The sequence below is a fragment of the Cygnus atratus genome, chromosome 5 (genome assembly GCF_013377495.2).
Source record: "Cygnus atratus isolate AKBS03 ecotype Queensland, Australia chromosome 5, CAtr_DNAZoo_HiC_assembly, whole genome shotgun sequence".
Lineage (NCBI taxonomy): Eukaryota > Metazoa > Chordata > Aves > Anseriformes > Anatidae > Cygnus > Cygnus atratus.
This window is the reverse complement of record NC_066366.1, coordinates 59,711,082-59,783,170: the sequence shown is the minus strand read 5'-3', so window position 1 is coordinate 59,783,170 and position 72,089 is coordinate 59,711,082. Positions and strand designations below refer to the sequence as shown.

The 72,089-nt window shown below is 39.1% G+C and overlaps 1 protein-coding gene across 1 annotated transcript; it reads right to left on the bottom strand.

Moving 5' to 3' along the window:
* Positions 1 to 44,400: 44,400 nt before the first annotated feature.
* Positions 44,401 to 71,308, bottom strand: C5H14orf39 (chromosome 5 C14orf39 homolog). The gene is made up of 17 exons (XM_035551409.1): positions 71,257 to 71,308; positions 70,869 to 70,925; positions 67,884 to 68,010; positions 63,063 to 63,152; positions 58,359 to 58,546; positions 57,871 to 57,913; positions 57,342 to 57,462; positions 56,674 to 56,768; positions 52,259 to 52,395; positions 51,710 to 51,789; positions 50,475 to 50,557; positions 50,311 to 50,375; positions 49,108 to 49,178; positions 47,891 to 48,048; positions 47,225 to 47,360; positions 45,735 to 45,792; positions 44,401 to 44,603 (listed from the first exon to the last, which is right to left on the bottom strand). The coding sequence occupies exons 1-17, from the start codon at positions 71,306 to 71,308 to the stop codon at positions 44,401 to 44,403; spliced, it is 1,764 nt and encodes a 587-aa protein (XP_035407302.1).
* Between the last annotated feature and the right edge of the window lie 781 nt (positions 71,309 to 72,089).

The following is a 72,089-nucleotide window of genomic DNA, read 5'->3' as shown; positions in this document are numbered from 1 at the left end:
AAATCCTCACCAGCCAGTAGGAAGCACTCATCCAGACCCGTTGCTTTCAACCTGTGGGTCCCTGACTACTTCTGAGGGACTGGTGAAAAGGAACAAGGAAAGACCCTTTTCAACAGACGGGCCTAAATTCACTACAAGGGGACTCTGTGCCTCTGATGGAAGATTTTAGGAAATCTTGGACCTGTGGAGAAGATGTTAAATATGTAGGCAGAAACACTCCACCAACAGTGGCACTCTTGAGCTCCTGAAGTGTTAAATGGAGAGTTCCAGGAAAAACAAAGTCAAATAGAAATGCTTTAGTAACAACTACGAGGGACACGTAGCTCTGAGCCCCAGAGCTCAGCAAGGTCGCTGGGTAAAACTGGGAGAAAGATTTAGCTGCAAAATCTCTCAGTCAAGATGAATATCAAATAAATAAAGAAACAAGTAATCACTTGTTCAGCTATTTCAGAAAGTTACAAGCCATATACATTTAATTAAGCTGTTCATAAACAGCCATTTGAGCACCAATAAAATAAAACATTTATAATTCTGTAAGAATTTTACATTTTAAGTTTCCTTAATTTAAGGAAAATGATTTCAAGGATCTTTAAAGAGAAAAAAGGTTTGCGTTTTGAGTTAAAAAGAAGATTCAATTAAAAATGCAAGTGATATTTGGCCCTGCAGGAAATATGTTTGATTTATTGAAGACTTTATGCGGGGGGAGGGGGACGAGGTGGGAGGAAGGGGAATTAAAGCAGAAAACATCTCCATTTCAGTTGCAATTCAAGTTTTTCAAGACTTGAGGTGTTGTTTTTTTCAGGCTTCACCAGCAAATCAGAAAAATTCCTCTATTCACAATATGAACATGATCAAGAACGATAAAACAGCGGTGCCTCTGCAACTCAAAAGTGAGTATAGCCCTGTGAGGAAAGGGACTTGCTGCAGTCTCCGAGCAGAGGTTAGAGGCATCAGGTCTGTGAGTCTGGCAAATGCTTTGCACTGTCTGTGTAGTACCCCTCAGGGAGGGCTTAATCCTGGCATGGATGCAGCAATAAACAATTTACAAATGAAAAAGATAGCTTAAAGAAAACATGACTCCATTTACAAATGCAGGCTGCCATCTCAGCTGTTGGCGGTCCTTCCATCTTGTCTCTTCCACTGACCACATTATCCTCGTGGTGATGCTGTTCCTAGGAGCTCTTTCCTGGGAGATTACCCCAAGCTGTGCTCCATTTGCAAGCAGCCCTGCTGTATCAGACCAATAAATCATTGTATTCAACAATAAATTTTTCTGTTAATCAAATTATTTCTTCATCTTTGTCTGTGTCACACTGTTAACTTTAGAAGGTCACCTGTCCTGAGGTGATCAGTCCATGGCATGGTGGGAAGGATCATGTCCCTCAGTGAATTTAAATCATGCCCCCCAAGGGAGAATCAGCCACACCACCCCAGCTCCATTTTGGGGGCAGAGAGTCTCTCGGCAGCAGTTTGTGAAGTATTTATTAAAAACTTACCTCTGCACAAGGCACATTGAGCCCCTCACGGAGCGCGAAGGCGCCTGGGGAGGCCCAGGGCTGAGGCTGTGCCTCAGGTGTGGAAAATCCCGACTGTCCTAAGAAATGCCACGGGGACAGCTTCTCCACAGGGCATCAGGCCTCCACTTGCCTCAGCGCTCACGATGGCAGTCCCAGGCCTTCGCACTCCTCTTGCCCTTACCACATGCATGTAGAGCCTCACTCAGCCATTTGGTGTGGCCTTCCAGATGGTCTACAGCTCTACAGCTATTCATAGCTAAGTTTATTAATGTTTTGTTTTGTTTTTCATTATGAATAGGTAATAAAGCATGTTTATTGCTCTAATGACTACAAAAACAAATGTTATCTGTTTTCCAAGAGTGGTAGTGTTTCTGACAGGTGACGCTCCTGACCTTGGACTGGGGACAAATGTTTCATTTCAAAAGATGAATCTGAGAGGTGAACGATGGTAATGCTGCCACAAAGCTTGTTCACAGCAAAATAAATGGAAAAATACTGTAATCTGAACATGTTGGCTTGTCTCAAATTGTATTAAGTGCAAATATCTTAAATTTAGAGTTGTAAATAGGGCCATGGCACACAGTAAAGGGACTGTGGAGTGTTTAACATGCTACTTTATTCAAATCAGCAAGTCCCATTACAGTACATTACCGTAATGTCTTCTGTCATACTCTTCCTTCTCTGCTTCGTTAGAGCTCGGTGTCTCTCAGACACGCAGCTGCTGTTTGCATGAGGTATTAGGAATCCTATCTCAGTGAAAGGTACTATCGGCATCAATTATTTCCATTTCAGCTGTGCCGTGGTGAAAGTCAGCAACTGCGCTGTGGTTTTCAATCTCTGATGTGCTTTGCAATCCAGACAGTAAAAACGGAAATACCTGTGTCATCTCATCCAGTTGCTGTTACTGCAATCTCAAAGCATGAAGTATATTTTTTTTCTGTAGGTGTTGTATTTAACCACAAGTAGAGGAAATGCATCAGTTTCTGAATACACTTTTGTGTCAGATTATAATCATGATCGTTGACATATGGTGAGAACCTGGAAGCAAAACAGAGAAAGATCAAACATGGCGTTCACCTATACTGAATATATCTACATTGCAAACCAAATGTAGACAGGTGTGTTTTTTTTAAGTGACTTAAAGTTGTTGAGTACTTTTATTAATGCTTCTTCTTGCAACAGAACAACTGGAAACATCTTTACAAGGCCTGAGTTTTCAGCAGGTGTCTCAGCAGCTCATAAAAAGCCATGTCCCTATGTTGTCTTACAAGCTTGGAAAACTCTAGTTACTGTGGAGACTCTTGGTTCACAGCTTAGGTTATTTCTTTCTCACAGGGAATACATGGTCTTGAATTGCATTGGAAGCAGGGGAGAAGCCAATGTGCAATAAAAACAGTGAAACGCACAATATTTGCATCTACTTCTTTGCTATTGATTGCATCGCTGGGAAAGCCCCCTCGCCTTGGGTCTCGGTCTTCAAAGTGTTACACAGGCGACAGAGGGGGCTCATCTCAGAGGACTGGGCCTCACACTAATAACATCACCTCTCTTTTTCCCATCTTCAAAATCCTGTTTTGAAACTGTTTCCTTCACAGGACCTTTTAAGACTGGCTTTCTCAGAGAGTATATCTCTACAAGGCCATGTACTGTGTGATGTTATTCCATAGGCTATGTCTCTCTGAGCCAGTGTGAGCAAGATAGAACAAGGACCTTGTCACCTCACATCTGCAGAATACCATTGCAATTTGCAGTAAATAATAACACCAATAACTTCTAATAAAATGGCCCTAGAAGGCAAGATATAGAATTAGGATCCCTGTCTAGAGACTATTCAAAGCCAGTTTACAGGACGTAAAAACACGGGTAACACTTTTTATAGGGTGTCTTAAATAAGTCCACAGCAGAAAATTTCAATCAAAAGAGTATTATAACAAATCAAAATATCTCCCCACAAAACAAACAAACAAACAACAACAACAGACTAAGGTAAATACAATGCTAATTTTTCCCCAGCTTGGAAAAATTGAAATAATAGTTGCAAAATAAATATTTTATTTTCTCAAAAGAAAATGCTGGTACTTGCACTTAAAATGGTTTCAATATCAGCCTTTACAGTCAAGTTGATGTCACTGAAAGAGGCAGAAAAGCATAATGTATAAATAAAATTTATCTGTTCAAACATCTGTTTTAAACAATCCTAGGAATTCTCAGTAGTTAAAATACTACCTCTTCCAAAGTGTGTACTCTGTTCTGCCATAACCAAATCCTGAAAGCTCTCAGGCTTTGGAAAACTCATTCAGAGTTTCCATAAGTGGAAATCAGTCCTTTTGCACAGCTTTGTGTAGCAGGTGTGAACAGAGATTGATTTCTTCTATTCGGCTTTGAAATTCAAGTGAAATTGCAAATCCTTTAATCATCACTGCTCTCTCTAATATATTCCTCCTACATAGTTGGCTTATACTGTACCCTATTAACTGAACTCCAATGATTAAAAAAGCCACATTTTTCGGTCACTGAGATTAGAGTAGGCTGCTTGTATATGATAAGATTTTTAAATTTATCTTTCTATAATTAAGTCTGTAGCTTTTGAAGCTGAAGTCTATTTTGGAGTATCACTTTATGTAATGTTGCTACTAATGCAAAGACAATGCAGAGCAGACTGATGCCTATTAATAGCAGCTTGTCAGCAGCTTCCAGGTGAAGCTGAGATGGCTTAATCCATGCGTGTCTCTGCTTTTCTGAAGAGATTTTTTGCAAGCTTCAAAACTCGACACAAGAGGGCTCCAGTTCCTTTTGTCAGGAAAAAATCCCAGCTGAAGAAAAGAGCGCAGCAAAGCTGAGAGGAGCAGTTTCCTCATGGTACAGCACTGGAGCATGGTGACAAAGAGCAGCATGTAACTGCTGGCAGAAGATGTCTTGTATGTGCCTGACTCGCTGATCCCCAGGGAAAATGGAAACAGAAGAACCTGGAACAATTGCAGCATGAATGTATTGGTCAAAATGAATGAAAACATGTAGTGTATGAAAGCCTGAGGTTTTGTGCTCAAACACTGACATTAGGGAGAGGTCAAGAGAAGTTCACCCTGACTGCTCCAGCTCTTGCAACGTGCAGTCTCATTCAGCCATCTCCTCACACACCAGCTCTGAACCAAGCGTGCACTGCCATTAGCACTTGTCCCCATGCACAGGGACAGGACAGCACGTGGCTTTGAGGCTCCCTGGCACCAGGTTCTCAGCTCAGGAAGACAAAGCATCCCGCCTGGTTTGAGGGAAGGTTTTAATGGCTTGTTTTCCTCAAGCCATTCCAATCGTGCAGCTACATACCCACAGCCCCCTGTGTTTCATATGCCTTGTAGTGAGGGCTCCTCAAGGTGAAGGGGAAGACCTGTCAAAGAAGGACTTGAATCAGAAGCATCCTAAATCTGAATATCAAGGTTGCTATAATACAGGCTTGACTATCCACCAGCAAAAAGTTTAAAAGTAGCTTTATTGCCTGCCCTAGTTCTTGTCGGGCAGATGGAGTGGTGTGGCCTATGGTCTGGAGCTGTGCCTGGGGAACTCAAGTTGCCTTTTCTTCTGTTTTTGGTTGTAAGATAGCCTTCCAAATGATCAAGGGACTGATCATTTCTGCCTAGGAAAAGGAGATAGTGGTGCTGCCTTTGTAAAGTGCTTTGAGATCAGCTGGTGTGAAGAGTGCTATATAAGAGTATTTTACTGTTTTTAGCTCATGTGGAAATTGCTGCTGAAGCATCTTTTGGGAAAAGCTGATGATACTGGAGCCTTCTCAGCCCCAGCAGGCTCTCCAGCGCTATGGGCAGCTGCTCCTTTTTCTCAGGCTACTTTGGGAAGGCTGCTCTTGTGAAAAATAGTTGTGGAAACACACTGCCATCTTCAAAGCACGAAAAGTAATTGCTATCCAGGATCTGTGCACTTGCTAATAGTCATAAAGAAGGAAGGCGCAGCATATTTACTCAAAAGTAAGTGGATTTCAGAGGAAGGAAGTAGGAAAGACATTGTCAGTCATATCTGAAAATAGCCCACAACTGAAGGAAGGAAGCGGATGTCAGTCATTTCTGCTGCCCATCTCTCATTTCCACTTTGGAAGATTTTATTCTAAAACGTTTACAAGACAAATCTACCTTGCTCTGTTTAGAGCCTGCCACTGCTTTCCTGTGCATTTGAACTAAATATTTCAACTGATATTAGTAATTAAATGATTTCCCTTGTGGTGGGTATCTAGCATGTGTGTTCAGCGCAAGAGGCATCCTGTGGAAGTACTGCATTCAAGAGGGGCAACTCATTGCACCTAGAAGGGATGAGGGTCAGGGGGGAGAGCACTTCTCTCCATGGTAGCTGGCAGCTGGCAAGTTTCAGAAAAGGATAATTTGTGCTAAAAGCTGTAGTGAGCTGGAATGAAACCATGCAGTATGTTATGCACAGGCCATGAGAGTATGATCATGCTGCATGTGAGTAACGAGGCCAGTAATAACAATGAGACTAATAGTAATAATAAGATTAATAATACCTAATAGAAGTAGATATTAATTCTTAATTTGAAGCATTATATGAAATATGACCATGGTACACAAAAGGACTCAGAACTGGACCTCTCCAAACCTCACAGTACATTCATAGCAATACTGAGTTTAAATACTTTCCAAATCTTCTCAGCCTAGACCAGCAGTGTAAGAAAGCCTCACTTTCACTTGGACTCCAGTGGTCGCTCTAAGTTATCCTAGGTCTCTGTTCTCCGCACCATCAGCACCAGGATTTTTACCTGGAAGATGGATATTTTGCTGCCCTCCACAGTCTGCCCTGCAGAACTAATCTCTCTGCTCTTACCAGAGCTTTTCAAACTTCTTCCGGCTGCTCTGGTATGCTATCAAACATGGACAAGTGGTGGAGAGGGCTGTTGCTGCAGCAAGGGCATCTCAACCAAAATGTATTCCCCTCTCATATGATTCAGTTTACAACTGAGTGCTGGCACAAGGCAGTGTATTTTCTTCAGACTTTAACATGGTTTTTACAAGGAAGTAGCTCTCATGTCTCTAACGGGAGGGATTATATGTACTTAACAAGTTGCTGGTATTTATGACATGGATGTGCACACGAAGCTTGCATGGCTAAATATGTTATGTCACAGGCCATATCCTCAACTGTGCAAGTTTCTTCAGAGCCTCCTCAGTGTCAGACCCATTAGCACTTCATTCCTTCAGAACTTAATCTTGCCACCCCTCCTAGTGCTAGTAGCCCTTACTCATATGAGTAAACAGGTCTTCCACTTTGGGCCTTCTAACCCGTAAGCTGCTTGTTATTCCTAGAAACCCCCCCCCACCAGGAGAACTTCCAGACTTAGTGTTGCTACTGTCATGTTCTTTGTAACCACAATATTTATTTACTAAACCCTGCCTCGTTTACAATGACCTGGCTTCTGAAGGAAAATGGTGCCAGAGAGCCTGATGACTTCAGCTCTACAGGCTCAAAGGCTAGATCTAAGGAGCTGAATCCTGTAAAGCACTGAGCACTGTAATTGGGTCCCAGCAAAGGCTAAAGCATGGGCCAAAAGCTTAACTGCACAAACTGAGTTCACTGCCACTTCTGAAAATCATGCCTGAGCTGAATTTGTTCAGACAACTTGGTGCTATCATAGAATCACAGAATCATAAAATATCCTGAGTTGGAAGGGACTAACAAGGATCGTCAAGTCCAACTCCTGGCTCTACACAGGACAACCCAAAATTAAGCCCACATGTCTGAGAGTATTGTCTAAATGCTTCTTGAACTCCAGCAGGCTCGGTGCCGTGACCACTGCCCTGGGGAGCCTGTCCCTGTGCCCGACCACCCTCTGGGTGCAGAACCTTTCCCTAACGCCCAGCCTGACCCTCCCCTGTCCCGGCTCCATGCCGTTCCCTCGGGTCCTGTCGCTGTCCCCAGAGAGCAGAGCTCAGCGCCTGCCCCTCCGCTCCCCGCTCCCCTCGTGAGGGAGCTGCAGGCCGCCATGAGGCCTCCCCTTGGCCTGCCCTGCTCTGGGCTGAACAAACCAAGCGACCTCAGCCGCTCCTCATATGTCTTGTCCTCCAGACCCTTCCTCATCTTTGTATCCCTCCTTTGGACACTCTCTAATAGTTTACGTCCTTATACTGTGGTGCCCCAAACTGCACACAGTACTGGAGGTGAGGCTGCACCAGCATAGCACAGAGCAGGACAATCCCTTCCCTTGACCAGCCATCAATGCTATGCTAGCCAAGGTACAGCTGGACCTTTTGGCTGCCAGGGCATGCTGCTGACTCATGTTCAACTTGCCATCAACCAGAACCCCCAGATCCCTTTCTGTGGGGCTGCTCTCATCCCCCAGTCTGTACAGATATCCAGGGGTGCCTCTTCCCAGGTGCAGAATCAGGCACTTCCTTTTGTTAAGTTTCATGTTGTTGGTGATTGCCCAGCCCTCTAATTTTCCAAGATCTCTCTGTAAGGCCTCTCTACCCTTGAGGGAGTCAGCAGCTCCTCCCAATTTATCCAGGCCTTAGCTCTAGTAGGCAATAATTTGCAGGGTTTTATGACACAAGTTATTAACCTTTCCAATTTAGTGGTTCTGTGCAGCCCCAGACCCTTAAATATCACCTTTGTATAAACCACATGCCCTGAACCTCCTAAAATGCAAAGATTCTTAATGAAATTCAGCTTTAGAAAATGCAGGTGTTGCAACACCTGCTTTTACTCTGACAACATGTTAATGCAATTAGCTTCCAAAAGCCTTACTGTATGGGCAGAAACACACATGAGAACTCCAGGCATTGCTTTAAGCAACAAGTATCTCTTTTCTTTATGGTGCTAGAATTAGGAGACAAAAAGTTTCATGGGTGGTCCACAGTGACGGGAGAAATCTTTTCCTTTCCTTTTCTTTTCCATCCTCCACAAACAAGCAGTAAAGAATACATTGCTTTCAGCAGGCAGAATGTCCCTATCACTTTTAATTGCACCTTTCAGCAAATTTACCAATTGCTCCTTTGCCATTTATTAGCCAGGGGCCAGAGAGTGAAAGGTGGTTATCTGAAGTGTGGTCTGTGAGACTGAACTCACTGTGAGGTTGGTGATGTCCAACCCATGGCTTGTTTGATTACAGTCCTGCCCAGTCTAAGGGGCATATTTTTGACCTACAGTAAAAATAAAGCCAGAAAGCTATATGTGATTTAGTTGTTTTTTTTTTTTTTTTTTTTTTTTTTTTGTATTAGAGAAAGCAGCTGCTCGTATTTGGTTGGATTCAAACTGAATTGCGTGCTTTGGTTTGCCTATTTTACATGGTCATAAGTTTCACAAATCTTAATGTTTAATTAATGCCTCCCCATCCACACGCCATAACTCCAGGCAGGAATCAGCGATGTTACCCAGCTTGCACCAGTTTAATTGCTGGTGCATCTTCTTCAGTCTCCCTAGCTGTCCCCTAGAGCTGGATGTAGATCCTCTTTTAATAACACTCTTTTATAACATGGTGACCGTGGGAAAACACTTTTGCCCACTGTGATGTTTCTGAGTGTTCCCATGAACAGTGAATGCCTGTGTCCAAGCCCAGGCAGATTTTCTTTCTACGTGAGGAGAGGAGCAGCTGGCCTGGTGGCCAACCAGCAGTGTTGTATGGTTGGCACAGATGTGGTTTGTGAATGGAGATGGTCTCAGGAAGCTGGCTCACTCCTTGGCATGGGTACAGACTCCCTGTGGGGTTTTGTGCATGGCACATAGATACCTCCACTGTCTCTGAGCACCAGGTACTCTGGGCTTTCTCTGGCACATGGTGTCTAATCACTTCTACCAGTAGAATTGGATGTGGGCAGATTGGAGAGGTTCCTGCCTCCCCTCCTTGAGCTACTTCAATGTTCACTTACCTCATCCCATCACAGCAGCCAGAGAGAGGAACCAGCTCTATCGCATCATTCAGTAGCAGGAGCACATCCAGAGCATTCAGGGGAAGGAACCTCTGCCGTACTTGGAGCTGGCACAGACATCGCCATTAACCCATTGTTAATAAGGGGACCATACCTCCCCACACACACGTGCGCATTCAGCCCAGTGCACTGAGCTGTGAAGAAGCCAAGCCCCAATTCTCATAGGTTCATTTAGGCATCAGATCTAGACTCCTGTAATACTTCCCCCTTTGTAAAAGGAAATAATAACACTTGAGGAACCCCCACGTGGTGCTGAGCTCTTCCCTTTTAGTCAGTGTGCATGTGGAGCACCAAGCACATCCAGGGCACAGTGACAGCCTCCGGGCACTGATGTATATAGTGGTGATATAGTGATGTATATAGTGAATAAGTAATAGGGAGACACTGGCAGCCCATCTCTCACAGCCAGTGTCCTCACGTGCACACTCATCCACGCACATGAAAGAAGGGAAGCAAGACAGCTACAAAAGCACATGGCCTGGTTTTCTACCACCCTGCATGGTCTACAGGGGCAGCCCAGTGTATCTGAGCAGGGCTGTCCTCCTGTCTGGGTGTGCGCGTGTTGACTGCGGACAATGGTGTGAGATGAGAAAAGGCACTAACAATGCCAGCCAGAAAATGTCATCAAGACAGAGTCGTTAAGTCAGCACAAGTTCTCTCTCCATATCACCTGAAATTTGACAGAAAAAAAAAGAAAAAAGAAAAAAAAAGAAAAAAAAGAAAAAAAGAAAAAAGAAAAAAGAAAAAAAGAAAAAAAAAAGTACGCTAAAGAGACCTTATATTATAAACTCTAATCACTTTCCTTTACAGTTTCTTTATTTAATGGTTTCACTAAAGTCCTCAATAAACTCTAAACATAACATTCGATCCTGTGAATTCAAGCCCATGGAAGTAGGATGTGTTCATACGAGCAGCTCAGATCTGAAGGTTTTCTTTGCATGAAGCAAGTTGCCATTAGCTTTATAATAATTTTGAAGATGAATTTGATCCTTGCTGAAGTATTGGATTAGCAACATCCTCAAAACTTGCACTCTTAGTTTGAATATGTCTTGGACCATACATAAAAAGGAAATTTAGAAAATTAGGAAAAGACTGACAGGTTAATTGATTTTTCTCATAGCCAGATCAGATGGTTGTGAGTGTTGAAAATGTTTTCAGATGTGTATTTCTTCCTGGTAAAGTGAACCATGTGTAAGTGAGGCTTAACGTAGCTGATCAGAGGTCTAATATAGGTGTACTGCTGAGCAACAGATTTGAGGGGAACACAGCCCTTAACAATACTACAGCATGAGGGCTGATTGCACATATCTCTGATAGAGAGTGGCCTGTGACACTGAGAAAAGTCAAGGGGGACTCTGACCATCTACCCTGGTTTTGGAGCATCCACTACTCTTACCCCAATGACAAAGGAGAGCAGCACATTAAAAATGTTTCCATGTCTCCTTTTTATATTCCTCCAATGTTAGAAAATACAAATTCCCTGACAAGATGTTTGTATATGCTGCAATTCTATTAAAATGAGATTATAAGTTTATAATGTTTATAAATATACATTTATATGTTCTACATAGTTGCTTATTAGTACTCTAGAGCAATTTTTTTTTTTTCAATATTAGCTGTCCTGGATGTGTTTGCAAATGTGTGATTTCCTCCTGAGGATTGTAATTTTTAAACTGTGGGTAAAGAAGTCTCAAGAGAATAAGGTTTTTTCAGACAAAATATCCAGGGCACAATATCTGCTTTCATAAAGCTCTGGGCATGCTGTTTGCCATTTCCTAATCTTATTCCCGTTTTTCATGCTATTGGAGACTAACTTCTGGTGGCAAAGTCCTTGTACAGAAAAAAGTGAATATTTTGACCAATAGCCTGAAATCACACATTCTTTCATTCAAAACAGTTAATTAGGAATTGAGCTCTGAAGTTAATTTCACCAAGGTCATTCACTGTTCTATTGGGTCCAGTGACCCTGTCTTAAGTAATCACGGCATTAACATACAAGGTTATAGCTTTCTTTTCAGTTGATGACATAATCTCTTTAATTGGTGTCAGGAGGCCTGCTTATGAAAGAACCATGGAAAACACCTATAGACTATAATTTTACTTTCCCCATTCACAGAGCAAATGAAACAAGCCTTAAGAATGTACTAGAGGCTCATTACATCTCCTAGCCTGTCAACACAAAGCCCCTCCATTTCAGCCAAAGCATTAGGAATGATCAATTCTGTTTACTTCTAACTTCAGCCTGTGAACTATTAACCTTTTCAGCAAAACTGGTGAATAGTAAATGTCAGATAATCCTCTCTGAGAAAGTTAAGAGGGTAGATAATGCATTTTAATTGATTAAAACTTTCAAGAACAAAAGTTTAAAATATCAACAGGAGAATCCCTTGCGATTCCTATTTTTGGTGGGACGTGATCCAACTATTCTGCACTGACCCCAGTGTCCACTTCAATTTTATATTTTCCAAGATAAAACTTTTCCAAAAATTATACTTGAAAATTAATATCCTTCATAGCAGAAATTTTGCTTTTAGAATGCCAGGTCCCTTTCGCAGCTGGTGTGCGCTGGCTCGGCAGGGAAGGAGCTTCACAGATTTAAGCTCGGCCAGGATTTACACAGGTTGTTCTTGTAGGTAGATTTAAAACAAATATCTCTGTTGAATATATTTGCAAAGCTCCAGAAATAGGTGTAAATACTTCTGTGTGTTCTCTTCATTCTGTAGTACTAGAAGTTACTTCTTAGTCTAAATATTTACCTTTTTTTTTTTTCTTCCATTTTTTGAGCAGTCTGGACTCTTGTATATTCTATGATTGATCCAACTCCTTCTCAGGGGATTTTCTTTGTAACCTCTATATGAAATCTGTCAGCACTCTCTGACTGACAGGGGGTCTTAAGTTCTACTGTAAACAACACTACACTGGTTTTGGAGATAGCAAGATGTATTTCACCAGTACCACAGTTATTCATGTCTTCTGCTTTTTTTTTTTTTTTTTTTAATTCCACTGGACTTCTCTAAACCTTCTATTCTTTCATGTTTTTAACAACTCTTTGGGGTTTTCACATAACCCACTTTCCTGCTGTTGCACATTATCTTCTGATTGTTCCCAGCTCCATGAAGTTATTCCTTAGGTTTTTATTCATCGGTTGAAATTATCTTCACAATTTTTTTCCAATTTTTATCTTCTGTCAGAAAATAAATTCTGGTTTTGCATAAAAAAATACAATAAAAAATTCAAAATGGGTTGATTGGTTTCAGAGGAGGAATCTTTTTTAAAAGGTAAGTTTTAAATATATAACTTTGCTTTTTCTTGGTTGTGAGCACACAACACATTCATGGCAGCCCTTCCTGATCCATTATTTTTTAACAGGTGTGTTATACTCACATTGTTATTAACCCTCCATATCTTCAGAGTCATGGTTATTAAAATAAAGGAAGCAAAGAATCAACTTGTTATTTGATATATAAAATTATACAAAATGAGAATAAATGTTAGAGAGGTAACAGCACTGATAAGAGAAGAGAAATTATTAAAACATGTTTCAGTAAGCCAGAGAGTTAAGTCAGCAATACCTCTCTCTTATTAGTGAAGCATTTATCCACGATTATCCGTATTCTGTGAGATGAACCCTGAGGAAAGCCCACACCAATTGGCCATGGCTCAGCCACACCAAGCACAAAAACAGGATCTGAGTGTAAGTTATCAAATAAGATACATCTATTTTCAATTTTTCCCCCAACTCACTACAGCTCAGAGCAGCCCCATAACTGGGGCTACGTGGGTGAAGTCAGAAGGGGAATGGATGCTCTGTTGGGCAGAGCAAAGTCAAGGACCAGGTGAGGTGTGGTCACATCTCTCCCTCTGCAGGGAGATGAGATGCAGGAATGAGGATCTGGACATAATAGGTACAAGCAAGGAAAGTATTTTATTACCTCTGGAAACACCTGGTGGTTAAACTATGGCCCTTGCCTTTCATCCTTTCTCTAAGGAAAGGGATCCTGAGGAAATCAGGTTTTCGTGATATTTCCTGGGACCAGTTTTCTCTCCTCTGCTGTCATGGTTTGGGACATGAACCTCATGCTTCACACTGACATACTGACTAGTCTTACTCCATAAGGGACTCCAGATCATTTCTGAGGCTACCACTTGTGTAGCTGGAGTTTCACATTTGCTGAGTCAGCTGGTCTACATCAGTAGAAAGGTTTGTCATGTGCGAGTGCCATTACCTGCACCTCTGGAGCTCCTAGGATGCCAGGCCTCTGCTTCCTTAGGTGTTATACAAAGAGAACAAATGAACCATTTCCATCCCAAAGAGCTGAGTGTGTCAATTAGGGTCAAACCCCAGAGCCTTCAGAGGGCTTTTTTTCTTCTGCTGAATTTGCTGTGGGCACCCATGTGAACTGGATGGGGCTGTAATTTCTCCCCCATTTCCTTCCTCCCTCATGCTACTGTCTTCTGAAGAAGAACAACCAAGGTTTAAGACATAGGACAAGATACCCAGCTACCACCAGCTATCCTGGTGGTGGCAGCAGTGACACTGCTCTGTGTTTCCTCTTGAGAAGCACTACCCCAGACGTCTGCCACAGACTGGAAGAGAGTTCGCTGGGTCAAGACTTGGGTCTTTTAAGCTCAACACCCTGTTTATTCTTTGTATTTAGATAATCATTATCTCAAAGCCCAGTCCAGACTTTATGTGGGCGCACAGATCATTCCTGTTTTTGCTTATAATTTACTGCATGGACTCGTGAATAAAAAAGCTTTTCTTCTCAGACATCGGTACCTGTTAGTCAAAACAATTACAAAACATATTCAACCTTCCCCACCCCAGTATTCCTTCAGAAGTAAGGCAGCTTTCCTCCGATGCAGAAACACACCACAATTTTCTTATTTGTCTTCTCTCTTTTCAAACTTGTTTAAGTCTTTAGGAGCCAGTCTTGGCCATTTAGTTACAAAATGCATGTGCGTGCATGCATGCGTGTGTGTGCTTCCAGTGAAAAGAAGGGAAAAAACCCACAGGTTTGAGTTTGTACAATGTTTGCCCCTTTTCCCAGCAGGGATGGGTTTTGAGAGCCAGGAGACAAAAAGCATGGCCTCAACAAGCTGAATTTAAAAAAGAACATCATTTTCATTATGTAGTCAATCTCAATTACAAGCAAATGTTTTCTCTGTTGAGACTTTTCTCTTTTCAGAGCATTATGCAAGCCTCTTTTGTGGGTTGAGAGAAAGGATCAGTGGTCAATAGGGAGCAGAGTGTTGTGTACAGTGGATTTTTGTATCCTTTAGTCTACTACATAATGCGTTTTGTCAGGAGAACAGCCCAACATCCTGAGCAGATTTGCTGAATTAAAGAGCACAGCAGGGATAGGAAACTTGTTGCTAGGTGACTGACAACTGCTGCATGTCAGTATCTCTGCGCCGGAGGTTACTCTTTCCTTTTCTTCCACTACTCAGTCTTGCCTTTTAATCTGCATCTATAATTAACTCTCTTAGTACCGTGTATCCATTTGTTTCCCTTTTACTGTGGGCCGTATTGCCATTACTTAATCTCGAACGGAGGGAAAAACTATTTAATTTTTGTGCTTCGCTTGGCGCGGGGAAGTTGGGGATTTATGCAGTGCAATGTCTTATGTCTGCGCAGCGATGAGACGGCTCTTAAAGACATTTCAGAAGATACGGTCTTTGTTAATCTCAATGCTCAGTGCAACATTTCTGTGTTTACCGTTCTCTCTAAAGCCTGTTTGTTTCAGTTCAACTTAATTGAAACGCGATTGCTTTTAACTGTTTAGGTTTGGTGACCTTCCAAGCTCTTTCACTTGTGTATCTTGCAAAATAGATTTTCTTTGTAAGAGGCACTTTCTTAAATGACTGGAAATCCAGGGCTGCATCTGGCCTAGATCTGTAGTGGCAGAAGTCATTTAAATGACAGTGTTCACCCTGCTTATTTTTGCTGTTATTTTTCGTGCACAGACCACCCATCAGTCACGTTTGTGAAGTTCCGTGTTGTTCTGAGGATGGGTCTGTGTTGAAGAATTGCATCCCTCGTTTGCGTCCAACAGTCACTCTGGAAATGTGCTTATTTTAGTTTCAGGTTTCATTCCAAGACCTGATGCAAAATACATGGTATTTAGTGAACGTACTAATTACAAGAATATGGTTATTTACTTGCTTTTTATTAGAAAATGAGAAGAAAATATATGTCAACCTTTATTCTGGGTGCTCTTTAAAATACCACTTTTTTCCGTGTCATGTGTGTGTTGTGGGGAAGCTGAATTCAGAAGTTTGAAGGAGTTAAAACAACAACGAAAGCTCTTATTTTTCGTGCAGGTTTGTAATAAAGCTGCAATCATAGAAAAGTAAATAACTTAGACACTCTTTATACTGAAAATTAGATGGCAATTTAAGAAGAATAGCCAAGTAGATGTGAGAATTGTTGTTGGGGAAAATAGGCGACAGTGGTTGCTTCTAGGACACTATCTCTTCTTTGCCCAGTAATGCCAAATTTGGAGAATTTAAAGGGAAAAAAAAATCACCCAAACTCTTAAGTAGGTGTTTCTAAGCAGGACTTCTTTCCCCATCAGTGCAAGGGCTTTAATGACACCAGGAGCTGTGAATTGTATCACCCTCATTCTGTTTCTGTAAAACAGGTCCATTGAGGGCAGATTTGATCACCAGAAGCAGGCAGCATAACGAGAGCAATTTTATTAATATCCATGGTTTCAGACTTCAAGTTTATATCCTGGGGATGTTAGCAGAGGGACTTTCACCCATAATTGCGTTGTGTGGTTTTTTCCTTCCTACTAGCAAAGGGCAAAATCCTACATGGGGAAAGCCAGCTTCGAACTGGAGGAGGAGAGGAAAAATTGCAAACTCTTAAATGTGTGGATGAACAGCACACGCAGTAATGCACAGGGCCAGGAGAGGGCAAGCACTGAGTAGGCACAGACATGGGGATGTGTTGGCATTGCCATGTGGAATTTGGAAAACCCCACAGGGGCTGATTATGAAGCACAGATTATCTATAAATGATCAACCTGATCAAATGAGTTGAACCTGAGGTTTTCCAACACAAGCAAGGTGCCAATCTATGTGCATCTTATAAGCTTCTTGGGATCCCAGAAAAGGAGGTAAAGGCCTCATCATGCTCCATTTTTGGAACTGAACTGCAGCAATTCCATCCATTTCTTTTGCAGATGGAAGCCAGTTTTGCTTTCTGCTCTCCTGACTGCTCTGCGAACAGAGGTTGCTCTTTTGTACAAGTCTCGAGTTGGCTGGGGCGCGCATACAAGGCTGGGGCAGGCTGGGGCGGGATGCCTGGTCTAAAGGTTAGGCTGTCATTTACAGTGTGTCCTGGAGACACGGTTTTGTCACACTGATCTTCATCATGTCCTCATTTCTTCAAAGTGGTACTTCACCTACATTCATGCTGACACATTTTGAAATGAATTTCGGCCAAGTAGAGCAAACACTTTTGTGTGCTGCCATGGATCAAGTTCTGCTCTCTTGACTTGGGTAAATAGTCTCTTTGAAGCCACTTGGAAGAGGTGAGTTGGATTGACTCTGCTACTTGGGGGATTGGTTAGGAATTCAAGCATTAGTTAGTCTGAGTTGTGATCTTCAGAGTCACTGACTGATACTGCAAACTTGATGGTTGATTTATATGCTGTCAGTGACAGGGTCAAGCCCACAGCAGTGCCCCAGCTTCAGGCTCGCGCTCTAAGCACAGGAGCAGGTCCTTGTCTTGCTGTCCCTGACTCACAAGGGTAATGGGCACACAAGTGTTACAGCAAAGCAGTCAGAAGTGGAAAATTCCTGCTAAGTAACTAAAAGGCTGTAATTTTCTTAAGTGCAAGCTCTAACCCCAGAGAGCAGCAGCTACATTGCACAGACCATTCATGTTTACCTTTGCCAAGTCCTGCAGAGGTGCATTACCACAGGAAAGCAGGCTCTCTGGCAACAGAGCCTCCATTCTCATCCAACACCTTTCCTCCCCCACATCCTTGTCTTGGAAGACCCCTTTTGGCTTTTTCAGTTTTTAACCTACTTCATGCAGCAGCTGTGCTGTTGGCACAATCTGCCACTCCAAAGCTGAGCGAGCCCACTGCAGACAGTGATCCCCAGGTAAGAAGAGGAGAAAAGGAAGGAAGGTGAAAGGAGATGTTGGGAGAGGAGGACACAACATGGACAGGAGGAAAAGATGGTAGACAGAGGTAACTAAGTGTCTTGATCCCTCATCCAACACTGACCACTCTCTGGACACAAGATCTACACCAAATGGGGCCATTTCCCCAAGTATTAAACATAAAATCTACAACCCTACTGTCTGTACCCATGTTGTCCTTGCAGAAGAAATGCATTGGATGGGGCAGGAGGATCATGAGAGAAATGAGAAGTCTTTCAAGGCTAAGTCTAAGGTGTAATTCCTGGAGAAGCTTCCAGGCTTCTTCAGGAAAGAAGCTCTGGCCATGACTTGACATGCCTGAGAAGTATAGTTATGTGAAGAAGGGCAGTAAGACAGATTATGGCATTAACTACTATGAGGTGACATCTCCTTGCCTGCTCTCTCCCTCTGGGAAGATAAGATTTTCTCCATTGAAGGGAACTAATTCCCTATTCATATCCCTCCTCTTTCAATTCCTACCTTGCCACGCAATGGGTCAGCTACTTGGCTGTATCCTCATTGGTGCAGCACTGGGGACATATATCATTTACTCTTGCTACGGATTTATTTTCTTATCTGGAAGAAGTTGTGGTACCTGACTGGACACCTCTGTGAAATGTCTAAGATTAAAGGTTAAGGACCGTGTGAGGAATATGAGCATCAACCATCATACCTGCTTTGCAGAAAACATGCAGAAACCGGCTAGGGCTTCAGAGGGACTCCTTTGATAGGTAACACATATGAAATACTGCTTACAAAAGAGTTCTTATTCTGCTTATTTTCACTATGACAGATCCTGAGACCTTTTTATATCTACGTGCTGGGTGTTCCTATGCCAGAGTTTCTCTTCTAAATAGAGACACCAAACACGGCATGAGCGAGGAACAGCCCAGAATCAGAAAGACCAGCATGATAATGAGACATGAGGGCCATTGTTTGGGAAGGAGTTAAGTCAGGATTAACAACCGGGAAAAAGGGGAGGGAACCAAAGTGCCAGGGAAAGCCAGAGGAAGCAGTGTGGAATTGCTGGGCTGGAACAAGCAGCCCCTTGGCATGGGGACGTCCTGGTCAGGGCTGCCCAGCCAGCTGCTTCTCCTCTGCGGAGGTTTCTTCCACAGCTAAGAGAAGAAACCTAGACCTAGACATATAAATTGGAGATTACAAAACGTGTTTCAAATCCCAAACTATCCTTGACCCACTAAAAGGGGAAGCAGCTCTGCATCTCAGGGGTTCTTTCCTGACTAGTTTTGATCTCCCTTATTAATAAATTTATAGACTCTAAGATGAGTTGGCCAGACTGTATTCGTGTCTAAATTTAGCAGTCAATTTGGTTTATTGCTTCAGGGCTGCACTGAAGAAAAATCAACAAAAAAGCATCCCTCTTTTTTTTTATCACTGCAGTTGAAAGTGCATTTGTGTGAAAATGGATCTGAGCTTGGAAATAACAGGATTTAATTATTTATTAAGCCCACACTGGGGACAGCCTTTAAAAAAAAAAACAAAACACATTGCACGTCTTTTCCACACAGTCACTCATTTGTCCTTTGTCTGCTTGTTGTCTGCGTGTCGCACCACGTCTGCCAGTGATATTCCCTGCACACAAATGCTGCTGCAGAAGGAAGCAGATGTCTCTGATCTATCACAAGGGAAGGAGATCCTCTTGGTGACCACTTCACCAACAGTGGGACCAACACTGTAGCTGCTTTGCAGCAGGTTTCTGCCATTTCAGGAGACTGAGATGCATCTCCCATATTTTAATCTGCTCTCCCTCCTTGGAGATATTCAGAAGCTGTCTGGACATGGTCCTGGGCAACCTGATCTAAGTGTCCCTGCTTGAGCAGGGGGGTTGGACCAAATGACCTTCAGACCTCCCTTCCAGCTTCAACCATTCTCTGATTCTGTGATTCAGCTGAGAAACAAAATTAAATCCTTTCAGTGAAATCAATATGACCAAGTAAAACTTACCTGGAACCATCTGCTGCCTAGTTAGAGCACAAAGGAAGACAGTTTCCCAAATTGCTCTTTCAATGGAAAATTAATAGCAGGTTTTATAACAGATTTTCGTTTTGCAGGAAACCAATCAGAAATGCTTTTGTATCTGAATTTAGTAACTGGCTGCATGTCTCATAATCTCTTACAGAGGCTCCAGCCCTGGCAACTGTGAAAGAGTCCTCTGTTTTATTTTGTTGAAGAAAAAACACAATGGGAATTAGGTTAAAATCTCCTCTCTTTGAACCAGTTATCAGTCATTTGAACAGTTGTTGGTTCAAGGTCTATTTCAACTCATTTTCAAGGCTCGAGTGTGTTGGAGTGACGAAAACCCTTGTTGCATCTTCACTGCAGTCTCTGTTCCCTCTTCTTTTCTGCCCAATTACAACCAGATTCACATTCCTTTAAATGCTCCCACAAAGCTCTGTTGTTTTGCTGGTGAGATGTTGGTGAATGTGCTGTTGAGCTTTCCGAACAGGTAATAATGTCAGAAATGTGGAAAATGAGCAAAACTTGAATTTACACTCACATTTTTCTACTTGAAATGAAATTCTTCAGAAATGTAACCAAACCTGTGTTTATTTATGCAGCAGGGAGCTCTGATGCCATTAAATTAGTTTTGACATTTTAATGTAATTAGACAACATTAGTGTCAGATAAGATTCATTAATGGACCTTGATCATTGGTGCTTGTTCAAAATTGATTTTTGCACTGGAAATCTATGTTACTTTAAATATATATATATATAAATTCACCTTTCTGCTAAAATGCTGAGCTAATTGACATAAGTACATTAATGAGAGCAACACACTAATAGGATTATATCAATATTCCCCCTGCATCAGTTAGAGACCCAGCAGCAACGGTCATTAATTATTGCCTTATGGTAATCCTTGGCAGCTCTTGCAGGAGTTGGATTGTCCTTCTTTGAGAAGATCTTTCTGCTTTGTTATTTTTCCCAGGTTTGTGGCTTTGCTGTTATTTACACTAATGCAATCCCGTTGGTCAAAATTTCAAGCCTGGGTGCCTAAAATTATTCTCCGAAATCTACACTTTTGATATCACTCTGAAATACAGTCAGATTTTCTCCTCTCAGAACAGCTGCAATTGAAAGGCAACCAGCAAAACACGACTAAAATACAGGATGCTTTTGAGGTCAGAGCCTAACTTTGCACTTGGAGGGGTTTTGCAAGAGCAGGAAAGATGAGGGTTCAATTCTCACTAAAAATAAGATTTATCCAACAAAAAGTCCTGCTTTTCCGTGTCCAGTCTGAAAATTTTGGCTAAAGATTTCAGCAGAATTACTCCTCATTTATACTAATACCTTTATATTCCTTGCTTTGAACATAGCTGCGTTACACTGAAAGAAATTGTTAAAAGTGCTGAGTTTTAGTTATAGGCTAACGTGATAAAACAGTTTGGGTATTTTGGCACTGACTTGGTTTTGTGATGTTAAAAATAAGTGATGTTTAATCTTAAACAACATGGGTTTAGCAATCATTGTTTATCTTTTACATAAAATCCAATTTTTGTTTATCATCTCAGTCCATCCCATTTTCACCCCAAATACTTTATATATTGTCTATCAGTCTGTCAGGCTGCAGACAGCATTTTAGCTACATTTCTTCCATTGGGTTTTTCTGAACAGAGAGTATCTATATCTATATATAAAAAAGCAGAGATACAAGTAATCCCACTGCTACGTACAAGAAGCTGTATGTTTATTACCAATACCACTCATCTGCTCAGGGAAAGGCAGCCTGTAAATAGAGACTATTCCTCTGTTTATAAACCAGTTCATTGCCGTTAGATGTAATCCACTTTGGAAGCCTTAGGGAAAGAAATCCATTAACTCCAGGTAGCTTTGGACCAGACTGTCTGGAGGGAGACATTTCCACTTGCAGATACAGCTCCACCAGCAATTTTCCCTGCAGAGCCTGAAACAACACGACAAAAACTTTTCAGGCTGAAGCAGAGGAGTGCATGCTGAAGTGTGACTCTCAGCAACAACCTGAGCTGAGACGGCTGTTTCCCAGCCAATATTTTGGAATTGGCTAATACCGTCTTATTATAAGCCCAGGATGTTGGTGTCAATGAAAGTAAATCTCTACAGCAGGTGCAAGATACCTTTGCGTTACACAAGCAAGTGGCTTTGCAAACAGAGAGGAGTTGGGACAGAGCGCAGAGCCTATCAACAGGATACAGCAGCAAGCCTCTCCAAGGAGACAAAAGAAATAGGTTTCTTTGTCCCAGCCAAAAAGAGATGGGAAATTAACTGAAATGTTCATGATTCAAGAATTCTGCAATGGCTTGTTCACCTAAGTGCACAAGCCAATTAAATGAAGGCAAGATAATAAAGCAATGCAGAGTAACAAAGTAGTACTGCAGCACGAAGCAGTGAAGTCTCAGTTGCGATGGATCTGTGCCTTTTGTCCCCCAAGTTTCCCTCCACGGTTGTACCCCCAGCTACCTCTCCCTCTCTGGCAGTATGCAACAGACTGCCTGGGCAGGTAGGTAGACAGATAGGACAGGGAAGTCTAAAGGCTTAGGGCCAGAAGGACGCACTGCTGGGCAGGTGGTCATACAGTTTCCCTCTGTTTTGGGTGATGGTCCTGGTTACAACATCTTTGTTTGCACAACATGTAGAATGTATGATTTTAAATTGTCTTCTAACTTACCTAGGATCTTGCATACATGCAAATGAGCAGAAGCAGTCTGGCTTTCTAACCACTTTAAACTCCTGTTCAGAATAGATCACTGCTCCTTACTACCTCCAGAGAGCATCCTCACTGCTGCAAGGAGCCCTCACCTAGAGCAGAATACCTTTGCTCAGGAAGCTGCACTCACTTGTCTGATCAGGGAGAGCAAAGGAGCGAGTGGAGGTTTCCCAGCTGTGGTTTGCAGATCCCCAGGGAGCTGTGCATGGTGTTTAAGAAACCCATGGAGAGCAATTAAGGAAAGTCAGCCTTTTGTCAGAGGCTAAAAGGCATTATTTACTGGTGCTTACTCCCACAGTAAAAAATATAAAAATAAAAATAAAAATAAATTAGATATTTGTGAATTAAAATGAGCCTTTTTTTTTTTTTTTTTTTTTTTCCCAGAAACAACACAGCTTTGGAGTGTCCATTCTGTCTGACCTCCAGTGTAGGTGGGACCCCTTGGAGATTCACAGTTCCTGCCAGAGGATGCTCACGAACAACTTTACAGCAGCCACCAAGATGGATGGGCTGGGAAAGCACGGGCAAATGCACCAGCGCTGAAGCCACATATTCAGTGAGACTAATGCAGAGGAGGAGCAACAGTCCCTGTTGTAATGTGCTAAGCAGATGAAGCCACCAGGTGTTGTGTTTATTTAAGGTCATGGAAAAAAAGGTTCTTCAAAAAGTGTTGAAAGTAGGTGAGGGGGATGACTTTGTGAAGCACCTCAGGAAAGCTGTGAATAGTGGCAGCAGGGGAAATGCCAAGAGGTTCACAGAGAAGCAGATGCACAGGATGCTGAAGTTGGTACGTAGGGCACGGAGGATGTGGGGGGGGTAGCACGCAGAGTGGGGAAGAGCTGGAATTATGCAGGGCACAAAGGCAAGGACAAGAAGCTTGAACAAGATGCAGCAGAGAAAGGGGGAGTTAGGGAGGGATTGAAAAAGGCTGGGCTGATCTTGGCAAAGACAGAAAGGGATTTTAACAGCTGTGTTCTGCCTGGGTGGCAGGGAGAATGGAGAAGAGGAAGTTTTATTAAATAACTAATAAGCAAATAATTAGCCTGGATTTTTAGCAGTGCAATTTGAAAGGCAGAAATTTAGCTCTTTGCATTCTCCCCACAGACAGACCTTGCTTGATTCCTGGCATTGCTGAAAAGAGCTCTGGCATTTTATTTAGCTTTGCTTTCATTTGTATTGAATTTTTCTTCCTCAGTCACATGCATGGTAAATGTTTTCATTTCATCCTGGCTCAGAAATGCTCAGGACTGACTCCTATCTCTCTTACTCCAGCCCTGCATTGCTGCAAATCCATTGGCAAACTGCAGTTACCTCAATTTTTCTGCGGATGTAGATGCAAGAAGCATCAAGCCTTGTATTTGGATCAGGAGGACTGACTGCCTCTTAATAGAAGCATAATGAAACCATCAAGAGTTTTCATTCAATTAGACTTCTTTTCCCTCTGGCAAATTATTATAACACATTTATAGCGTAATGGGCAATTACTTTATACTCCTTGTCTGTTGACATCTTATTAAGTCTACATTTTTTGTCCCTAACAAAGAGATCAGATATAATTGTTAGGAATTACAAGGAATACATAAGAACTACCAGAATACATTTAAGCAGAATGAATATGTATCTGTTAGTGAGACACATGATACGTGATGGCAGATTTCTCCACTCCTTTCTGCTCTGGGGAAATCTCCATTACATATTCTTTTATTTCTTCATACATTAACTTTTCCTCTGATGTCAAAGAATGATCTCTGTGCTGAGTGGGTGTGGATTATACAATGAATTCTGCACTTGTGAATATGAGATTGAGAGATGCAATGAAGGCTGCAGAGGAAAGTTTTGCCCCTGGAGGCTTTACAGATGCGTGTATTGTTGTTTGTTTGGTTTTTATCCTGTAGCAGGGAAGCAGGGAAGGCAGGGCAGGGGCAAGAAGTGATGGAGTCAGGTCTGTTGTGAAGCACAGTGGGTCATTCTAATGAAGCTGATGTTTTCTTTAGCTCTAAAGCATTTCTAATCCAGCCTCTGAAGAGCGAGAAGCTTCCTGTGGCGCCCTACTACCTTGGGATGTCCTGGTGCCAGGCAATAGGCAGATACATTCAACATGAGTGCGTATTAATGGGGGCTGTGTGTACGTGTCTCTGAGAGCAGGATACAGCCTTTGGATTGTGCTGCTTAGCAAAACTCTCACACAAGGGTTTTAGCAGTAGAAATCCTATAGATCATTGCTTTCAAGCAGCAGTCTACAGAATTGTGTGTCTGGTGACACACAGGCTACCATGGATCTGGGACTCTCCTGGCTCAGCAACAGTCTGGAGATCTCATATGTGGCAATAATTCCCTTTTGAGCATCCCTGCTCACCCTGCTGCAGTGTTCAAATGTCCTAGGGGCACACTTAGGTGATGTGCCAAGAAGCATCTCACAACTGCTCTACACTTGCTCCTGTCACCTTGTGGAATTACTTTGGGTATGTATCATATGTGAGACATGAAGCCACTGACTGTGGCAAACCACGAGAGCTTGTGTGGGACGTGTCTGGGCCCCTGCAAGCCGTGGGTCTTCAGTGAGGTTAGCAAACACCTCGCTGGTCCTCGCTGGTGTTCTAGCTCGTTGCATCAGAGTTTCTAATGACTTCAGTGGTTGCTGTCTCTTTACTGCCGGGTTAAAGGACAAGCAACAGGGCATACAAAGACCTTTTTCACCTCCTTGGCTTTATGCTTTGTTATTTCATTATCCTCTGTGGTTATACACCCATGGCTGTAAGGATAATCATAAAATCATCTAGCTTGGAAAAGACCTTCAAGATCATCAAGTCCAACCATCAACCTGACCTACCAAGAAACACCACATCCCAATACAATTTGCCTGGGAATCCTGAGCATAAACCAGTAAAATCCCCGCCTGCCACGGGGTCACTTTACAGCTCAGGTGACAATTTGCGTTGCAGTGGTGTGCTGGCCAGGACTATGGGGTGTCTGATGGAGGCAATGAAATCAGAAAACCAGACAAAACTACTACATCTGCAAGTCTAGAGTCCAATAACAAAGGATTTTAACCTGAGCATCCAAGCGCTCACTCCTCTTTATCTGCTTCCTACACGACCTGGAGATAGGCAAGAGTGTGTCAGCGGTGGGCCAGGACACACTTCTTATGTTAGGTCCTCAACATTTTAAAGTCAGCATCTAGGTCCAAATCTGACCGTTTATAAGAGCCTGAAAGGATTTTTTTTCCACCCTTACTGCCAAATTTGGGTTTGGGGTTGCTTTTCTCCAGCCTCCTCTGAAAGATCCTCGTGGGGATGGATTTCCATCTGAGTTTTGTTGGTGCTTCTGCTGATCCTGAGAAGCCTCTCAAGCAGTGGGTGATTTATCTCACAGTTGACATTAAACTGATGACACATGGCGTCGAGAAGCAATTTGTGCCACAGATCAGACAGACACATGTCCTTGGTTTAGGGCTATAATTTTTCGCTTTTACCTACAGTTTTGGGGTAAAATCTCCCCAGTGTCATCTGAGTTTTCACTGAAACTGAAAGTGTTAATTCGGTGCACTGAAGGTGTTAAATTTGGTGTCAGTGTCAGAGACTGCTGTGTGACGCGGAGGCCAGAAATGATGGCACGTGGGGACTGGTGTGTGCTGTGCTGTGAATCTCCGAGCCTGTCACCAAAGTGCTTGTGACACCAGGGGTGTGCTTTGGTGAAATGGGGGACCCTTTCCAAATCTTTGTCCCCATCTACCTATGCATTCTTCTAAAGAATAAGAATGCAAACATCCGTGCTTCTGCTTACTGTTTGCTTGTCTCTTCATCCCATAGGTTCAGGCGTTACTTTGTTTTTCACACTCTACCTAAACTATCCATTTTGCACCATTTTTCAAGTGTTTCTTCTAAAACGCATTTATCTGGATTTTCTTAAATCAAATACCTGCATGTATTTTGTTTTCAGAGTTAATATGAATTTCATTCTACTTTGATTATTGTTTAATAGCACTAGGATGTTTGGACGCAGTGTGAATTTTGATTCAAAATGTCAGGTCTTTTTCTGAATAGCTCCTTCAACTGGAGACCTTCCCCATCAGCTCTTTCATAAAGAGAAAGGAGACAAATGGGAAGATAAGCTGACTAGGAAAGAAAGAGATATTCCTTCCCTTGACCTAGAAGCCTGGCAGGACTCTTTTTCAATGCAGTGTATTATGTAGTGGTTTTCACTATTATGCATATATTTAGCAACTGCCGCTCACCAATCTGCAAAGGGAATAGGGTGGTGAAAGATGGAATTCAACGGAGGAAAGAAACGCAGGAGATGTTTTGTCTCTGCTTTTATATTGCAAAGATTGCACTGGAATATACACAAGAATATATCTCCATTGTAACTTGGGACTCTGTAGCTTTTATATCTTTGGCATCTCTCCATTAATATACTTCCTGGTGACATTTCTGAACAAAAAGACCACTTCAAACTGCTGTCAAGACCAATCAAAAAGCAGCTCTAATTACAAACACAGGTAAAAAGATGCACCACAGTGCAATGCAGGGGCCTACCAGAGTATATATACCAAAACAATCCTCATCCTCTAGCTAGAGAGTATATACTGAGAAAGACTTTGTCCAGGAGCTGGATTTTGGGCATCTTTTAGGCAGGTTATTTTTGCTGAGGTCCTACTTTGCACACAGTATGCATACTGGCTTGTGAGCAACTTTCACTAATAAATTCTGGCATCCAGAGTGCTTGGTACCTGATAGTGCTTAGATTCCTATCTTAAAGAACTTCTGGGGGAAAGAACATCTAAATGTGATGTGTTGTTACATACTCTGAGCATTCGTTGTTTCCTTGCCATTATTCCCTGGCAGATTATCTAGCCTGCAGATAAATCACTCCTGTGGACATTGTGCAAGCAATATAGATGAAGAGGGTCTGGTGCAGAGTCACAGAAATGCTGCTGTTCTGCTCTTCCTGAGTCTATTTGAGTATCTTCACCCCATCTAGATATCATAACGTGACCCATATGAAGTAGTCTAATGGCTGAGTAGTCTAATGGACTGTGCTTGCACAGCTCCTGCTTCACCCTGCTGAGGTCCCTGGATATGTCCACAGTGTACACTATAAGGAGGAAAACTTCATGCTGGTACTTTCAAAGCAGCAAAGAGGACCTGGTTACTCACTTACTCATTTTAAAATATTACAGACAGATTGTGAAGACAGAACTTGGTTTCAGTGTCAGGCGTGAAAAAAAAATGTCCTGCTAAGTAGCCATGTCTCTGGGTCTCCATGAGGACAAACAGAGAAGACAAGGGAGTTTCGATTCCAGAAGGAGAAATAAAACCCTGAATCTCAGCACCATGATAAGCAACAGGAGGAAAGGCACATCTGAAAGGCATGGTGAAGCCACACTAGATAGGAGGAAAATTAAAAAGGATATGAAGGTAACTGGAAGACCATTGGTATGTAACAGATGCATGTCTATGACATAGGACAGCCATCTGAGTAAATATTCAAGCCAAGAGGCAATAAAGTCAAGAGAAGATATAATTTTCAATGTAAAATATATTTATTTAATACATGGTTGGTGGGGCATCTTAGAGCAGATCTTATTTCCTTTGGGTATTCAGGTATTCAGCATTATTTTTCTGAAGTTTATTGCAACATCTTTGTTTCATCTCCCATCTGGTCAAAGGCAGTTCATTGTGAATATTGAGTGCTTGTTACTAGAGAATTATTCACTGGATTGAACTGAGCATAGAGTGAATATTCAATCATCAGTCCTCATCCCATATCATCAGTCCTTACCTGCTGGAGTCCCTCCACAACTGCAGCACAAATCCCTATGCAGGAGAATTTGAAATAGCCTTTCTGGCACAGAGGACCTGGTACAGAGGACATATGCACCACCTGTGACCAAACACAGGAGTCAGCCCTCAACTAAACAAACTCAGAGAGAGGCTAAAGTAGCATGACTTGAAATGTTGGCATTTATCGTCTCTTTTCACTATATTCAGCCCTGCGTGTATCAGAGCAGATGAACATTTCTGTGAAAGCATCCATCAACTGACTAAACCAAGTCCTTATCAGGTGCCTACTATGGATTCATTTTTGCAGTGTTCACAGATTGGAGAGTAAAAGCCTTCAGGTGAGCCTCCATCACAAACCTCCTGTGTTCAATGGCTTATACTGACAGAGTTTCTTCACAGATATTTTTTGTTTATATTACAATGAAAGCCCAGCTCATTTTATGAGGTGCTTATCTCTACTAAAGGCTTTTAGAAGCAAAGTGTGTGGCTCAAGTTAATTCTGTTCTTGGCTCTGCAGTAATCCCAGTAATGAGAATCATTTCCTAAATTACCTACCATCCACTGCAAGAACCATTTTGGAGTGGACACTGAAGTGACGGAGAAGTCCATAACACCTGGCTATCATTTGGTAGTTAGAGCAATCAAAGGCCAAATGACCTTTCAACAAAAAAAGTCCAAATTTATTTTTCTTTATCAAAGTGATTATTGATTGGCTTAAGGCAAAGCTGGTGACTAACCATATGGGGATGTCTGTTACACGATTGGATTAGTGTTTGCATCTCACTGCACTCCAGCTCTCCAGGATCTATAGGAGATGATAAAGCACGATTAGCCTTGTAACCTCACTGTATGTTGTAACTCTTTAGCCATAAAGAAAAAAATAAAAATAAAAAGGAGGAACTAATCATTGAGAAAAATAGCTTTCATTTCTAAAATGCCATTCCTTTGTTTCCTAAACTGAGAGAATGTTTAGCAGTAATCAGCAACACAGAAATCTCAAATGCAGATTCTTATTTTAGTTCAGTTTCCTGTACCAGATGCCTCTACTGCTAGAAGACGCAGAATCTTAAATGGTTTGGTCATTTGTCTATAAAAACCATCAGAGAATTAGATCAAACTTCTTTCTTTCTTAAAGGATGGAGAATAATGGACTTAACTGACTAAAAAATATGAATTCTTGAAGACATTCTAAAGCTTTCTGCATATTCTTTCAGAAATGTATTGCCTCCCCATTACTCTGTTTTTAGAAAATAGTACAGGTCTGTTTTTTTCTTCTTTGCCATGAATGTGGAAAAATAGCTTTTAATACCAAAGAACCCCCTACCTTCTAATATATGAGACGGCTTGGGTTACTAATCCCTATTACTAGGAGCAGATGCTGATTGTCCAATTAATCAAAGCAAAACATTAGGCATTAATTACACTTAGTAACAGAATAATTGCTTGGTTTACCTAAACTGTGGTAGGAAGGCTTTTTTTTCTTTCTGAGTAGGATAAGCTTATTTAAATTATGTCACGTGCACACTAACAAAACATAATGAAAATAGATCAAAATCTGCTTTGTTTTGCACATGTAAGAGGTGAGTTGATCTGTGAAACAGGGTTAGTGGGTTGATGTATAAGTCTAAGGAATGATTGGTCCCAAATATGTTGTGGCAGAGGGGAAGATTGTTGTGGTATAGGAGAAAATACTCAATAATTCTTGTGTGGAAATACTGGGAACTGTTTTTTATTTCTGCTTCCCCTGGTCGAGGCTTGAATGCTTAGGGTTTCAGCCCTTCCACTGCAGTACAGTCAGTCAAATAGACCCTTAGTGTTAGTGGAATACCTTCTCTCAACAAATAAAGCTGTAAATAACCAAAGGCATGATCTAAGAGCACATTATGATCTTTAATATATTCTATGTAAAGGTTTTTTTTTAAATTTAACTTCCTTTGATGAGATGGCCATATATGTTCCACCTGGATTTTAGGCACCCTGTCTGTCAGTGCGGTGCTGTAAAGAAAGGCTGATGTGGCCAGACCGTGCCCGTGGCGTCCAGAGCTGTTCCAAACATAAAGGAAAGGTAAAAAAAAAAAAAAAAAAAAAAAATGCATTGTCCTTTCCTGCCAATAGGTTTGGAAATGCCATACCTTTCCCTGGGAAAGAATCCATATATCCCTGGTGAATAAGCAAAGCAAAGCAAAAAAAAAAAAAAAAAAAGCAATATAAAACAACATGATGTCAACAAAAGCTTGGAAATGCTTTTGCCAGGTTTCCACCTGCAGTTCTTGGAGCAAACAGGTTAGCTCAGCTTTGCTGTATTTATTACCGGTAGCCTGTCCTATGAATGTTTGTTGTATTTCAGGTATAGAAAAATGTGTCTCTTCAGTACCCTGACAAGGCATGAACATTTTTCATTCTCGTTTAAAAGAAAAAGAGAAAGGTAGAAGTAGAGAAGTGCCTCTTCGCAGGATGCCAGGAGACACACACAGCACTTCTCTTGCTTTTGTGGAGACCCTTTTAGGCCTTCTTGAATAATTGGCCTTAAGATAAAAAACAGAAGCCCTTGTAGTGGATGCATTCTCAGAAACGCATCCCGGGCACAGCAAACCAGCATTGGCACTGAGAAGCACTTGTCATGATGAAGTTACAGTGTGCTAAGGTGACAGGGACTGCATCTCCCTAACCAGGAGTAGCTGTTCCTCCTCTACCTCTCCTGCAATTCCCAGCCGTGCTCAGAGCGCCCCATTCCTCTCGTGGAGAGCAGATGGGAGCAGCACCCAGGTCAGACAGCTCACAGCAAGCTTTGTGCTGACCTGAGCATACATACACCTGAGAAACCTAAATGTTTCTCACAATGCTTCACAAGAAAAGCTGATCAGCAAGATATGAACTGCTCTCCTTCGACACAGGAGAAAGGTTGTACTTCAAAATGTCAGCCTGTCATAAAACCTTCCACCTTCTACATAGCTTTAATCCCAGGCGTAGGTGGCAGCAGAGGAGCCAGTGCCCTGGGGGCTCTCCTCTAGTGCTACATCCCCAGAGGTTTTCCTCTCAGAGTCAGCTTGGAGGATCCTTGCAGAGAGCTCTGCAGGCAGCAGCTCTGGGCAGACATGCTGTGCAGAGGAGTTTGCAAAACCACTCCCTGGTGGTAGACACAGCGAATTGTGCAAATGACAAGTCCAGCGTTTATGAAGGAGTGGGAGAAGCTGCCAATACATGGGAAGAGTGAAGACAAATGGAAAGGGGCAAAGTCAGTGACATGGGCTGGACACGACAGTGGGAAAGGTGGAAGGTGGCTTACGGGTCTGTTTTCTCTTGGAGTCACACTTATATATTGCTAAGATCACAGAATCACAGCATGGTTTGGGTTGGCAAGGACTTTACAGCCCCATGCCGAGTGCAGGGACCCCTCCCGCCAGCCCAGGCTGCCCCCAGCCCCAGCCAGCCTGGCCTTGGGCACTGCCAGGGATGGGGCAGCCACAGGTCCTCAGGGCAGCCTGCGCCAGGGCCTCACCACCCTCTGAGGGAAGAATTTCTGCCTAACATCTAATCTAAACCTACCCTCTTTTAGTTTAAAACCATTACCCCTTGTCCTATCACTCCACCCCCTGACACAGAATCCCTCCCCAGCTGTCCTGCAGCCCCTTTAGGCCCTGTCAGGCCACTGTGAGGTCTCCCCGAGCCTTCTCTTCTCCAGGCTGAACACCCCCAGCTCCCTCAGCCTGTGCCCACAGCAGAGGTGTTCCAGCCTCTGAGAGTCCTTGTGGCCTCCTCTGGACTCGCTCCAACAGCTCCCTGTCCTTGTGCTGGGGCCCCAGAGCTGGGTGCAGGGCTCCAGGTGGGGTCTCACAAGGGTTGAGCAGAGGGGGACAATCCCCTCCCTTGTCCCACTGCCACGCTGCTTTTGGTGCAGCCCAGGACACGGGTGGCTTTCTGGGCTGCAGGCGCACGTTGCCGGCTCATGTTGAGCTTCTAATCCACCACCACCCCCAGGCCCTTCTCCTCAGGGCTGCTCTCAGTCCATTCTCTGCCCAGCCTGGGTTTGGGTTTGGGATTGCCCCAGCCCAGGTGCAGGACCTTGCACTTGAAGGACCTTGCACTTGAAGGCAAATTGTAGCTAAGTCAAATTGTGAGAGCATTTTTTTTTCCTAATCATTTAGTCTAATAAAAGGCATTATTTCTTCTCAGAGACTTTATAGCACATAAAAAAAAAAAAAAAAAAAAGACAGTAATGTCATTATTAACATGGTAATTTTGATCCATTGAGAGTAGAGATACAGGAAAACCACTGACTTGCCCGGAAACACATCCAGTTCTTCAGAGGCTTAATAAAACAGATACATTTGGAGCTTGACCATTGAACTTAATAAAATAGGACTGGCCCAGAAATGGTGAAGTTGCATTTATGGTTGCTTTAATTAGAAATGTATTTAATGGCATTAATACACAAGGATGATCGTGGCTTTCCCTTCATTCAGCAGTTTGTTTGGAGTCTGCACTAGTGCCAGGCTTTCCAATATCCCCATGTGCTTCAGGAAGTAAGAGGCTGACAACTGAAGTGCGTATGCAAGAGGGAATGTATTGCTGGTTGTTTGTGTACATGAGCCCGAATCTGCACATATTTCGTTTACGGAGATAATGTTCTTGCTGCTCATGAATGCTTGAACAGCCAGGTCTGCCAGCCACAGCAGTGTGTGAGTGCTACTTATACCATGCTATAAGTATGGGCAAGAGGAACAAAGCTGAAAAGCAGTTTGTCCTTGCTTTACTTTCCAAGGCTTTGAGAAAGTATTAGCAAGCAATGTAAACCAGACACAGTTATTGCTTGGTTTATTACAGAATAAACACATCATCATGTGAAATAAATTTATGATACAATAAACAACATTGCTACTTTTGGAGAACCCTGTCAACAAACTTATTTGATAAAATCAGTTGGTACCTCTGGCTGTCACAAGGAGATGGCAAAAGAAGTGAATTCTGAGTCCATGAGACTGGTTCACAAAAAAAAACAATGATGCACACATCCTCCCTAAGTGATGCTCCAAGTGTCCTCGCATTCCTGACAGTACATCCAAGAAAGTGGCCAGACACGAGTCCTGTTCTAATGGTGTGCAAGCAGCTTGCACACAGAAATCAATTTTAGCAGAGCCTGCCAGGCTGGAGCAGCGCCTAGATCGAGTGCAGCCCACTTCACTAATGAAGAGCGGCCGCTTTGGTTTGCTCCGGTCAACTCTGCAGAGGCACAACCCTGGCATTCTGGAGCACTGAGTCACGCCGTGGGGCATGAAAAGATGCTTCATGCAGTGGTCAAGCCCGGCCGTGCAGCGGGGAATGCCAGGCCTAGCACTTGGCACAAAGAGGGGTTATGCAAGCAGAGGCACGCACAGGCTCAGGCATTTTGGCATCAGGACTTCCAAATTTCTTTGCTACTGTCCTTCTCAGCAATGATTTTACTTTCCAAGCAACAGACTTGAGCATCTTCTCTGATCACTGCCATCTAAGTCGATGTAATCGGCAACCGAGGTACCAACAATAAGCTCCAAAAGCAGTAAGAAAGCCGAGGTCCCTGACCAGCAGCACTTGGCCACGTCCTTGCAGCACTGCCCAGCCTTCACTGGAGCCAGCGCACAGCAGGGAGGAGATGCTGATGAGGTAAACAAAGCATTCGGGTCAAAGAAAAGTGACTCAGCTGGAATAAACAGGACCCAGTTGGGGATCCAACCTGCTTTCCCGCCCAGTGTTCCTTCGTTGTGCTTTGTGATCCTGTTCTTTTCCTGTTATCTTGCCTGTTGCTTACTTCTGTTTTCTTGCTTGGCTCCCCTGCCTCAGTCTCTGTTTAAATGCCCACCCTTGCACTGTGTTTGCAAATGCCTCTTCTCCTGCTCCGGATCTTGTGACACCTGCAGTAGCTAACATTCAGTTTGGCCAACTGATACTGCCAGCACCTCGAGAGCTCACCACCGGTGAGATGATGGGTGGCATAAATAAGTTTAGTGATTCACACCCACTCCCCCAGCATTTATTTTCTCACACAGGGGATGGGGAAAATGAAGAAGTGGCCCAAAGCTGCCTGTCGCGGGTCCACTCCGCCTTCAGTCCCACTGTTGTTGGAGAAGAGGTGATGGCAGCATAAGAACCTGATTTTTTCATGGTATACTGTGCACACGTGTGTCACTCTGGGCATAATGTAATACAAACAGAATTGGCAGGGATTAAGGTTTTGTTTCTGCTCCCACTAATAAACGCCAAAATCCCCACTGACTTTACTGAAACAAAATCAGGCCTTAAGTGACCTACCACTGACATTTGTAAGGATCTTCCCAAACACAGGATGCTTTGGGTACGATACACAAAGCCATATGGACGGCCTTCTTTTCGGCTCCCCCAACAGCTGCCAGATGCTGTAATGCTGGCTCTAGTATGACAATAAAAATAACCCCAGCGGAGATGGCATTTACTATCTTACGCATAGTCCTACACAATCCAGGGTTAGAAGGAATAAACACATTGCATCTCTGGCACTAATTGCCAGTCTTTGTTTTATACCAATGATTTTTCCATAAATTTTTTCTTCCGTGCTATTTGCCTCTCTATGCCTCACCAGATTTACTCTTTCATCATCTTTCTAGACTGACATACACTTGAAAGGACATCCAGCACTTTGAAAGCTGCTGGTCTTCAGGTTTTATAAATTTCTCCCAGCTTAAGTTCTTGATGACAACCCTGCTCAGAGCATGGCTTGTCAGTAACACCGATCTAGTGGAAACGGCCCAGTTTGAATTTGGTGAACGATGCCTTCCTGAGACATCCTAACAAAACATAGCCAAACAGAGGAATTGAATTATTTCCTACAACCACAATTTCCAAATGCCTAGTGTTTCTTTTAAGGCCTTTTTTCTCCCCCTACAAATGCTATGAAACAGGTAGAGGGGAAAAAATGATTATTTATAAAATATTTTTTAGCTGATATTTTCTTTTTTAATGAGTCCTACAGGCTTGATGGAGCAGACTGACTGGTACCGACTGGTACAGAGTTAAGCAACCTTAACTCCCATTGGCTTCCAACTGGAAACCAAACGTGCCCAGTGCTTATGGGAAGCACTTGGGATTTTATGATCCAGCCCACCATAGTCTGCCCAGTCTTTTTGAACTGTGAAACATTTAAGGCTTGAACTCTCTCACTGTGCATAACAGAATGCAGCCGTAAATGAAGCTGTTCCCTGTGGGCACTTCTGCAATATACATGATAATTGCTACATATATCTCCTAGCTATACATCCAAAGTAATTCAGACCTGTGCTTGCTTTCACTGATGAAAGGAGAACAGGAAGGATTGCTCCTGAATCAATCTTTTGAGTCATAACAGCAGCGATGTGTTCCCAGCTAGGAATACTTACACAAGGTTTACCCAGTTCTCACATACAGTGAATCAGAAAGTCAGCCTAGCTTTTATTTAGGAGTAGATGAGTGCATAAAACTAAGTTTTGGTCCAATATTATGCAGTTCCTGGAATCTCAACCGTGACATTGAAATGATTTAGCAGTAATTATGTTTCCCTTTGCCAACACCAGTGTTGCTGCTCATACTTTATAACTCCACATACCTACATTGCGAATGCAGCATAATGCAGCTGTATGTCGATACTTAACCATCATTTAGTCATATGAGTGAAGAGTTAATTATATGACTTCAATTTTGAACTTCACATTTCTTTTTTCTAAAATCATAGTACACATTTAAACTGTATACATATTACAACATTCAGTGAAAGAACTTCCTAATTATAAGGAGTAATGGTTCAGTTAGGGAAACTTGAGGTAAATGTTACCTGTGTATATCACTAGGTTGTAAAACTACAGAAGTGTTAGTCACTGCACTGTAATACACAACAAAACCAGGTAGAAGAAGCCCACATTGGTGCAAATAACAACACTGCTCTAACACCTCTTTCCACTTACAAATGTGCAGATATATAAGAATTTCTGAAACACTACAAGTTTTCAAGAGACATGCTCAGCATAGTATTTTTCTCTTCCCTGCTCTGTTACTGCAGAAAACCTATCTTCTGAAGTTATTTTGCACATCTTACAAGAATCAAGAATTTTGCCAGATGTGAATGTACATACATGACAAACAATTCCATGGAATTAACATTATAAAACCGGAGAGTACATTTGTAAAAGTACGTTTCCTGCTGCTAACTTCATTTAGTAATTTACAAAGAAAATAAATAAGCACTGACCATCAACTGTCAGCCTTGATATGATGATAATAGCAGATAACTTAACTATTTCTGAAGCTCTGGAAGAAATCACTAACCCAGCAGCACTCCCTTGTCAAAAACATCACCGTAACTGACAATGTAAGCCACGAAAGACAGAAAACAGAAATTCGAATCATTTTTTTACTTTATGCCAATACTTGCAAATGATGAAAGTGCTCTGCCCAGCCTTTGACAATCTACTTTATTCCAGCAGTGTCAGCTCAGATAAAGCTCAACAAAGGGAACTGAATACATACTGTATCCACTGGAACATTTCTTTTTTTTTTATTATTATTTTCTGATGTAAAATGTTCTGTGTTGAAATACTGACACCACAATATGTGAGCTAGCTGCAATAAACATGCAAAGTGGAGTACGCTGCTGCCAGCCTTATGCTGCTGCAAGTGTGTAATTTACATAGTAAAAAAGCCTTAAGCCTCCACCCTTTGCATGTGCTTTGTATCACAGAGCTGCCCAATGTAACACTAAAGGAACTTTGGCAGCACAGGAATTGTTTCAGATCATGCCTGTCTTCCTCTTCCTCCCAAGCCAGCACAGGGACATCAGCAGAAGGTGTGTGTGGATCTCCCATACCCCAACAAACCCCACTTATTGTAAGGGCACAGGAATTGCAGAGAGCTTAGGGCAAACCCACAGACGCTTTATGTACGAAGGTAGCTGATGTGTATCTTCTCATTCTGAAGCAGTATTTCTGATTCCTCAGAAAAGAAATTTCATATGGTCGCGGGTTGCTGGCACAAAAATCTCATGTCTAACATTAATATTTTCACGTCTTTCATGTGGATGCGTAGCCCTTGGGAATATTGACAGCCATGGAGATAAATGTTCTTTCCACACCTGTACGTACTCCAGCAGTTCAGATAGAAGCAACAGATTCAGATCTGACCTAACATTCCTGCTTGTGATCCTCTTGTAGCTTTGAGGGAATCTGCAACTATCCAATATCCCTTAACAATCCAAACCCAAACGCCGTTCCTCATTATGTGACTGGGGGCTGAGAGATACCCAGTGACTGGGGTAAGGGGCAGTTTCTTCAGCTAAGGCCAATCCATAGTTGTAGTGCAACACAAGACAGGGAATCCAAGTGTTCCACTGATAAACAGTGAACGCTTGATAAACAAGAATATCTCAGGAATATTTAAAAGAGCAGTCTGATCCTTTTATGTGTGTCTAATTATTGGCTTTTTTAATGATTCTCCAAAAAGTCACAAGAATTGGTAATTTAGATACAACCCTGTGGACAAGTGATAACACAAGATTCTCACCACACGTGGCACCAGGCACTCGGCTGACCCCAGTCACTATTACTCTGTATTTATTTGTATGTGGTGACACTGGCAGACCCCCAAGCCCCACAAGGTAAAGCCACTTTCATAGCTCTCAGGTCTATGAAGTAAGGCTAAAGCAGGAAAACCTGCCCAACAGTTACTGCACTGTTTTTGCCATCAGAATGCTTCGCCTGCGCTAGAAAAAACAAATGTCTGTTTTTTGAAACCTGTTAAGAGCACAACCGAAGGTAAAGTGGAAGTTTACGTGAAATAATGGCCTACTTCTCAGAACCAGCTTCTTTGAAGTGCTCTGGATGGATGGCCAACTTGGACTTAAAAGCACTTACATACAATCACAGAATCATATTTAGAATCATAGAATATCCCGAGTTGGAAGGGACCCATAAGGATCATCGAGTCCAACTCCACCTCTGAAGTTCAGTGTTGGTTTTCCACATACTGTGTGATTTACATCTTTTTTATCAGAACTCTACCGCTCTTTGGTCCCTGATGATGATTCACAAGTATTGGTTCAAGATGGGAAAAAAACAAAACAAAAACTAAGCTATGTTCTGCATCTGTCTTCTTCTAACAGAGCAACAGCAGTGACAAGCAATGGGGATTGCAAGGATAGGTGACCAGGGCCCTGGTTTAACATCTCACCTCATAGATCTCATTAATAACAAGATGGTATATTTTTTGTGAGCCTGTTCCAAATGTAAGGGAGAAAGAGGCAGTTACATACGGTAACTCCTTCAATATAAGTAGCAGTGAAACACAACTGGTCAAGCATTTGGGGAAAGATTCGCAAGGCAAAAATCACTTTAAAGTATGTATTTTATCAGGGGACATTTGTCAACCCGCCCGGGATGATTTGAAGCTGCGGTGCATGCCAGTCGTACTTGGGTAATGGCTAGAACACTTTAAAGGCTTGGCATCTCCCTGAAATGTAACGGAAATATTGCTTACAAAGGATTTTGTAGCTAATTGTTAATAATCATTTTTAGTAACTTCTGATACCCATGGCTTCTGGACATAAGTCCTTTCCACCTGCGGTGGTGAACATCACTATCTCAGTACCATATATTGTGTAGAAACTGTAAAACTAGCCAAAGATGAGCCTCAAGAAAAAGCACAAAACAGCAAGAGCCCACACTTAGCTGAAGGCATTCCTGCTCCAGCGGAAGGGAGCAGATAAGAACTGCAAACCCCAAACAGACTTTCAGTACAGTCAACTGCCAAACTTCCCACCAGTCATAGCAGCTGGTTCGCTACTAGACAGAACTTTTATTCACTTAACCCTGCACTTCTTTCCCTGATTTTCTTCAACCAAAATCTCAAAGTACTATGGAATAAAGCGTGCTCTGAAATAATTTTGTGACTGCTTTTTGGATTATGGTATGATATGGAAAAATACATTTATGCTATTAGAACATCTGACAATATTTCCCCTAAGAAATCATAACAATGTATTTGCCTTTTGTGTATGTTTAAACATCCTCTTAACATTGAAATGTCCACCTTCTGGTATTTTACATTCTTTTGGCAGCATCTGTTGATTTGAATGAAACCAAATACAGATTACTTATTATTGTGGAATAGAAATGATTATTGAAAAGAAGAAAATCTGGGACATGGAAAGGTGGGGGGAAAAATTTACCTTTTCAAAGGTAATGTGTTGCAAGTGCTAAAAAGAGCATCATCTTCACACCAAATCAAGCAAGGTACAGGATTCAAGAAACAACGTGCCAAGAGGCAATTTCTCAGCAAGATGTTAGCATCAGAACAAAAGCGATGTGTCTGGAAGCAGAACTGCTGAGCTGCAAACAACCTGGGTGTGAGTCAGAGAACATTAGGACAGTGCCTGTCCACCAGGAACACAGACTTGATTGCATGTGACTTGTGTCAACTCTGGAGACATCAAGAGCAGAACATAAAAGCAAAGCAACAGATACATTTCTAAATGAGCCATTCAGCCTCTAAGGCAATGAATCTGGCAACAACTCAAGTTCCAAGAGAAATCATCAGCATTCCAGGTTTGTGTTCCATGGTTATAGCCTTCATCCTTTTTTGTTTTCTTCTTTTTCATTTTCTTTTTTCAAGAAAAAGGTCACTAAATCATCCTGTTTTAAATCATTAAAAGACACAATCATCTCCTTTTAGACTAGCCCATAACTTTGAAACCAGAATCCAATTGCCTGTTCAGGCTCATTAATGTCTTTGGATCTTAATGACCCACTCAGTTGCAGTAAATGAAAAACTAATCCTTGTTTTATGGCATTGGCCGAAAAGGATTAGCCAACTCTTGCTACTCATGCAATCAGCCTTGCACCAGGGAGATTACTACCATCTAATACTGTAAGTCTACACATTCCAATCTGTTACAATAAGTAGCACTTAAAGCTTATTTCCTTGAAATGCTTAAGCGTATTAATGCTATAGTTATAAGACTGTTTTCTTATGATGCAATGATTCTTCTACCACTGTCCCGACAGTTTGCATTTAAATATATATATATATATATGCAGTGATGCCTCTTGACTTCCAACATTGTCTTAATTATGTTCATAGTCTGGAAATGAAAATTGAAATATTTTTTTTTCTTTATTTTGCCCAAAAGTGGCAGGCAAGCATATGATATTTTTGACACCCTACAGTAAGTCTTAACAGGCAGCTAAACAGAGCTACTAGTTATATTTAATGTTCTCTACTCGATACCATGGGTTGTAAAACAGTTTTGTACCACTTGTATCACTGCAATTTTTACAGCTCATTATTCTGGTTGCTCTTGTTATATTACTTATAAAATGAGTGGATATTTGTATGAGATGAGTCTACAGTGTGATACTATATACATTTTTTTCTCAAAGTATTCACACAATGGTATTGTTGAAAATTTAGAATTGTAAAGAACCCGTTTCATCACATGCCTCATTCATACTTGAATATTGAACAATTTTTCTGATACAAAATGAAGGAACCGTTGCGTTTTTATCACCTTAAGAAGTATATATAATAGAATAGCCCTATAGAGTGCTATGCTGTGCATGTATGTTTTATATCGATAGACTGAGAACGAAGTTAGAGAAAAGGAATAAATTTGACAATTTGTTGGGAAACCTGATTTTTGAGTGGAAACAGGTCAACAAATGTGCAATTTTCTATCAAAGGTGTTGTGTGAAGCCGTAAATCAGCATTACATGAAAATAAATACTATATCCCAGAACAGCTGGAAGTCATTCCAGGTAGCCTTTACCTCCTAGTTTCTAAATTAATTTTAGCATGAAAATTGTCCAGCTGTTGCGTATTTGTTAGCTAAATATGCTCTCCAGTTTATAAGCATGTTTTACATTTGGGCATCAGTAAAATTAACAGTAAAATAGTAGATGGGCCTCTGGTCAGAGTGTTACAGAAATATCACCTTACAAACTATAATGAATATTTTTTGCTGAAAGACCACTATGCACGACAAAGGAAATGTGGACAAATGTTCTTTGTGTTAATTCCCATCAGAAAATTGGCATCTCAATATAGGTATTATTTCTCTGGGAGAAAGAAAAATTAGGCATGACTGTCCTCCTCCCAGCAGCAGGGGGTAAGAGCATAATTTTTTTCTTCAGTGCTTAAAAATTGTACTCAACAAATTCAAAAATAGATTTATTCAAATGTTATGATATTTCCTACAGTTATGTATTTAACTAGGACTGATCTATAGTCTTCTCTAATGCCGGGTGATACACTAGCTGTTACGAGTAGTTTTCAAGTGAAACAGTTTTCTGTGCAAATTGTAATTAAAAGCTTAGATGGAGTGGTAAAGATATCAGGCCCTAAATAAACATTTACCTTCTGATTAGAATACACATACAAGATTCAAAGCCAACCCCTTGTTCTGTTTATTTAAAAGAGTGGGTTGGTTTTTGTTTGTTTGTTTTTACTATTATTACCTTAGGGCTCAGTTACAAACCTGAACTCTGTTTTACTAGGTACAGTACAAGGGCAGAACAACAAGACAACCCCCACCTCCAAGGATTCACAGTACCAGCAGTACCATATTACCGCTTCGGAGACAGCTGCACAGCTTTTAAGAGATTACAGCTCTCCAGCTGCCATAGCTGGCGTGCTGCTGGAGGCTACTGGTCTCCAGCTAAGCTGCAGTCACCTGTCCCTCATCCACGAGAGTCCAGAGTCAGCTAAGTTAGCTTTTCACACTTCCAGCAGTAACACAAGTTAAACCTACTGACTCTGCTTTGAGGAGTGAGGAACAACCACACCGTTTTTTAACTTTATCTGCACCTCGGGGCCAGTAATGGCAAATAACAAATGGTAATAAACAAAAAAGCACTTTGTTCTCAACCAACCCCTGCTACGTTGACAAGATGATCTACACTTTTAGAGCAGAGATGGGTGTAGTCAGGTGTTCACGTAAAGGGCAGTAAGAACAAAATCTTTCAGTGTGACAAGTGTTAATTTCAGCAGTCCAGCAACATGACTGCTATTGATTTTATAGGCATAATAACAAGGGATCATTTCTAGGCAGAAATTGACGGTTTCATTTACAATGAAAAATCCCAGTGCATGTTTAAAAGTAGTTCATGGTTGTAAATCTCTGAAAAGTATTCCAAATACTGTGTGGTTGCCTCTTATGAAGTAGCTATATTTTTTATTTATTGTTTTTAACAAGCCTATCCGATTTCTGTAGGTAATCATCCAGCAAGATCTAGAACTGTGGTTTCTCCCACTTCAGCCAGCAGCCTTGCAGTATACTACTGCAGTATAACAAACATCTGAGACATGGATGACAGAATTCATCAGAAGACAGGAAAACAAGGTTCAGTTATGGAATAACTGAGCCAATAAAATTGCACTTTTGGGCTTACTAAATGATCTCTGAAGATTATCTGCCAGTAGCATATCTTAACACACTACACCAAATAACACAGACAGGATCTCAAATTTACCTTTAGACAATTAGGTATGCAGTAAATTAGAAAAAAATGTTTTAATTAGATTAGCATGGAAGCCCACATAAAGTCCACCAAATCCAAATGTGTCTTACTTCTTATTAGCTCGATCTCTGCAGCACTTCACTTAAGCTTCCTGAATCCATCTCCACTCTGCTTAAAAAATACCCAACTTCCACCAGCGTTTAGACACAGGTACTGAAGGAGAAGCTGGGCTGCATGAAAATGGTCCTAAGGCATTTAGGGGTTTAGCACAGAAGAAGTAGTGGCATAGATTACAGCTCTTGGTCATTTTACATGGGCAGATAGTGATGGGACAAGGGAGAATGGTTTTAAACTAAAAGAGGAGCTATTTAGATTAGATTTTAGGCGAAAGTTCTTTACTCAGAGCGTGGTGAGACACTGGAACAGGTTGCCCAGAGAAGCTGTGGATGCGCCATCCCTGGAGGTATTGAAGGCCAGGCTGGATGGGGCTTTGAGCAACCTGGTCTGGTGGGTGGCATCCCTAGTGGGGTGGAACTAGATGGTCTTTAAGATCCCTTCCAACCCAGGGCATTCTATGATTCAGGGCTTTGTGGGTCAGCAGAGGGAAGGGAAACTCTACTCCCCTTTGGACTTTGAAGACCTTTGATTGGTGGACTCCGCAAACTATAATGGTAAGATGCTTTTTGTCAGCCTGTTTCACTCAGTCCATGTGCCCTCCTAACTAGCTTGTGCACTTGCAATGTCTTCTGTGAAGTTCACTGAATAATGTCGTCTTCCTTTTATTTCCTCTGCTTCCGTTTCAGCATCGTGCTTGCCTGCTGTTACAGAGTATTTACTTCAAAGTAAATTACCAAGAAACAGATTTCCCTTATAAATTCATGCGGAGTTTCAAAAACTAGTAATAGGTGTTTCACACATAACAGAAAAAAAAAAAAAATCAAGTGACCTAGCATTTCCTTCAAAGGCCATAAATGTGAAACTGATGCTTTTGGAGAGGACAGTTCTGAGGCATTCACAGTGCACAGTGGTGTGGGGGCTCTGAACAGTCAGCGCTCCTTGCTGAATTACTGTGGTATCATCTTCACAACCAGCCAGTCCAGAAAGAAAGCCATTTGTGGAAAACTGGTGGATACGCTTGTATTGACCACTGTTAGACTCTGGAAACTGACTTTGTATCATTTTTTTTTTGGAAAACCTCTAAATAAAGTGGAAGGATCTTACTTTGCTTTCAGTGTTTCAAGTTAGAAAGACAGAAGTTTAAATGCCAAGTATTATTACAATATTATTTCACTTCAGATATTAAGAGATATCTACAAAACCTTACACAAAATTAACAAAAACATTTATTTCAAAATTTTTATAACAGATAACGAACTTAAGAACACTGTAACTCAAATTCAGCTTTGTCTGGTACAATAAAGTTACTTTTACTAACACTTTCTTTTACTTCATATCAGAGACTGAAAGTACTCATCTAGAAGTACTCTTTAGATGCTCTCTCACAGATATTGAATTAACTCAACATACTATTTTAAAATAGTATTTCTGCTGCTTGTAAGTGCCAATTTAGGGAAAGCGTATCATAACATTTTATGAAAACAACATATTTAGAAAATAAACACGAAAAATGAAAGCTGCATCTCAAAGCATGTGCTTGCTGGATATACACATGCTCTTGCAGCAATTGCAATAATGTATTCTTACATGAAATGAAAGGAGAAGATGAAATGCTTTGTACTTTAACTTAAGAAACTGAAAACATTTGTCAAGGCTAAGTAGGAAAAGAATTTAAAAGGAAGGCAAGGGTATTCAAAAGAATGCAGATGGCTTTGTATTTTGTAAGGAAGAATGAAAACCTTTCACAGAAGGAGACTGTGATGATCTCTGATCCTGTCCAAATGCAAACGGAAAACTAAAGTCATCTTTTCCATCTCCAAATGCATGAGAAGTCGATTCCGAGGGGAAGGGAAAAGCAAATGCACCCTCACTTTCTGATTTCCCAAATAAGCTTCCTATATAGAATGAATATTATATTATTAGATTGTCTTACTGAAAGAATACTGCATTCAGCATAATATGCTTCCTTTAATAATATTTTACTCCCAATGCCCACTGCATATCAGCTTACAGTTGCGTGTTTATTTCTGCACTAGACATGGTAAAGGAGGGCATTATCAGAAATTATGTAGAATGAAGTACTTGAATGATTTAGGACAACAAAACACTTTTTCATTATATACTGGGTGAAATATTTGGAATACTAAGCAACAGAGTCTTTGTAAACTGACACATTTTTATGGATTCTTTCTCCTCTGAAAAACCACTGAAATATTTGGAGAAACAAAGCTATAGACAGGAACCCCCCCGAGTTTTACATTCAGTAACACAAAATTCATACCCTTTTCTCTGCAATACACATGTATGCATACAAACTTTTGTTCATCCACTTCAAAAAAGTAGCTTTGCACCTGCAGGACCTCTAAAAAGAGTAAATTACAGTTCCCTTCAGAAAAATGCTTGATCAAAAGTGAATTTTGATCCTACTGTTATCATTGAAAAATTGTCCTTTCTCCTCACTAAAGCCAGGATTTCACACAGAATGTATAAATGTGTGTGGCTCACTTAGTATGGGTAGAAGATATGGTTTATGAAGTCTCGTTCTCCTCTCTCACTTGTGCTATTTTTACATTGTGTATCTCCAATGATTTAAAGTGATGATCAAGGTTTCTTTTATCAAATGAAAACTTTGCTTTCATTACAGATGAGGAGGGAAAAAACAACAGATGTATTTTTCTAACACTGAGCTAGTAGCCTTAAGTTAAAAAAGTGGTATTTACCAAATACTGTAACTTTTTACATTTAAAGAACAGAGCTCCTTTCAGGAATGAAAAGGCTTACAAAACTTCGACACTTAAATTTTTCTTTCCCCTTGCAGGTCCTCTCAGAGTTTGCTTCAAATGCACCTAATACAATCCCTATTTGTATTTCTTCTTTCTCACGTTTCTTTTTTCCATGAAATTTCACACATTTGAGGTCCATAAGACAAATATGCAGAGAAAGATTTAAGCTAGTCGAAAAACAAACACAACAAACCACTAAACCGCAATATCACAAATCGAAAACGCAAGTACTTGCAGACTTACCAAAATCTTTCTGTGGGGACATGGGATTCAAGTGTCCCACAGGATAATTATCATCTGTCTGAAACAAAGCAGACATTTTATTTAACAAATTAAAAAGACAGAACGTAAGTTTTAATGCTGATATGTAATAAGTGAGAAAGACATATTCATAGAATCATAGCGTGGCTTGGGTTGGAAGAGACCTTAAAGAATTTAGTTACAACCCCCTGCCATGGGCAGGGATGCCACCCACTAGATCAGGTTGCCCATCAGTGAATATTAGCATTTGAATTTAAATTTATATATCAGTCCCTGAGTTTGCAAGGTAAATTCTTTGATACATTTCATGCTTTCCTTACTTGAGGTATATATGAAGAATCCTTAGGCAAGATTAAGTCCAGATACTTAAGCCCATATTAAGACCTTCAAAATTCCCATATAACTTGTTAACTGTGAAGAGTGAAATGACTGCTAGAGGCTGGTAAATTCCTAAGCTGTCACAATATAACATGGGTTCTGACAATATTAGGTGACTTACCTACTCACTTACCTCACCTCACCTAGACCTACCTCATTCCTAAACAGTTCACAAACTATTCACCAGTCTATTTTCTCCTACACAGGGCTGATGATAGGAGATATCACCAACAGGTATTTTGAGAAATACAAAATAAAGTTATTTTCCCTCTTTCCTCCTTTAGATTTCACCTAGTAACCAGAAGATGGAGCACACCCACTGAAATATGAGATACCTGGGTTCAAGTCCCTTATTTGTATAATGGGGTTTGGATCTGCATTACCAGTGAGTGGTACCTAACCACTGTGTTACGCACTGACGCACATCTATCCTGAATATCCAGTTGACTATCTATTAGCCCAGAGAGAATAAAAATTACTCTGGAGCACTGCAGTTAGGCAATCTGCAAAGGATAAGGAGCACTAGCTGGATTCCAGTCCCTGTTCCAATTAGTTGGCTATCTCCTCCATTTAAATATAGATGCTGAAATATATTTGTTTTTCAGTACTCCTAATAAATAAACCTTTCTTCCTTTCCTAAGTGCTTTGCATTTTGTGAAAGCTGGAGGATGAAAAAAAAAAACAATTTAAGTGCCTGATTCCCCACTACAGCGAGACAAAAACATGCAGGATTGGCATGGGAGTTGTCAATTCTGCCATGGTACCTAAAATTTTGCATTGCAATGCTAAGCCAGTAACCTTTTTGTGAATCTAGTCACTTGTGCACCTGCACAATATCCAATCTTGCCCATACGGGTAAGATCCAATCCTTGATCAGAAGTTATCACAGGAGAATCAGCAGGTAAGGAGATAAGCTTTTCCTAAAGATATCAAATGTAAAATTAAGCATGCTAATAAAAAAAATGCTAAAAAGATGACTCATGAAGAAGTCCTCATTCGCAGTCAATACTGTTTTTTTTGTTGTTGTTTGTTTGTTTGTTTTTTAGCATCATTTCCTTTGTGGAAATTTAATATTCTCATGTACTCGTTTTTACCTCATCAGATGAATTTTCTGCCCCAAACACAGAAGAATCAAACAAATTAAAGCCAGGTGACTTCTGGGAGAAGTTCATGAGAGAAAAGAAAGCCGGAGATTTTGATGTTCCTTCTTCACAACCTAAGTTGTGAATGCTGTAAAGACAGAAAGAAAGAACCTACATTAATAGTTTTAAGAAGTAGCACAGATGGCTTTTTTGTTGCTGTTTTTCTATTTGTCCTTATTATGTTTTGTGACTTTCCCAAATTTCTGTAGCTTCCATCAATAATTACTTCTTGCAACACATAATGGGTAATACAGCCCCTCAAATCAGACTGAAGTATTCCTACCAATTTTACTCTTGTGTTTCAAAAAAAATGCTAAAGATAGAAATCGGTTAACAAATATTACTGCAGGAAAAGAAAACAATTTTAGCAAATGAGCTACAAAGAACCTACCTCACATATTTGTAAGCAAAGTCCCCCCTGTCTTGAAAAAGCTACATTTCAAGTAGAATTGATACTGTAAGAACAAAATCTAACTCAGAAAAAAAAAATAACAGTATTTTCAGAAGAGCTTTCTATGGAAGTCTTTCTATAGTATCTTTCAAAAAATAGCAGAAATATACAATAAACATCATTACAAATTTTCTTATGAAATCTAAATATAAAAGCTGAAATCATACAAGTCAAATGGAGGTGTTTTAGAGAACTGGGTTTTCTTCCCCTTTGCATCAGGTGTTCCAACAAACTCAGGTGTTTCAGGTGTTCTTAGAAAATGTTCTGCACTTTCTTCTGCTCTGTCTGGATTGTTTTCATTTGACTTAAAATAGGTATGTATGTTCTATTAAAAAGAAACATATAATAACATTTACAGCATATGTAATTTCCCAAAATATTTTTTTAAACATAGTCATTGTATGCTTTAGGCTTAGTTAGATTTTTTATTTTCATAAAAAATAAAGGGAATTCAATAAATTCTCACAGTTACATATTCTCCACAGTTACAACTGTAACCTTAATTTAACTAATTTAAAATGGGCTACTTCTGATTGCAATTATGTATGAAAATTTTCATTCCAAAAATTAAGAAACTTGTAAGCTGACTGAAAACACTGATTTGGAATAAAAGAACTCTCTCTTTCTAAGGTATCTCTTAGCTAATGCTTTAAGTCACATTGGAATCCTCGTGATATTCTAGTGAAATAAAGGAACATCAACCATCAGAATATATTTCATCTGACTGAGATATTTCCTCTTTCTCAGAAAATGTTAACAGAGAATATACACTTGAATTCTGTAGAACAATTTCCACCAGGCTCAATATCGTTTTAAAGATATTTTTTCTCCATCAGCTGCCAGCAGCCATGAACCTGTAACCAACTAGAAGATGAGCATCTCAAACTTGATCTCAGTATCACCTATACATGCAAGCTGTACAAACAACTGGCTTGAATATTACGGCATGGTGAGGTTAAACTCCCATTCAAGTACAGATTGTAGAAGTAGTGCAAATGGAGCCTTTCAGATTCTGTAGCCAGCACAGAGCCTATTTTCTATAGTTTTGTGGAAGAAGTGAGTTTCCCATGCATCTTAGCTCACACAGATGAAAGTTATATGGACCAGTTCTATCTAAAAAATGATGTGCATATGGGCCTAGATGGCCCATAGTCAAGGTAGCATAAAAACCCACAGAACGCTGACAAGGCCAAAAGCAATGATCATTGTATTAGTAATCAGAAGACACAGACTGGCTTCTCACCTCTTGGGTGCCTTACAGCGAGTCACTTTGCCAATTCCTGAGAAACCTAATTACCTCTTACCAATCGATTCAAATACTTCAGAATAGTTTGACTACAGTAAATAAAATAACTATTTGTGACATAAGAAATGCTTTCCTTACTTGAGGTATGTACGAAGAATCCTTAGGCTCATCTTCTGCTTCTTTACCATCACATTTGGCCTCTTGGTCTTCTATACAAAGAATACAGTACAGCTTGTATTATAACAACATTTTAAATGGATAAGTAAAAGTTATGCTGTGGGAAAGAATCCTTGAAAAAGATTTACTAACTTGGCATTGCTATTGATAAGGAAGTGTTCCGACCGTAGTCTTCATAATAACCCACTTTGTGGCCATTTCCATAATAGTTATCTCTCATTCTGCCACTTACTCACTAGCATTAAAGCAATGCTAAAGCTTCTTCATATTGTTTGGTGTGTTCTTCAGTATAGCTATTGCTCCCTGAGAGTGCTATTTTTGTCTAATCCAGCTGTTGCGGACTGAGAGTGCCAATACCAGTCAATAGAAACCATGTGGAAACAACATAAAAAGCACATCCATATGAGACTGATGGAACATATCTTCAAGACCTGGGCAAAATCTAGGGTAGAAAATGAGAAGAATGCTACCCAACCTTCTACTCGAAGCTTTAGACCATGCAACATTTCACACACTGTAGGCTAAGATCCTGTGTTTCAGAACATATAATTAGGATCCTATTTATAAAAAATTAGGCTATAATTTTTGAAGTGCATCTAAATTGACAGTGTAATTAGGAAAAAAACAAACAAACAAACAAACAAACAAACATTTAAGCTACAGCTCAGTGCCCTGGGATTTCAAAACCGTAGGTGCATCTGCAGCTACTCTGTTTTGTTTCTGAAAGTGTTTTGTGCATATTACTTAATTTTCATTTTTTTAAATCTTAATCCGACACTTCAAGTTTCCTGAATTCCTTAGTTTGCTATAGCCCTTTTCTTTGTATTTTATCATGCCTTTTGGGTAGATTTTCACACAGGTTTCCAAACTAAAACTAAGAGCGTAGATTTACAAGAGATGCTGGGAGGTGCCCTTCATTAGCAGTGGTTAATGCAGAATGCATACCACATTACTGCACAGTTCAGTCTCCATTTAAATTAGGACTCAGCCTGCCTGCTGTATTCACAATTTTAAACTATATAATTAAGGCATAAAAGGAAAACAAACGGTGGTCCAATTCATACCAGAGTGAAATTTTGGGTCCTAGAATTTTCCCTTTCATCATTTTGTGGTCCAGTTTACAGTAACAGCATACCTGATCAAAAAATGTCTATGGTACTTTACCTATTACTGTATTTTCACTCTCAAACTGTTGATTAGTAGTCACCTGCTTTGGAGGAACTAGCTGTCTAAAAGACAGAAAAATACACTGTTGTTTGTTTCAATGTGGATTATTTCTATAAGCTTTAATCTCAAGAATGAAAGCTACTTCATTAGAGAAACGTTACCTGAATTGCATTTGGTTTTGCAAGCTTGCTATTGGAACTTGGGCAATTTGTAGATTATTAGTCCGCGCAGTGTCCGTAACCATCTAAAACATAGCAAAAAATTCAACTGAGGCAGCACATAAAATTGTCACTTCAACAACATCATTCTGATTTCTCCTTAGACTGTGTAAATCCATTCTGTTAATCTTTCCTAAACAATTATGCAACATGTACACTTTTTTGCCTGTCTGTTTTACCTACAGATTAACTTTTTTCTTCTTACAGCATGATACCCAAAAGCACTTCCTTCCATTTTTTCTTATGTAGTTGCATGCACAGTATTGATAACTAGAGGTGAGTAATTAACTTCTCAGTCATAATAATTTACAAACTTTATCCAGGTTCTCTATTACTGCAGCCAATTTGCTCCTGCTCACAAGACAGCAAGGGCTGAAGCCAGGCCTGTCTCCACCTTGTAAGGTCAAAGTGGGCACACATAAGTGAGTGTCTGCTATGTGAACGGAATAACTGCAAGTAACATGAAAACACTCCCACCTCACAGAATTTCATCAGATCAGAAGCTCTGTCTCTAACATGCAACATGTATTTGTGCCTTAAGGGCAGAGTAGCACTAGGAATCTATGCCTCAGCATCGGATAACACATTAGTTCACAGCGAGTTGCTAGTTCTGGTTTGTTTTTAATTTGCAAAATGCTACCAAATTGAATTCAGCTTGGGGTGAGGGACAAAAAGGCTGGGTATGCAGGATCTGTCTGCCACTCACCTCCTGTAGTATACCACACTCCTTTTCTGAAGCATAAAAACCTCCTTTCCTTCAATCTTTTTATTTTCCCTCAGACTCCATCTTCTTCTTGTTGTTGCCATCAACCTTTCTTAAAATTCCCTTAACCTTGACTTACTGCTTACCACTATTCTCTAAATGCAATTCTAGGTCCCAGATTCCCATCCTCATTTTTGGATTACCCTAGCAACAACCCTTCCATCATCCTCATCCTGTTCAACTCACTAAGCCTGTCGCAAATCAGAACTCCCTGACGTTTCTTTTGGTCTTGTTTCACTCAGTATAGCCCTTGCCCTTCATGCTGTCTTGTATCATCTTATGAAAGTCCTCCCTCCTTAGCTTAAGTTTTATGTACGATATTATAGCACTGGATATATTTGAAGTATTTTCAATTTAAACAACCAGATGAAACATTATATAATCTCATGTTTTTACCAGTGGGAGAACTGCATACCCGTGATGGATTTTCTGCATGGCTGGAGGAGCTGCTAGTAGCAACTGAATGTTCCATACGTTTCTCTTTTTCTTCTCTCCCTAAATTAACAAAACTTACTTAATACTGTTAATAGGAGTAAGTATCCAAAGCACTGCATTGTTAAAGGGCACTTGTCAACAAAGCTTAGAAATTTTCCTGTTAATGAAGAGCTAAAACAAAGATATCAGAAAACATGAAAGCATCAGGCAAATTACAGTAAATAGTATTTACAGGTTGTTGGTTTTATGTATTTTTTTTTTACAAACACTGCTAAGCATATTCTTCATTTTTTTTCTAGCACTACATATTAGATATACCTACCATGTCACTTTACTCATTGCACCGATGAGAGAAGAATCGGAAGGTTTTCAGAACATAAAGACAGGTATGTACTCAATTTGCATTGAAAGCTTGGCTTCAACTATCACAGTAAAAACAGTTGAGTACATTTCTTACCATGGTTTTCATTTATTTACACAAAAAAACACCAAAATCTTCACAAAAAAGATCATTAGAAACACACTGCACCTTTGTCTGTTCGCTTCATAGAGAATCTAATAGTCTGTACAGACTGGACTGATTTCCGAGGAATGCACAGAAGATGTAATGGTTTATACAGTTGATGTTTCTCATTTAACAAAGGATGCTCACTCTCTTCAAATATCCTAAAAAAATTAAGGCAACGATTGAAAAAGAAAGGAAATCATAAAATACAACTGCTTCAAATAAGTGGAGTTTTCAAAGGAGATGCATGATTCCAGAGAGGTTCTACCACTTACAGCTCCAGCAATCAGTAAGATTTAATTTTTCCTTAAAGAATACCAGACAGAGAATGCCACTGAAAGCAAAAGACATGAAATAGCAATAAGTTGATCATAAGAACATTGCTGACTTGAATTTTGTCAGTATCAAAGAAAAGTATTAATAGTTTTGGTTTTACACTTTTGTAAAAGCGCTTTAATCATTACTGTAGCTCTGCAATCACACTTTCATATTTAAAAACACTTTTTCACTCCTTGAGGTTGTCCAAAATACTTATACTGTAGGCAGACATAAGACAAAACAAACGGCAGCAAGCGTTTTCACTTGTAGGGTAATTATCTGTGTAAGGTAAATAGCCTTTTACAGAACAGAAAGACAAAAGTTAGCAGAACAATGCAGGATAAAGTGCCTATTTGGCACAGGAACATTTACCATTTTTATTTTAATAATGAGTTTTATTTTATTTTCTCTTTGGCATTCCTGCTTGGCACCTCTGGGGTTCTAGCTGCAACATCTGTTTTTTGGCTGACTAAGCAAAACTACTCAGAATAACTGAAGATTCAAGCCAGTCTTCCTGGTTTTCTTGAAATTTTTCATAAATGAAAATAAGATAAAAAATACGATGAACTTTATAAGGTAGCATGGAGTAAAGTTAGCAATACTGCTGGTTAAAACATAACAACCTAGAAGCATTGGTTAAGATATCAGACCTAACAACACATTAAATTCAGGTGCATGCTCAGCTGTGATCACATAAAATCAGGAATGCACCTCAGTCAAATAACAATGATGAAAAAGAACAGTCTTCAAAGTTACCTAAACATTTAAGTGTTGAGCTGCACAAAGACCTAACAAGCTATAGAAACCATGTACCACCCAATATATCAAAGAAACAAGAAATAATTTTAAAATATCTATTTATTTTATTTATACCAATTATAGATGTTACTTGTCTCAAGAATGAGCGCTACAGGAAGTAAGATGTTTATGTGACCAAATATCTTTAAGATCGGATGTGGAAATGTTTAAACCAAGGAGTGATAAAACTAGAGCTAAGCAGAGAACCCTGGCTAAAACTGCTTCACTTTGTTCAGTGTGGCTCATTTGGCCACTTTATCACAATCATCATTCAAAAATGAATTGAACAAGGCTGCTGCTGATGCTTATGATTTAGATTGCCATTAACGTTTTTTTTTTTTTTTACACAAGTTAGGATGCCAATTGTGTTTTTACAAGTTCCTGGAATCAGTTTCTGTGTGTTTTTGAAAACCTAGCAGACAACCCTCCATATTTCTAGAAAATGGCCATACATTAAATAAAGCTTTCTTTTACAATATATATCTATTCAGAAGAATGTATTGATGGTAAAGTTGCAAACAGGACTCGGAAGCTCTTAAGACATATATTTTTAGTAACAAAAAATTCCAAAAGAGTCTGCAGTTAAACTTTATAAATATAAGTACACCTGCTTCCTTTCTTCCCCAAAATCTGTTGAAAAGAAAAAAACACAAGCATCTTCTTTGACATAATTATTAATTACTGAAGAAAAAAAACCCTGAAGATTAAAGCTCAAAATAGTCTGAATTGCAGTAGCAAGAAAGATCATTTGTCTTCTTTCTCTATTTCGTTATTAGTAAACATCTGAGTAGATAAAAATCTTCATCTTGATTCACTTTGCAAAATAGGTAACATTTTTACTAAAGTGCAAAAAAGGAAGATATCCTGAAGTCAAATTAAAAACCCATTTCTTCAGCAGTAGTTTCTTCTCTGTAGTATAATGAAGACCAAAGACTAGTATGACTTTACCTTCACTATAGGATTTAAGTGCATCTGATCATACATACAAAAAATCATACTGACTACTGTGGTATTTACGAGGACTCTCTACTGAAGCCAAGTTCAGAATTCTAATCAGGAGCATGTAAGCAAGTCCTTTTGGAAGTCGGACTTCTAATAACTAGCTGTCACAATACCTAGTAACTAACTATGAGGTTGTGGTCAGTGTGGGATTGACTCTTCATACATGTTTACACCTGTTAACAGCTTGTATGAGAAGAGGAATCTACATTTTGCAGTCAGCCTAATGAATGACTAGCTGGCCAGCAATGTTCTAGACCTTTAAATGAAAAGTTAGCACTGCCATCCTCCCGTCCAAAGAATATACAAACCAGCACCTATTAGTTAACTTGCAAGTTTGTTTCTTGTCTTGTAGCCGTCTAAAGTATTTCATGGGTATTAATTTTTACATTGTTCTGCTCAGAGCTTTCATTGCTCTATTTACTTCTGTCCCTTGATGCTGCTGGTGTCTCTCCACACTGTTATGTCAGTTCGTGGAGATTCAAAACTCTTTTTCTGTCCTTCTTTTGTAGCAGAAGATGAAGATACCTCCTGCTTCTTCACAAAGCTCTCTTCGCCTAGGAGCCACAGTGTAGTGACTGCAGAACAGCTCACAATAGACTCCTGCCTTTAGTACCCATATTCTGCTGTTATATTTTTGTACGTTGTCTTGAGTCTGCAAAGGTTTTAATTCATATGACTCATTATCTTAGCACGTTTTCTGTTTGATTTCTTTTTACAGTGATTATAATCACAAATTAATAAAAAAACTATTTTTAACATCGGTGGTTACTTCTATGCTTCTGTGTTCGTCTTAACATTGGTTAATTCTATGCTTCCTTTTTCTTTTAATATACTAATGCCAAATAGGGATATTTTAAAACATTTTTTACAGTTTTCCACAACCCTTTATGCTGTGGATATCTTTGACAAGAATAAGCTTTAAAAAACAAAAACATTAATTAGTAATCAGGTTGTGGTCTGATCCTATATGCTATATCTCACATACATGGAGGTTAAAGAGAAATGTGAGTTGGAATAGTGTAAAATGTTTACAGAAACTTATAATCATGACATAAGCCATGGAATTATTTCTTCGGTAAGAGCACCAAAAAGATATACTTGTATGCAACCAAGACAAAACTTCTGGTGAAAGTAAAAGCACCTGAAAGATCCATGACAGAGATAAACGTACAACTGCAAGGTCTAGTAACGCACCCTATGAATTCCTTTCCATTAAGCATTTGGTTGAATACTTCTTACGTCTCCATGCCCAGAATATAAATCTCCTTCTCCTGCCATTTCGTTTCTGCAGACTGAACATACTTGGGTTCCTCTGAAAATTCCAAGGGAGTGTTTCCAATCTTTTTCACCTAGTCTTACAACAAATGGATTTCTTCCTTCCCTGTGTTTCTAAGACCTTGCCAATTATAAAAAGCTTAGAAGGCAGAACAGGTATAACGCTTTAAACCATAAAAAAATCATTCGTTTGAATAATTCAGGGATATAAAAGCAGATATTAAAAACCTAAAATGTCCCTATGAAAGGAGCTTAGAGAGTTAACATGGCACATTTCTGTACATATGGTCCACTAAATTCCAATTCAAAACTCTAAAAAACTTCTTTTTCAAGAAGACCATGATGTAAAATCACTTCGAAGACTTTTGGACGTATTTTAAGTTTAAAATGGCTTTTGGTCTAACAGAATCAGTTTTAAGGGTGATTTTTTAATACTTACAAGAACTCCAGATGAGTGCAAGATGGTCCTGACAGTGATTTCAGTCCTTGTAGTTGTGCTCAAATTAAAGTGAGTCCAAGTTGTAAATGATAACTGACTAATTTACTAAACCATTAATCCTGTCTATGAAACTTTCACTCATGCTTGTTTTTAAGAACCAAATTAAGAGTTAAATTTCTTAAGTAATTCAGAGATGAAGACCAATGACATTTGTAACCATGACTCTTTCTCACCAATTATGTGTTTAGTAGAGTTAATGCATTTTATTTCTGACTGCATTCACTGTAAATGTATCCAAAACCTTTAAAACTATCCACACAGATGTATTACCAGTAGCTATGAGGAGCAAAGCCTTATACAAAATACTTTTGAATAGTATGTTTCCAGATGCATTTACTTTCCAAGAACCAAAATTAGCCACCACCTTTTACTAAACCTCAAGTAACAGGAAACTTTTAAAATTACATAATTCAACCACATGACCAGGATTGGAGAACCTTGCCAACCATTATATAGCAACAGTTTGAGTTTTGTTGCAGTCTGAGTATAAATGCTGAGATAGTACTCTGGATGAAAGCAAGGGAAAATAAATAATTTTTAAACACACCTTTCCTTAAAATCCTTCGGCTTCTCTAGACTTGTCAGATTTTTTCCTTCAACCATTTCTGAATCATTTTGATCTTCTCTAGTCTCTTCAAATCTCTTAAAAGATAAAGAACAGAGAAACATAAAAATTTGAAAAAAATAAAAATAAATATGTGCTGCAAATGGTTTCTAAACTTGGTGAATCAGTGTAATTAAAAGTTTTCTTGTAGCCAGATAAGAAGGAAAGAAAAGGAATTTATGCAATTCTTACTGTAAAGCATATTTAGTTAAACACGTTCATATTAACAAAATCTTCTTAAAAGTATTAGGACCTGTGAAGGCAGTATACTCAAGCCCTGGGGCTCCCAAAGGAATAGTCCTGCTATATTTTGTTGAGTATGCTCTGGCACTGTTGAGCTAACATGAAAGTCATCCAAACACAGGGCCTTGAGAGAATTATAGCGTAAACTGAGGTCAACAGAAAGCAAGCTTTAAGAGCCTTTATATTCATGGACACCTCTTCTCCAGGAAAACATATATGATGCTACAGAAAAATAATTGCCAATTCTGATATCATCCTGTTGGTCCATGTGCTTGAAAATGTACTTTTTTTATGTTTCAGCAAATGACAGTATAAACACCTACATATATAAAGTATACTTATATAAAAGAAAATTAAAATGCAGTTACCTTTTTAAAATAATTAATTTTCATTTCTAATTCCTCTGCTTCTCTTTCTAGTTCAATTGATTCTTGCGTAGCAACTTCAGCAAGCTTTAACATTTCCTGTGTTTTTTGCCTCAAAGAAGCACTTTCATGTTAAGGGACAAACATGGCAACATTATTTTTTTCAAGCAGTGAATACTAACAGATCCCTCACAGTTCTATGCCATAACTGCAAATTACAGAGCTACAGAAAGCTCTGACAAATCTACATTTCATAGACAAGTCTCAAAATCTAACTTCAATTAGTCTTCTCCACCTTACTGAAGCTTGTTGACTGATATGTCATTAAACGAAATTTTACTTTCTTCCCTCAAAAAGCTGCCATAAAATTTAACTGAAGAATATTATTTGACCTTCAATTTTCTCATGGGGAAATGCCTACTAGTGCCACTCTAAACGTAAATAAATTATTATACTTTTTTAATAAAAACGTGAAAGGTGAATAGAAACTTTCCTCCTCATAAACTGTATAAACACTATGCATCAAGGATACATATGCAAAGCCCAGTCATTAAGGGATTTAAAAGGAGCAGGCTCTGCAGAAACAAAATTTTATTTCAAATCATTAACAAGTCTAATATTTACAAATACAAGATAAATTAACGGTTCAGGAACACTTATCATTGCTTAGTGTACATAGCAGAAATAGCAGTAATACTGAAGGTAATGCCATTTAAAACAGAACAAAAAACATGTATGAAAAATAAATTTACATTTTTGAGAGTCTAGTTCTAAAGTAATTTTGGGATGTTTTTACCCCAGGAAGCCCAATGGCAAATCAGCATGTGTATTTTGAATTCTTGTTCCAAATCTCAATTTGCTACAATTTTTTTTCCTTAAAAATGGTGTAACAAAAAGAAGAATTTTTAATCCTTTTAAGAGAAATTGTGATGAATCAGTTAGTGGGTTTCTGTACAGCATTTCTAATGTCCAGTACACTAGCAAGAGTCTGTACAGTTTAAGCATTGATAATAATAATACCCAGAATGTCCGAGCAAGCGTCTTCTTTCAACTTATATTGTTCAGACTGCTTCAGAATTCTGTTTTGGATTTCTTCAATCTCTTTCTTTTTTTTGTAACACTCCTGTGCAAGAGCGGTTTCTGCATACTTTTCATGGTGTTGCTTCAAAATCTCTTTATACTGGATTATGTAATCTTGATACATTTTCCTATAAAAATAAATCACAGTTTTTTCCACTTATTAAGCTATTGTTTATCAGGAAAAAATGACTAGTTTATGGAATCAGCTCAATTAGACTTGCTGTTGTTCTGCAAAAAGTAGTATTACTTTTAGCATATCATTATTTGACTCTAATTTTTCTCTTCCAGCTATTTTCAAGGAAGCATTCTTTGTTACTGTATATAAAGAGAATACATTCATGATATAACAAACAGTCATTATTCTGACAGGAATGTAGACCATACCATGTTCAAAGGTAGCTCCGCAGATGACAAATGTTTCTTCCTTCTGTAATTATCATGAAACTCACAGCAAGCCAAATTCTCTGCTTGTGTTCACTGGCACAACTCCACTGTTTTCAGTGGAGCTGTATCAAACTTACACTAAAAGAGAATTTGGCCTAGCGTCCAGTCTTTACAGCAGCCTGATGCATCACTCAAGAGCAGCCTTCAAGGAAATGCTGGGCAATCTGTGTCTGATTCAGGGAAGACTTAAACACACACATTAGTGTGTGTTAGTCCTAAAAGAATAGCGCTATCCATGCTTAAAGTTAAGCAAACATTTAAACGTTCAATTGGCAAAGAGCCAGAATACTCATTTTTTTTTAGGACTGCCCTCAAAATTAATCCTACACTAATATAATTTCACTGACATCGTGTGAGTACATAGCTACAAATTACTTAAGTAAGTAGCATCAATTAAAAGGCCCCGTTAAGTAAATGCTCGTGACATCTTACAAGTTTAAATGGGCTTCGGAAAAAATTGCTATAAAAACAAATACCATAACACACAATTGGATATAATTCATCACATAAGGCCGAAAATTGATCAATATTATGTTTGGAAAAAAAGAGAAAGAAAAACACTGTTGCACAGAGCAGCCATCATCTTGTGTTAAATCAGTGACAGTGACTACATTGGAAAAGACTTTACGTGGTCCGTTTTCTCATTCAGACAAGGAATTTACAAAGATAGATTGCTAATGACAGATCAATATTCAACTATCTCATTGGGAAGCATCCTTTGTTACACCAATAATGATGCTAAGCATAACTTTCGTTACAGGTCATTTCCAGTGCAGAAGTAGTATCTTTAGCTGGGTAATTAATAACACTGAGTAATTAACAAAAGAACTAGTTCGAGTTCTTAATGTCACACACATGTAATGTAAGTATAAACCTATAGGAAGTCTGTATTTCCCACACAGACAAGTCTTAATTATTTACAGTCTTTTAATAGTATGAATAACAACCATAGCCCAGTATATTTCTCTCCGCATTTGAAAGCAAAAGCTTAATACCTGCTTAAAATGAAATTAAGTCATTCATTTAAAATGTTTGTATTCTATCCAACCTCATCCTTGGAAAAAAAAAGGATGAATTTGGACATACGCAAAATACGTAGTAAGAGTTGACGGTACGAATTTATGCAGATAGTGCACATTTATAAAGACCTACCACAGCTCCAGACATCTAGCACACATCATTAACGCAGCCTGGTCAATTAACTGAGAAATAAATATTACACAAGTTGCTTGATATTAAAACAGGCCACTGCAAAATCATAGATTTGAAGGTAAAGGAAATATCATCTAGTAAAAGGTTATGTTAACAATGGAGGGGCAAATTTAAAAATACTAAGTTATTAGTACACCTGTAGATTAGCCAGAAATTCCTTTATGAAACAAATTATGATGCATAATAGCAACTAAAGCCACAGACCCACCTGGTTCTCTGCATTAAGGAACAGTGCTCACTGCAACAAAAGCATTTGTTAAAGAGTATGTTTTATCTCAGACTGCTATTAATAACTTGACTGAAAGACAGACACTTCTGGCTGCCCACTGGTTAGGCTGGGCAATGGAAGAAAGTAAAATTTGTGTCCAAAGACAACAGTAGAAATTTCCGCTCTTACAAAAAGAAACGTATTTTTTTTGTCATAGGAGAAAAAAACTAAGATACCAGTTTTCAAATAAAACTATGCTCCAGGTACTAGTTCCTGTTAAAGTGACTGAAGTTCAGAACACCTATATAGAAGAAAGCAGTTGTAGATTACCACTGCTGTGATTCAAGGTTATGAAACAAAGGAATTGAGACTTCTCAAACTTGATATAGAGGAGGACATTAATCTATTTGCTTTTCTCCATGGACAGTCTTTGGAATCCAAGAAGCTATGGGATTTACTAAAGATTTGTGTATACTGTACCAGATTTACAAGGTATGAAAGATGGAAGATATTTAGTTCTATGGAATGTAATAGATGCTACAAACACTAGCTGAGCAACAATGAAATTTGCCGATATACAATTAAGAATGCATTACAAATAAATGTAAAATAAATAAATAAATAAAGTCAAATAATTTGTTGCAACTGGTACATTTAAAACTTCTGAAAATAAACCTCAAACTTTAAATATATGCCTTTCCCAAAAATGTATTTTCCACAGATAAATATTTCTAGCCATAGATGGTATAGTGTAACAGTCTTGAGAAATTATCACCATTTTTAGTATTTTTCCTAAGTAATTCACATCCTCCAGTTCATGTAGTTAAACACAGGCTATTTAGAATTCTGCACTGTTCACACTAAAGTCATTAGAAAAAGTTCAAATTTAATGTCAAAATGAAAAAAAGACAACATCCACAAAGCTCCTGAACACTACCTTGATAGTTACTTATTCCTCTTTCCTTTTTTATTGTTCTTTCCATCCTGAAAATATCACTTATAAAATGTAAGTGATACATAAGTGATATTTTCAAGATGAATTTCCAGTACTACACGTTCTTGTATGTTCTTGAAACTAATTATAGTAACAAAACTGAATGCTTTTAAAACCTCCACAGTAAGTGCCTAATTAAATGTACATTGATCTGCCCATCTTTTAAAAACATCCTTCAATTTAAAGCAGCATGCCTTGAATATCCACTTATGCCAGATAAGATGGGCATTCAGCACATGAAGTTTTAAATATACTTATTTGTCTTCCTAATTTATGTATTTAAAATTTGTTGACTGCACATCTTGCTAATTTGAGTTCATCATCAAATGCTTCAGTACAGAGGAACTGTATTTGAAAGAAATATCTGAAGACCACTTTTGTAAAACATATAAATTAAATTCTTTTTATGATTTATAGTCATGGTGTCTTATAGCGAAGCTCAGGAAAACAAATCAAACACTTTCGTGTTGGAATTGAAACTAGTTATCTAAAGAAACATTTCAAAAGTAATGATTCTTTGGCTTGTCAGATCTAATTAGTGAAGGCCAAAATGGCTTAATCATATACTTATAGAAATCCAATTTAGCCTTATTTTTCACCAAATATGGAACCCTAAAAAGGAAGACATCTACTTCTGCTGTCTCGAGCTACTTGAAAGAAGGACACAAACAAAAGAACAAAGCCAACGTAACTGTAGTTACCTACAGTTACACCTCTAAAACAGTATTTAGATAGCTAGATGGATCTGCCATGATTTTTTCAGCATACGGCTAACCATTCTCTTCCCCTTCCCAAGCAGATCAGTGAAGGTGAGCAGCCTCCCTAAAATGAAGATCACTTTTATCTGAGTGTTAAACAATACTTCAGAAGGTTAACTTTGCACACCCCATTTTGAAAATTTCAGTGAAGATTTTCAGGAACTGTTCTTTATCCCATTCAATGTAGGCAGCTACATTCCAAAAGAAGACATTTCTTTAAAATGTAGAAATTAGAAGATGAAACTTAAATGAAATGCCACTTACTAAACAAAATTGAACATGTAATTAATACTGGCAAGAACCTTACCCAACTGGTCTTAAGATGGTTATAGAGCAGGCTTTCCATAGGCACTTACCTTATTTTTCACGATTATTCATTCGATTTGTATGCTTTGTAGTTATTTTGAAGAATATACAGAAGTATATTAAACTTTTTTTGTATATTCTAATAGTCATATTTAATTCATATTCACAAATAAGAAAGGCTCAAAAATATCTGAATGCATCTGTTATCTTATTTAGGGCATGTATGAAAGTAAAGGCTTAGGGTCATCTACATGAAGCTTCTGAAAAAAACAGAACTTAAATATTTTTCAACAAGTCTTCCCAAACCTGAATATCTGAAATACACTATGTGAAGACGTCACAATAATGGTTAAAAAAACTCTTTAGATAAAACATGTTCCTGCAAATGTGGTCAGATATTTCATATTTCTGCCAAAGCAGAAATATTAATTACCTTTATTTCACAGGCTTTTCTTGAAATTATCGACAATTCAACAGTGTTATGAAAATTTATAATAGGCACTTAGGAAGCAACTGAATTTGGAAAAAAGCATTTTTTATCCTCTTTCACTAGTAACTACAAAGTAGCAGATGAACTCATACTAATACAAACCAGATATTCTTTTATTACACCGAAAAGTTTACCAAAACTTTCTGATGCAGACTGCTTTATCTTTGCTGATCAGTTTAGAGAAGTTAATAAGCACTACTGCTAGAAACCTCATCTCAGATATCATAGATACCTCTCATTTTCTGTAGATTCTTGCAAAACTTCGAGTTCATTTTTCAAATATTCTTCATGCTTGCTAAGAATTGCATAGGTGGGCTTCCAGCTGTGGAGAAAGTACAAAAAAGTATATAAATGGTCTCTCCTAATAAAAAGGCATTTAAAAATGAAAACATCAATAAGTTACTTTGGCTAGCTAACTAGAACAATTAATGTTTTGAAAGTCAAACATAAATGGTTTTAGTGCAGAAAGCTTTTACATGCATACATTTATTTTCTCAAGATCTTAAAGTTGCAAATTCAAGAATATATATAGGACTAGCAACGATTATAAGGCACTTTTTAAGGAATAGAGTGAGCTTCACAAGCTTTTAGGACCCTGGTGCTAACCATTTAGGCATCAAAATGCAAGTTTTAGGTACTCAGAACAGTACTACCAGTAAATCCTTTAAATGTGTATGTTCTTGGAAATGCACGCTGCTTTTTCTCACCAATATCACCAGCACCTATCTCATACTTAAATGCAGGCAGCAGCCACCAACTCAAAACTTCTTCCATTTGCTAAGCAAGTCCTGCTCAGAAAACAGCCAGAAAGAGATGTTGCCTTTCAGTACGATAACCCAGAGACCGCAAGGGCTGACCTGGAAGTCTGGAGTCACAGATTCCTATAGAGCAAACTGATAGGTCCGCTTTGCCTCCTCTCATGTGGTTCTCCAACAGCCTTGAAACACAATTAATCCATTTTGTGTGGGTTTTTGTTTGTTTGGTTGGTTTGGTTGGTTGGTTATAATTTCAGGCGCCTGATATAATTTAAGAGCTATGATGCAGCTCACCAAAGTGATGTTCCCACAGCAGGATGCTGTAGATTAGACTGAAATCACAGCAACTTCGGGAAGGAAAGGACTTCAGGACATGATGGACTTAAGACTCCTGAAGCTATGTCAACAGTACTTTCTCAATATCCTGGTATTAAAGATGCCTCTTCCCTGAATGTGGGACCTCTGGGAAACAGGCAGATAGACTGATTCAAACGAAATTAAGATGTGATCTTTAGGAGAGGCATATAGTGGGTCTTTAAAAGGAAAACATCCTGCCTGAAAAAAAGGATAAATACAGAGCATGAACCATTAGGTCCTGGATGTTTCCTACCTTCCCAGCTGAGATACTAGCTATCAGAAAAGATGTTTTCACAAAGAATTGTAACAACAAATTGCCAGGGTGGGGCTCAATTACAGATGGTGAGAAACAAACTTAGAAACCTTCAATGCATAGAGTCTTCAAACAGAAAGTAATCTTTTATTAAGACTGAACAGACACCTAAGTGTTGTGAGGTGAGGGAAAAAAACAGAAAAATTAAACTTAAGCCTACGGAGCTAAATATATTATTTTGCTACTGAAATTCTTCTCATTCAAAGAGAATAATCTCTGTAGCAACAGGTTGCAAACAGCCAACTTCTGAAATGCTGGGAGCTGAGATTCAGATGATGGCTGAATCATCTGAGCTAGACTGGTACAGAGATCCCATTTACGATGAAAAAGAAGCCCATGTCCCCTCCAAGTGTACCTTCCACAGAAAAAAGCAGCACACCCGTTCTCTCTGGTCAGGGCTTATAACTATCTATGAATCCAGCATTTGTCTAGAACACGAGCTACTCTAGGGCAACACAAGCACCTAGAATGAAATTTGAGTGGAACTATTTGTCCTAGGAGATGTGCACGTAAAAAATGACTTCCAGAAGACTTACATAGATCCTATCAAAGATGAAGATTGAAGAGAGAAGAAAAAAAAATATAAGCACCTGAAACACAGCTAGCTGGCAACCAAATAAATCTGTAACAGGAAAGACACAGGTCAAAAATAAAGTTACATTTAAAGGAACAGAAATAAATGATGAGAAGAAGAGAAATGGCAATACAGAACAAGGTCACAACTGAACAAAGCAAGCAATTCTCTACTGGAAATGAGAGCAACTGAGGATATATGGTACTGTTTACACCCTATATTCACTACTTAGGGCAAGTAAACAGCATTTTGGGATGTGAGTATACCCTATGGTTCAAAAGCAGAGAGTTTGTAGCATGCAACCATACAAAGTAGGACTGTGCATTTGCACAAGCACTCCAAAGCTGGAACAAAACAGAGGCTGCAGTAAAAGCTACTGTAATGCAATTTCCATCAAGGAAATAAATAAAGAACAAAGACCCCACAATTAATTTGCTGAAGTCCAGTAACCCTGAACAAAAGATAATGTACTTCAGGTGCTGAAAAAAAACACAATATATAAAACTTTTATAAAGTTTTATATAAAAAATATATTAATTATATATTTAAAAGTTTTATATAAAACTTTTATAACAGCATTAACATTTGTCAACAAAAAAAGCTGAATTAGAAAGTGCAGCATCCATCCAGGAAAGTTAGCATTATTTGGCACAAATTGTTTGACACCACTGGTGATTAAAAAGTAATTACAAAATGCTACTTCACCACACCTACCACAAATTCAGCAAAAAGCTACACTTTAAAGAGGTCAGATTTTAAAAAGTAGAAACCAAAAGTACAGGCATAGAAGTGCACTGACACACAAACACTTTTCTTCTTCCAGAAAACTCTGTACCTTTCTTTGGAGGAAAAAAATGAGCAATGAAAAAGTCATGGAGCTTTTGTTAATCAAAGTGCAAACCATGCTGTGTTATGTTTTGTAGTCACACCTATTCTGCAGATAAACAAAACCCACAAAGTATGAAAACACAGTTTTGCAGCAGAACAAAGCATAAAGGATCCCAGTTGCTGATCTAATAGTTTGATAAACGCATCACCGTTTCATGGAGGGTCTTGGTACCTATCACATTTATGTGTCTTTCCTTTCATTGACTAGGATATAAAAGATCTTTATTCACACTAAACTGAAAGCACTAAAAATTTCCTGTGGTTTAGCAAGTGGGACAAGCCAGAAGTTTCTTTTCTAAATTAGTAATATTCTGAGTTGATCTGCCCTTATTTCCATGAAATCTCACCATCCTTGAACCCAAATTAAAACACTAGAAGAGAAAATAAACAATAAAATTGGAAAATAAACAATAAAATTGGAAAATAATAAAATTGGAAAAGGTTCCATCAACTGCATTTCACCACATATTCTTGTTTTGGGATCAATATTTCAAGTCTGAATCATTCAATCAACTATATATTAAAAAAAAAGTCATCACTTTTCCAAGAATATGTATTTCATTTTTGTCCCTGTGTGCCTTCAGTTCTTTGTTAAACAGACTAATATGGATCTTTTTAGAAAACACAGTAGTGTCCCTATACAGATCTCATGTATTGTATTTTCTGTAAACTTGTTGCATATAAGAATCCAGTATTTTGCTCAGAGTCTTTGAACGTGCTTCAGTATGTTTATGATGCCTAGTAATCCAGACAAAAATTAGTTTCTTTGGGCGCTCTATTGAGCACTACTGGCAACTAAATGTAATAATACCTGTCTTTGAATCAATCAACTGTGAGGTTGATTGTGACTTGAAAACATTATTTGAATTTACAAAATCGACAGTAGATCATGTTCAGTGTATATGGAGTATCAACTAGATAAATATCAGAAGTTTAAGATGATTCTAGTACATAAGGTCTTTATTTGTCTGATCTCATAGCCAAGGCTTGTTTATTGCAGTTTTCAGTACATTGTTAAACAACATTTTCAATAATATAAGACACAAAATACCATCCTTCTGCAAGCATAGCCTTTGTATGAATAAACTATCCATGAATGAGTCATTTCTCATTTTCAGTCTCTTTACAGTAATGCCATTGATTATTCTTTTTAGGACCTCAGTCAAAGTCCTTTGAATTCAATGATTAAAAATTAGGTCAGATCCTTAATTCTACCCTTAACTTTTTGCTTCCATATTTGCATCACATAACAGTTACAACTTCAAAAAAAATAGGGAAGGAGTGTGAATGATTTCAGTAATTTACAAAAGTATTAATTCTACAGTCTGTTGTAAGCAAGAATTTAGTATAAAAGAACACTGAGATTTTCTTGTCAAGCTCAAATTTTTTCCTAACTTTTTATGATAAAGCTATGAATCATTACAGAATGGCAATCAATTCCAACAGCTACCAACTATACCCACTTCAGACACTATTGATTCCATTCTTTCTTCTGTTTTCAGCCAGTTTGAAGTAAACCTAGAAAGGACCCTGATGCTATCTTCACATCTCTTTTTTATTCTTAGAAACACACATATTCTCCATTCATATCCTGCAAATGTTTTCAAATCTGCTGTAGACATTTATTTTCAAGCACTTATCTCTAGATACAGTTTTGCAAGAAAACAAAAAGGATAAGATTTGCTAACAAATCATCACTTCAACTGCCAAGAGCTAAACAGACTTTAGAAAGATGAATACTGCAATGAAAAGACAGGATTACAACATCTGTGCCAAATTTTCTGTATTGTCAGATATCTACATTAATCAAAACTACAATGTATACAAAATTAGAAAAATCATGTTTCTAATGTTCATGTTCAACCTTACCACCTGAATATATTAGCATGCTGCAAAGATGGTACCCGTGACCTCTGAACATTTTTAATCTAATAAAGCACTAAAACAGGCAAACTTAAATGTAGCTTGTTTTTCTACGATTTATTTGTTCAGGGGATGGATAATACTGCAATTCTTGTACCTGATTTAGAGGTTAATAAATAATTGGAAAATACTAAAGTTTTCTTTTACATCACTCCCGTCTGAGCACACATATTCTTACACTACTTCCTCAGCGATTTTCTTAATGCCACCTATGACCAAAAGTTCAGCTTACAGTGTACTTACGCATTACAGCTGTCCTTACTATTCTCATTTTGCTTGCGTAAATCAGCAATTGCATCATTGCTGTTATTTATATTTTCCTTCAACCTAGCAATTTCATTCCTTTTTTCTGTGATTTTTACAGAATACACTGAAATAAAAAAAAAAAAAATGTTTAAGTACTTCTTTCAAGATATCCATGAAATGAAAAGTCTACATTCAGGAGGAGTCAAAATTTCTTCCAAAATACTTGGACTCGATAGTGCAGATGAGCGGACAGCCTGCAATTAAACAAAGCAACAACAAAGTGAATGAAAAGGCTTGAGCTGTGTGGTACCTTAATTTTCATTTAATATTACAAGATTGGCTTTGGAAGGAAACACTGATGCTGTTTTTGCATCCCCATCTGCATAAAACTGAAGTAATTAATAGTGGTAGAAAGTAAAGCGCTCTTATTAATAGTTAAAGCTGACCCTTGTTTTCTCTGGAGGCCACAGAAGTACATGTGTCTGCAGACACTAGAGGTAGTATACAGGAAAACTGGAGTATAAGCCACTTTGCCTTTGCTAACGCTTGCATCTGGGGAGACTGATTGGAGTACAAAAGTTGCTTGATATAAAGGTCTCTTTTAGATATGTTTTCTTTTACAGAAGTCCAGAAATACAAATGTTTTGAATGGGAAAGCTGACTTCAAGAAGGGAAAAATAAAAACATCACTAACAGCATACTAAAAGCATATACACAAATGACTGCCGAGATCAGAAACAGATACATCCAAATAAAAAAGGATTTTACTCAAATTGGAAATCTGTAATATAAATTGATGAACTGACTAGGAGATAAAGGTTAAATGAGGTGCATGCAATGCAATGAGCACAATTAGGTGCACGTTTTTACTCTGTGCTGTTTATTTATTCCTTCCTACAGGGTTTCAGAACTGTTTGTGCCAACTCTCCCTTGCCATCACGGCTGCCCTGATGCACTGTATGACAAAGGCAGTGTCCCTAAGCAAAAGTCACTCAGTCCCAGCCATCCTGCCCTCCTCACTAATTTAACAGGACAGTCATCTTAGTTATGTGAGATGTATCTTAAGTTGTGTGAAATGCTGCTCTAGAGCTTCAGGTCATCCTGAAATTTGGGCCTGGTTTTGCAGTACTTGCTACATATTCGCTATGCCACCTGGGCTGAAACCAGTAAAGAACATCCGTCAGAGATGAACATCAGTCAGTGAAGAGGCAAAGAATCCCAACATATTTTAATATCTTAATACCTTGAATTGACTTTACTTAGCATGAAGCGTAACTATTGGACAAGCAACATAACGCTTAATTTCTGCAGAAAAGAAGGTGTATTTGAAAATAGCCTGCAGATGACATTTTGAAATTTACCGAGATATAACGATGTTTTAAAAAGTCTATTATATAATCAAAGCTACACACTTAACATTTTATTTAGAATTTTCTATAGATAAGCATTTTTGAAACAAGTGTGAGCTGTTGTATTCACTTTTACTTTCCTAAAGACCTCATGGATGAGATCCATCCCACCCAAGTTTACAATACAGACATCTAGACACACGTGGCACCAACCACACTCACTATGGAGTGACAGAATTTTTTTTTTAAAGCATACTTTATATAATCTTCTTTAAACTCTTACTTTAGGATGAGACAAATCACACCCTAGAAGTGAATCTTTCTCTCCACTGATTATAGAGGGACTTCAGCCAAAAAGTCTGATGAATCTTACACCAAAAGTCAGAGGCTGAATGACACAACTGTTCTTCTGCCAAGTAATACTTACACAGAGACTAAATTAAATCAGTGGAACTCTTTCTGGGTAAGTTTTTGAACAATTTAACCCAAACATTTAGAAATTCATGTGTTGCTTGTGAGTTCATAAATATATAGATATTTCTGAACAGAACAAAACAGCTATAGTATGTTACTACACAGGCTTTGGATTTTCCCTAGAACCATCCTCATTTACAATAAGCTTACATAAACTTTAAGACAAGAAACAGCTCTAAGTTTAAATTATATGACCAAAGAGTTAATACAGAATTCTAGGTGTATCAGATTTAATGTTATAGATGTTTTAAAGTTTAAAATACTTCAATTTAATATTGATAAACCTATAAATGTATAAGTACATGCTTGGACATATAAATCAAGATTATTAGAAATACAGGAACACCAATCAGACCAGAATGCTCTCTTATTCTTCTTCCTCAAGGGTATGAATTTCAGTTTATACTTATAGGGTACCAGTGATGAGCACTGAAGTCCTCAGGTCATCTAAAGAATTGACAGACATTCCCATAATTGAGTGATGCAACATAGCAATGTGGTAAAAAAAATCAGTCAAGATCTAAGTTCATAATATTATGCTGTTTGTTAGTCCTAGGTAAAAAGAATTTCATGTGGAGCAAGGCTTTCCCATTGGGATTACTGTTTGGGATTACTGTCCATTGGGATTACTGTTTTGGATTCCAAATAAAATTTCCAGCTGCTTGACTGCAGAAAAGAAGAACCAGGCCTGAGTAGGTCACAGCAACTGAGAGAACTTTCATTATTACAGGGAGACAGAAAGAGAGAAGAAGCAGTGAGGCAGAGGTCCAAATCTGGGCAGAACAAAAACCATGAAGAAAGAAAGGCAGGCAAGTGGCAGATGTATTGAGCAAGCACAGCTGAATCAAAGAACTGCCAGTTACTGTGAGGAGCCACAGAGTAAGAGCAGGAAATGGCGCAGCATGAAACTGGCTGTCCATGAGACAGCTGAACAGCATTAGCTAAAAGTCGAAAGCAAAAACAAAGTCTGCTAGGGAGAATCACCAAGTATTGATGGCAAAAGATGAGGTAGGGTGAGAGAAGGACACTGGACAGCTTTCATTATTAAGCTTGCTTCCGCTCCTGCAGCTCAGAACATGTACCGGGACTAATGAAACAAGCAGTGTACTCAATGATACAAATAAAATGATTATTAAAATGATAACTTATCACTACTCACAATTTATCTGTTGGTTAACGTGTTCCTTTGCATAAGAAGTTTGCTTTAGCTGGAAAACTGAAAAGAAAAATAAATGCTTTTTCACATTTACCTACAATGAACCGTGAAACAAACGTTGTGCAATATTACCTGCACAGACACCAATAAACAAAGATTTTAACGAGATATCTAAAATTACCCCTTCAGACAAGCAGTTTTGTCATTAAGTAATTGATAGCACCCTGCTTCATAACCTCATAGTGAACGAAACATTCTGTAGGCAATCACCAAAAGCTTAATACTACAAATTTGCTTGTTTGAAGTTAATGTAACGGTAAAAAGCTGAAAACATCACTATATGCACAGCAGTAGTAATTTTCAGTTAAAAATATATGATAAAATGACCTACCAAACTCGAGTAGAAGCTTATCCAAGTTGCTTAAGAGTCTGTCGCTCATCATGTAAACTACAAAAGAAAAATGCAATTCACAGACTTACGCAAACAATCCAAAGCTTTACTGATACAATAAACAAGTCAAAATTGTTAGACAATACCATGCATTTTAAGATAAAAGGAGTAAAACAGTTTTAACTGCATATAAATTAATTATCTAATCCATTTTAGTGGAACCAAATTTCTCACTGATTGTGGTAATGGGCTTACTGAAAGTCTAAACCACAGTTAGGAAAAACGAAGTGTATAATTTGGGTAAAGGTTCCTAGAGCAGTTCTATCCTTGAGAGGCTTAATGTTCTTAGGAGGCGTGGAGAATGCAAGAAAAGATGCTTGTGTACAAAATGTGTAGCCTCTACTCCAGCTGGTTTACTAAGCCTATCGACTGCAATGCTGGTAATGGAAAAGCTTCTTATCCATTCTGTATGCTCCTCCTGTAGTAATTGTGAAGAACGTTTAAATCAGAAGATGTGTATATAAGTGTGATTAAAGTCACAATTCACATGCAATGGAAAGTGGGTATTACGAATTCATTCTTCTGTTTGTGTAGTGCTGCCATGTGCAGAAGTTTAGATACTTTTTTTTTAAATGTAGTCACATAGTCTTCCAAAAAGGATGCAATCGCCATCAGAACATACTGAACCCAGGTAGTTAGCTCTGACACACTTAACATTAAGCCAAGTTATTTGAAATGTGACTGCCCCACAATGGCTTCTCTATGGGGGGAATACTTCCTTGGGTTGTGTGTAAAAAGTAAAGCCACAGTCAACTGGTGATGAGGATGATATC

Excerpts from the sequence above, each read along its gene's own strand:
- C5H14orf39 (XM_035551409.1), bottom strand. The coding sequence starts at position 71,308 with ATGATGAGCGACAGACTCTTAAGCAACTTGGATAAGCTTCTACTCGAG. Across the intron at positions 68,011-70,868 it reads CGTTAACCAACAGATAAATT|TGTATTCTGTAAAAATCACA; the intron begins GTGAGTAGTGAT and ends TTTTTATTTCAG. Across the intron at positions 48,049-49,107 it reads ATTCTTCGTACATACCTCAA|AACATACATACCTATTTTAA; the intron begins GTAAGGAAAGCA and ends TCTTTTTAATAG.